Source organism: Cavia porcellus, unplaced genomic scaffold (assembly GCF_034190915.1).
Source record: "Cavia porcellus strain 051 isolate PalLab524CR breed Dunkin Hartley unplaced genomic scaffold, mCavPor4.1 scaffold_16, whole genome shotgun sequence".
In the NCBI taxonomy this organism is placed as follows: Eukaryota; Metazoa; Chordata; class Mammalia; order Rodentia; family Caviidae; genus Cavia; species Cavia porcellus.
In genome coordinates this window covers 15,432,494-15,504,582 of record NW_026947499.1, presented here as the reverse complement: position 1 = coordinate 15,504,582, position 72,089 = coordinate 15,432,494, and positions in this window count along the sequence as shown.

Here is a 72,089-nt window from a genome sequence, read left to right as displayed (position 1 = left end):
GGCTGTAAGATGTGCAAGCACTGTGTTGGCACTTGTGCCAGGCAACGTGACTAACTCCCCAGGTGTGGGGCACTAACCTGAAGCTGTGACCTGTATACAGAGCACAGATCTCCATGGGCTCGTTGAGCCCACTTAAACATAACTAGGTCCTCCTCTTCTCACTCTCCTTCCAGACCTGACCTCCTTTTCATCTCGTTTCCCTGCCTTCCTCTCTGTCTTGTACCCTGGCGCCCTAGAATCTTCTCTGCAAATCTCTATGCTTTCACCTTCACCTTTTTCTGGATATATATTTTTCACCAAGACCTAGCCTCTCACCACTAAGAGTGTAGGTCCAGCCAGCCTTCATTACTACCAAAAATAAGTGATGAGGGTTTTACAATCCACAAGCCTCTGGCCCCATTTGAACTCAAGCTTCCTTTCTTACCCAACAATCATCTTTCTATCTAGTCTCATGGCTTTCAAGGGCATCTCTACACTGAAGATTTTGAAACTTTTTTTATTTTCCACTTGTCCTCTGACCTCCAGCTTATATTTCTTGCTGTATAATTAGGATCTCTTGAAATCGCACATTTATTACAAGACCTCTAACTCTCCTCCATTCTGCTCCTCCTATAGTCTTCCCCACCTCACTTGTGAGCCTCACCCATTCATTCAGCCATCCTTGATCACTTCTCTTCCTCATTTGTAGAGCCATTTTTTAAAAAGAAAATCCTTAAATCTCAACCTTCATGACATATCCTAAGTCTGACCCTTGCTCACCAGCCCTTCGGCTACTCTCCTGACCCAAACTATCATCATCCCTCCCTTGATAATTTCTGTATCCTAAAAACTGATATTTTAGCTCTCCTTTCTTCCCACTATGCTCAGCTTTAATCTGGAGACCACAGGCAACCTTTGGAAATAGACATGGGCTCACATCACCTCTCTACTTAAGAGCTCTTCAAAACTCACCATCCATCCACCATCCAGACGTCCCACTGTGGCCTTCAAGATTCTACACATCTTGTCCCAGGCTTCATTTTCAGTCATGTTCCTTTACATTCTCTGTGACACATTTGGATATTTCTGTCCTCAATACCCATCACCTTCCCGCCTCCTGCCTTTACACCTGCTGCTGATCCATTCTTCACCCAGATAACCACACAGCTCAGAACTACTCAAGTTCTTGCTCAGACACCAACTTTTCAAAAGGTATATAAAATATTCTCCATTTTAAATGGGGAATTTTAAATTTAATACTAATACTGTCACATTATATTTACTAACACACACAAATGCATTTACTCACATTGGTTTATTATCTACCTCTATCCAATATGTCCTCATAGAACCTCGAGTATACTGATTTCAGATGTCTCCTTTATACTTTGACAGAGTCTGAAAGACAGGAGATGTTTGATCTAGTTGCAAAACAAATGGGTGAATCATCTATCTTGCTAAGTAATATGTTAATCTGGGTTAAAAGAACTGTACTTCATCCATTAGTATGTCCTTCTTATCTTGGCTTCTTGTTTTTCATCAAATAAGCTCAGCAAATGCTTGCCACCACAGATCTCATTAGTAAATAATGATAGATTTATTTCATGGAATCCTACATATTCTTATGCCATTTTCATTAAAAAGCTGTAATGCTCTGGGAAAGAAAACAGCAAGAATAGCCTCAAAAATGAAAATGAAATAATTTTTGAATTGTAGGCTAATGGTTGAAGTTTAGTTTCTTCATTAGGTTTGTTTTATTTTCTAATTTTTCTTTAGCAAAAATTCACTACTTGTACCATAAAAACATAACTGAAAAAAATTTAGTTCTTGCTTGGAGTTAAAACAACTAATTGCTAAGATTTTTGAGGGCTGATATGCTGAGACTTTGATTCTTGTCTCTTTTCCTTAGGTCACCCACAAGCAAATCACAATCTCCCAGGAAAAGAACTCAGTTTATTTCTTTGAAAAATGGGAACATATCAGTTCTTGATAAAGAAGTATAATGGGGCTTTAATGACTAGGTTAACGTTAGATATTTCTGAAAACAGAAACAGTAGTCAATTTTGAGGGATTATCATTAATGAATCCTTTCTAGGGCATAGATGTTATTATAGAGTTTGCTCCCTTCTCAACAAAGGTATCTGCATATTGTGCTTCAGCCCTCAGGAATGACTAATGGTGGAGATGTTAAGCCCTGTAGGGATGAAAAAGGAGGAACCAGTGTTTCATCATTCAGTGCACTGGGCTGCTAGATCGCCATTACCTAGGTGACCACCCACTGCTTATATGCAAGAACCAATGGTTCCGAGTCCTCTCCTGAAATGACCCTTCCAGGGAGGAAGAATACAGCCTTCATTTAAATTCTGACAATTTCTCCTTTTAAAAATAAAAGTGCATCTGAAAGGCTGTGATATTTTGCTCAAATTGAGCTGAGTGCTGCAGACCAAGGATGACAGCAGACACAAGTGCTGGCTCATTAACCCGGCCTAATGTCTCCCATCCCAGGCTTGGAAAAAAAGGCTCATTGGGCAGCCATTGACTGAGACCTCCATTAGGTTTCTGCCACCTACACAACCTCAGTTTCCCCCTTTGTAAAATTAGGAGCGACTGGAAGAGGGAAGTGGAAAAGTATATATTCTACCTATAGAATCTTGTACTTTTCTATGCCTGGAAATGCAAAGAGAAGTATCCCTTTACCTACATGCGCAGGTCATGCAATACGACCTCCATTCCACAAGCAGCCCGAGACACAGGTTCCTTCCCAGGTGTACCAGGATGCTGGGAATGGGGATGGAGTTTGTATTTCTCTGTCTCCAGGGTTGCTATTGTTTCGAGTTAGTTCAGTTGTGGTGCAGCATCTCTTAATTAGCACATATCAACTTCCCATATCCTGTACAGGCTCTTCTTTTTCCAAATTATGTCCTCTCACTCAGGACACTGCTTCTATTTCTTCACCAACCCAAATCCCAGCACAGGAAAAAGATTTTTCTTGTCATTTTTAATCAACAAATTTTACACTGTATGACAGTAAACTATGTAAAATTATAAGGTAGATACCCTGATTTCTGAACTCTTGGACCACTCTCCATCAGGAATTCCCCATATTTTCTTTACTTTTGTCTGAGGTTCCCCTACAAGCTCCTTTATCCCATGCTTTCTCCTCCTTATACAAAACCTTGAATTTTTATTAACTATCCAATACAGTATAACTTGCCCTCATGTTCTCCAGGGCCCATTTTTAACACCTAAAAGTCTATAAAAACACAGCTAAGGCAAACACAGTTTCTTCGTAGTAGAGCCTCAGATATCAGTTGTGAAGTTTGGATTTTTTTTTTTACCTCTACTGACGTACTTGCCACTAATCTGTCATCCCATGCCTGAAACAGACATCTCCAATCAATCTCACTACTCTTTGCCACCAGACATTACCAGATAATAACAGCTGTTACCATAGTAGGTGCAACCTCACCCCTGGGTGACATAAATTTCATTCCAATTTTGATGTTCTAAGGTTACTGAGAGAAAAATATTCATTGAATAAAGTGTAATGAGAGCATATTAATCACACACTAAGAAACATTCCAGGTGATCTAAATAAGATACAGCTTCATCTCAAATGTTTCCCTTCCTTTAGTCTCAATAGTCTGTCACAAACCTTAATGCAGCCTGAATTTGATTACATCTTTAGATGCAAATATGAACATCTCTGTTGAAATAGTATGAGCTCATTCTCTCTCTGCTCAGGATGTGCTTCCCTCTCTTTTTCCTGGTATGACTTCCTCCTATTCAACTTTCTAGGTTCCGCCGATGTGTAACTGTCTCCAAAAAGATATCTGATATCCCATTTATCAAGAATAGGTCCTCCTCCTCTTGCTGGGTGCTGATCTAGCACCATTATTTCTCCTCTATAACCTGTAACATCATTTAATTGCATATTTTTACTTATTGTCTATCACTTCAACTAGACTCTAGCCCTGATGCCAAGACACAACTGCACATGGTAGATGCTCAGTAAATATTTGCTGAAGGATTGATTATTCATATAGATATTAATATCCATTCTCTGAGGAGTTGGTGAGACTTAGAGATGCATAATGCATATAAAATGCTTAGCAACATCCCTGGCACATAGCATGCTTCATGAAGAAGACTGATAATATCTCACTGAATCCTCATTGCAACATATGAAAAAGTACTGTCACTGTTCCTAGTTCTCTTTCACACACACAGACACACACAGACACTCACTCTCACATACTTGTATAGACCCTTTTGTTCTTAGAACATTTTAAAAGTGTATAAAGAAACTAAGTAGAGGAGGAGAACAGAACTTTTTTCCCTAACATCTGGAAACAAAGAGAAATTATTGGGTACAATTAATTGTTCAAACTGCCAGAGATTTGAAAGTAAAGGGAGTAAACAGATGCTACTCTAAGCTCTGTGCTCATTAACTCAGAGAAAGGATTCATTTCCTATGCATGATTAACTCTCTACCATCAGTGATTTACACAGCAGATGATCAAAAAAGAATTCATTATTCACAAACAGAGGGCTATGTACTAGGTATCCAGCCGCCTCAGGACAAGTCTGTCTCCTGAATTCCTTGGGGGTTTGTGGTTAGCATTTTGATCCAGGAAGATGCTGTTTGTCTTTGGCTGGGGGCTCCTCGGGGCCCTCCTGGGGTGAGCCACAAGACCTCGATGCTCTGTGACTGTGAAGGGACCCAGAATCCAGCTGGATGTGGCCTCCACCACATCTTAAAGGAACAGCAATGTCCCAGAAGGTAACACCAAGCAAAGCTAGGCTCATGCACAAGCAAGTGATCTCTTAGAACTAAACGAAATAGCTAAGGTCACAGAGTTCAGGGCTGATCCATAGAAATTTGCTAAGTATTTATTGAACACCTATAAAGATATAGCAAATCAACAGCATTGTGGTCTCTTCTCCCCACACTGGACAGAAAAATTCCTGTAGAAGATTCCCTTTGGTGCTGTTACTAAGCAAAAATCCAAGGGATCTGTAGTACTCACGTCATCCAGAAAACAGTAGTGTTACTAAGGCTTACTTTCATTAGTCATCAGTGGTTCAGAGACTAAGAATGAGGAATCAAAACTATTACAAAAAAACTAGTAATGCATCTGCCCATTTTGGCTCCTAATCAAAAGCTTCCCACTGTTCATCATGACCAATGTAGTGGAAATGATGCTGATTCAGACTCAAGAGAGGCTCATACTAGAAGTGATAATGGAACAGTCACATAAAGATGACAACAGTGAATGTTGTGGCACACACCTGTGACCCCAGTACTCTGGTAAACTGAGGCGGGAGTATTGTGAATTTGAGTTCAGCACAGGCAACAAGCAACTTAGTGAAGTCCTATCTCAAATTAAAGAAAAAGGGCTAGAATGTATCTCATCGTGAGAACTCTGTGTTCCATCTGCAGTACTTCCCTCCCCTTGCCTCCAAAAATTGGAAGACAAAGCTCTTAAATGCCTCATCTCTAGAACAGGGCTTATCTGTGACAAATTCTGTACTAAAACTAAAGAAAGGATAAAAATAAGAACCACTCTTGGAAAAAAGTTTCATAGAACTAAATCTATTTAACCACTTTGATGGTATTTTATTTTTGAAATAATACACTTCATCCCTTTTCTTTTCTGTGTGTTAAAGCAATTTTGTTACGAAATGATGGTGGGAACAACACCTGCTTATTTCAAAGATTTTGGACAAAATTGGAAAGTGCTAGATCTTTGTCAGACCTCCCATTTTTTCGTTTCTTCCTGTCAATGTTATTGGTCCTTCAGGCTTCTAAATCAGGAACCCACAGCTATAAATAAGAATAGTATAAATAAAACACTATGGGAGTCTACCAAGGAATCTAAGATGCCTTTCCATTTGATGAAGTCAGAGAAGGCTTTGACAGAGTTGACATTTAGGTTGAGACTTTCAAGATGAATGGGCTCTGTATACATAGAGATTGGGATGAATTAGAAAGGACATTTCAAGTGGAGACCACAGCCAGAGCAACAACATAAAGTAGGGAACAGAATCCCAGAATGAGTCATGCTCAGGAATAGCAAAGACATAGTTTGGACAGAGTGGTGGATTCTAAACCGTGAGCCACCACCTCCTGGAGTGTAGCAATGGTATTGCAGGATATCTGCCAATATCTTGTTGCTAACACAATGGTTTTCTGCAACACAACTGTTTTCTGCCAATATCATGTTGCTAACACAATTGTTATCTGCAACTGTTTTTTAAATATCTGATCAATTCATTTAAGAGCTTTGGAGAATTCACAGATGCATTTAGTCAACAAATTATTTATCAAGCAAGGCATACGAAATTATTGACTGCTATGAAGGGAATTCATGACATTTTTAGTGTCAAAAAGAGACTCTCTTGTTTACGCTCTATCCATTCACTTAAAATTTTTTATTTAGAGCTCATTCTGTGCAAGCTCATTCTATGCAAGGCAATGTGCTAGATACAACCAAATTTGTTGAGCGATATTTGATGCAGAGAAACCAGTAAAGAGGTAGGTGCAGTGGGGTGAGGAGTAGAGAAGAGAAACTGGGATGATGCAAAGAAATGGTTGAAAATGCATATTAGGGCACAGATAGAAGAGTAATAGAACAGACTTGATGGAGAATTTGATGATTAGTGGTAGGGAAAGAGAAAAATCAGAGAGTACTCCTAGGATATTGGCCTGGGCAACCAGACAAATGATAATGGCATGGTAAGAAAAGATCAGAAACCATCAAGAAAGAGCACAAAGTTTGTAAAGATAGAGGAGACAGGTCATTGGAAATAATCCCGGAGGACAGATCAAGAGGGGTGAATGACAGACCAAGAGATGCAGGCACTCAAAACGGAAGACACTGTCTCTAATCCCCCACAGAAAGCAATCAAATCATGATCCTTAAGAAGACTAGGAAGATGTACTTCAACTAACACTTGGTGAGCACTGACTGTATACGAGACATCATGTTTCTCATTTGGGGGCATACAAAGAAAGACAAAATATTATTTTTTATTGTAAAAAGTCAAAACAATTTCATAACAGTGTGACTGTTCCATTTAGTGAGCTAAGTAAGGGGTGTCTCCTTTTCAGTGAGACAGTATCTTAGCTCAGTGAAAAGGAAGGTTTGTGGTAATATCAAGTGGAGAATATTTTATGCCCTCATCTTGCATTTTATCCCTTTTCCCTTTCTTCTTTTCTCCCTTCCCCCATCCCAGTTTCTCTTTCCTTTTAAACAATTACTTCCACAATACCTGTTGTATATTCAGGATCCTATCCACTTTTTCAGTTTTTTATACCAGGGAGACAATACAATGTTTACACATGTGAATATGATTTATGCTTATGAGTATGATCTCAAGTTGCATCTATCCCCCTATAAATGTTTCCGGTGTATCCTTATTTATGGCTGAGTGGTACTCCATTGTATAAAAAAAGCCAGTTCTCAGTTAGCAGGCATTTGGGTTGTTTCCAAGATTTAGCTATTACAAACTGTGCTGTCATAAACATTGGTGCACATATATTGATGTGGTATGAAGTTTTAAATCCTTTTTGGAAAATACCCAAAAAGGGAATACCTGGGTCAAACGGGACCTCTAATACTAATTTTTGAAGAATCTGCACACTGATTTCCACAGTGGTTGCACCAGTCTATATCCCACCAATAGTAAAAGAGTGTTCCTTTTTTCCCCATAGCCACTAAAGCATTGGTTGCTGGTTGATTTCTGGATGATAGCCACTCTTACTGGGGTGAGATGGAATCTTGTTTTTGTTTTAATTTGGCTCTCTCAACTGAGCAATGATGTTGAACATCTTCTTAGTCTCAACTGTGTTAATTTCTGCTCAGATGTTTATATTTTCTTCTCTTGTATGGGTTTTGGGCTTGACTCACTTTTCTTTTTCTAGAAGTTTGAGGTGCAATATTAGATAATTTATTTGTACTCATTCTGTTTTCTTGATATGAGAATTCACTACTATGAATTTCCCTTAGGATCCCTTTCATTGCATCTCACAGGTTCTGATATGTTCTATCTACATTATCATTTAATTGTAGATATTGCTTAATTTCTTCAATTCCATCTGTGGCTCACTGGTCATTCAGGAGGGAGTTATTTAATTTCTGTGTTTTTATTGAATTTTTGCAGTCTTTTGCCATTAATTTCCAATTTCACTGCCTTATGATCAGGTTATATGCATGGGATAATTTTAACTCTTTTGCATTTACTTAATATTTGGTCTCCTTTAATAATGCCCCATGTGCAGCTAAGAAGAATGGGTATTCTGATGTTGTTGGATTGAACACTATGTAAACATCTATTAAGTCCCTTTTTTCACAAGTTTGGTTCAGTTCTGATATTTCTTTGCTGATTTTTCATCAAATTGATCTATCACTTTGTGACAATGGGTATTGAGGTCCCCTGTTACAATTGTGTTGTTGTTTATTTGATTTTTCATGTCTATTGATGTTTGTCTTATACAGTTGTTTGCTCCTGTATTTATTGATGATTGTTATCTCTTTGTCTTATTTTTTACTAGTTGCTGAGACAAAATACCTGACACCCAAAGTTGGAAAAAGAAAGGTTTATTTCTTACAGTTTTTGGAGGTTTCAGTCCCTACTCAGTTGGCTCCAAAGTGGGGTGGCATGGCAGGGCCACAGTTCATGGCAGCTGCAAACAGCAAGGCAGAAACTGACAAGAGAATGAGACATACCTTCTTCCTGCCATTACATTACATCTTGGCTCCGCCCCTAGGCCAGTGTAGCACTCACACCCCCAATCCAAGCGCAAGACAATGAACCAATCACAAATGCACAATGCAAATGCATGAGGCCTGGGAGCCACCAACACAAACCATGACACTCTTCCTCTTAAAGTTTTTCCCTAACAACTATGTAGTGACCTTCTTTATTAGCAATAACAATAAATTAGCATCAATGATCATTCTTGGTTTGAAGTTCACAATTGTCTGAAAACAGAATAGCAATCTCTGCTTTTTTTCTGGGTTCCTGTTGCATAGAGTATTGTATTATATCATTTGACTTTCAGCCTATGAATTTCTTTTTGAGTTGTGTTTCTTGTATACAGCATATTGTTGGATCTTGTTTCTTGATCCATTCTACCTGTTTCTTTTGGTTGGTGAACTGAGGTCATTAACATTGACAGTTATAACTGGTATGTACTGTTTTATCTTTGTCATGTTATCTTCCTGTTGCTGGTTTCCTGGTTTTCACCTCTGTTTAATTGCTTGTCCTGCTTAGTGGTTTTGTTCTGATGCTGTTCTTAGCAATATGGTCATTTTTAATCTCTGTCTAGAAGATCTTTCAGTATGCTTTGTAGGATTAGTTTAGTGGTCATGAATTTCTTCATGCATTCTTTGTTGTGGAATTATTTTATTTCTCCATTAAATTTTGAAAGATAGTTTTATGGGATACAACAACCCAGGTTGCAAGTTTTCTTTTAGGTTTTGAAATACTTCATTCCAAGCTCTAGTTGACCTGAGGGTTTGAGCTGAGAATTTGGCTATGATTCTAATGGATTTTCCTTTATAGGTGAACTGTAACAGCTTTTCTCTAACAGCTTTTAGTATACTGTTTTTGTGTTGGAACTTATGGGATCCTAATTACCACATGTCTGGGTATAGATTTATTTTGGTTATGGCTAATTGGAGTCCTATATGTCTTACTATTTGTCAGATTCTGTTCACATGATTGGCAAATTTTCTTCTATTTGTTCTGCAAACAGTCTTTTAATCTCATTTGCGTTTACTCCTGATTTTACATTGACATCTATCAGTCCTATAGAGTTTTTTCTATTTTCTTATGGCTATTGAACTGTTATTTCCTGATCCCTTGATATTTTTAAGAGTTCTCTTCTTTCATCACTGCTAGCCATGATCCTGACTTCAAAGTCTAAAAGTCTATCTTCATTTTAATTCAATCATTTTTCCAGCTTTCAACTGAATTTTAATTCACCAGACATCTCTTTTAATCTGTTTCATGCATTCTACTTCTTTCCTATATTGTTTATTCAAGGTTTCCATCATTTCTCTACGCTCTGTTTTTTTTTTTTTCTATGTCTACTCTGGATTTGCTGAGCAATTCCTTCATTATGTTGTTATTTTTTTTCCTGAGATATTATTTCTGATTTGATTTCTTCTATAGCCTCATAGATTTGTTTCTTTACTTTGGTTGATATAATTTCAGAAATTTAAGGTGTGTGTCTTACACTTTTCCTCTATTTTGATGTCTCCTGGATTTGTTCTGGGAGGGCTGTAGGTCTGAGATTGTATTTTGCTTCAGTGTCTTGTCATTTTCTATTTTATAAATTTTTAATTTTGTTATGTGTTGATTCTTGTAAGTTTTTGTAGTAGGTAGCTCTATCACTAGTATCAAGGCCTCTCAAGGATAAATCTGTTCTTCAGTGATGTCTTCTGTAAGAGCTTCTCGCTTGTGTCTGTCCCAAGATCCTACCTTCTCAATTAATTAAGAATGAGATGTTGATATCTGTTTGGTTCAGTTTCCAGTCCTTTGATATTGGACTGTGGTGAAGTTATTACCCTGGAGATTTCAAGTATTGTTACAGAAAGGAGAACTGATTACAACAGATATGACATCCTAGTTAAAGTAGTATTATTAGCAATAACAATAGCATCAAGCATAGTTTAGAAAGGGACAAACTGTGGTAATATTATCCCTTGAACTATAGAATCAGAATCTAGTTATATAACAGAACTGATCATAAATTAGGAGTTTGTATGCAAAGTATTTTCCTTCCATAAAGTGGTTTTACATTGTACTGGGGAAATTTAAGAAGGATAATGTACAAAACAAAGATAACTGAAAAAGAGGTAGAAGCAAGGATTTTGGGCAAAAATGATTATGCAAGCTTTGGAAAACTAGAAAACAGTGTAGAAAAGAAAGAGCTAATGAGTAAGCAAGATACTATTTGTACTTTGTCTCTGGGTTTTGGGGATGGGATCAGTTTTCTGTGACTGGAGTTCTGCACTACTATTTTAAAAAGAGAGAAAAAAAGATAAAAGTTTAAAAAAAGGAAAAGGAAGGTAAAAAATAAAAATTAATTTAATTTTTAAAAAGAAAAGGGGGTCACCCCATCTGAAGCTTCTATCCATGTGTCTTTGTCCCCAGGCTCAGTGCTGGTTCACCTAACTTCCCGCCTGATTGGCTCACACTGTTAATAATGTTTCAGGTTCTTCCATCCCACTAGTCCTGCCTGTCATGTACATACTAGTTGGGTCCTACGGTGTGGCTGGCATTCCCCCAGTCACCTGGTCCTACTATTATGTGGGAGGATCCAGTCACCTGGATTCTTCTCGGGTAAGTTGCCAGTCCCTTGAGGAGGAGCAAGCCACCTGGGTTCCTCCAGCTGGGCTGGTTGCTGGGTCCTGAGTTCTTCCTGAGCTGGTTGCCAGGTCCCATGATCAAGACATTGTTTCTTTCACTGTGAAGTTGGCTGTTTTAAGATTCCTCCAAAATTTAAAAATAGAAATTCCGTTCAACCCAGTTATCTACCATTTCAGTATCTTTCCAGAAGAATTAAAGACATTATATTACACTGATCCATCATATTAGCACAATTAATAATGGCTAAATCTTAGAAATGGCTACATATCTATCATTGAATATGGAGAATGTAGAGAATGTGGATTTATACACAGTGGAGTATGACTCTGCTACAAAGAAGGATAGATTTAAGTCATTTGTAGAAAAATGAATGTACTTTGAGACCATAATAGTAAGTGAAATAAATCAGACACAGAGGATTCAATTCACTTGATTTCTCTTATATGAGGAACATAAAAATGTAAATATACTTAAGAGCAAAGTAAAACTAATACGGAACAGGAATATAAGTCTTTTGCAGAAATGAAAGGCACTAAGAAACAGTGGGAGCGAAGAGCAGGGAGGAAAAGGGGATTAAAAAAATTAAGATATGTTACGTTCAGTGCCAACTCCTCACAATCAGCTCCCCATAATCATCACATGCTGCAAGCATGTACCAATAAAAGTTTTTTAAAATATACCTGAAAAACCTCAATTTGTCCAGACCTGTCAGCAGTACATAAAAGTGATCTCATTGTTGAGTTTCCATTTTGTATTCTTCACCCTGACAAACGAGATGGTCTTCATGGTGTCACCAATCTTGTTCCACTCCCGCAGCCCAATGCATCCATTCCTTACATGTTGTGTTGTCTCTGTTGCTCTCATATGCCATCAGGGGGAAGTGCTCTCAGCCAAAGAGGACCCATCACAACCAAACAGGTCCTTTCGGCTCCACGTACTACCCCCTCCCCCAAATTCTGCAGCCAATGGCTAACTCCTGTGGAGCTTAAGTGACTGCCTTATCCTGTTTTGCAATAGAATCAGTTCTAGAGCTTGCTGTGGGGTCAGGCAATCACCTCCAGGAGATACCATATGCTTACTTTGCCTGCTTTCCTCCTCTCTGCTGACTCCTTTCCTCCCTTTCTTCTGAGGATCTTACCCAAAACACCACATTCATGGGGATCCCAGTCCCACGAGATTGTAATTTTATGGAGTTCAATCTAAAATGTCGACTTTGCACCACACTCAATACTGTTAAAAGTAGCTAACACCTTGGGAAAAGAGGACTTGCCCCACTCATTCTAAGAAACATTCTTTTTCTATGTGCAAAGCACCCTCTGAGTTTTTCTTCCCTTCTCCTGTCCTCTTCTCATATCCACCTCCCCCCAAAATCAGTGGTCAATTACACAAGTATCACAGCTCAAGATATCCCAGGGCAGAAATTGCAATTTATTTCCATCTTCTATAGTTTTCTCTTAGAAAACTATTTTTTTAAATTGGCAATAAGCACTTTAGTCCTCCCAAGGCTCTCTCACTCAAGAATGGGTTCCTAGCATTCCTAATAGGGTGTGTGTGTGTGTGTGTGCACATGCATATGTGTGTGTTTTGAGGGAAGAGGGGTCTTACAGGCTTATCTTCCAAGTGCTTAAAATAGTTGATGGATATAGATCCACTCTAGAATTAATACTTTTCTCTCCCAAAAAATCAAGTGTAGTTCCAGCAGCATGGAAGGGAAAATACCCTACCTTTCCCTGCAACCTTCCATGAGAGAGAGTGCATAAATGAAGGAATATGACTTTATGAAAAAAAGAAGAGGGCATGTGATGGGCATCACTTAAAGGAGGCAGCTGCATAAGGAACACAAATACATGTTTTGCATATATTGTTTCTTCTGATCACCATTTCTTGCTCTCTAACCATTGAACTTTTGTTCATGCTTCAGAACCTAGTTCAGATGTCAACAATTTTAAGAAAAATTACTGCATCTTCCATCCTCTCAACACAGTGACTCTTGCTTGTGGCCATCAAAAGTGAAGCTCACTCTCCAAATAGTGGCAAATAATAAAGAACTTATTCCTGTGTGAGATAATTCAAGATCAAATCCCTCCTTCACCATATACTACCTGTATGACCTTGGGAAAGCCTTTTAAGTCCCTTAAGCCCAGTTTCTCATCTTCAGAATGGAATGAAGGTAAAGCACTTAGTACAGTGCCTGGAATACAATTAATGCTTAATGAAACGATACTAAATTTCTTCGTTACTATTACCATTAACACGCCCTCCCCTGAATTCCCATAAGCACTATTTTTCTACTGTCCATTCCACTAATTTGATGTCTTCCCTAGATGGCCTTGTTTTGTCAATTAACATTCCATGTGTGTGTCTGTTTTCCTTAACTATATCACAAGGTCCCGCGGGACAGGAAGTGCCTTGTATACTTTCATATTTCACACGGCTGTGAGAATCATGCCAAACACGTATTGTGTGCTCAAATATTTGCTGAATAAATCCTTAAAGCTTTGGCTACAAGAATAGGTGTTTGTTTTGCTTGGCAACAAGACAAATAACATTTGTATTTGTACTCTTGTTTCCAAAACTAATTGATACTGGTCTTAAAATCATAAAAACCCCTCTTAACTCTCCCTTAATAATGGCAGAAGCCATCAATTAAATAAACCATTAGATGTATCAACAATCTATTAATTCACTTTTAGGATAGCTACATTGGTTGATTTTCAGCTATCTGACAGCACTCTGGAATTGGATTTAAGTGGAATATTCATTTTCAGTTCTAGCTCTCTATCAACCCTGGTTACTCTGAAATGAGGATTAAATGATAGTGTAATAATATAAATATAAATAGAGATAGATATATGAAGATAGCATCTAATCTAGTTCCTGGAATATTATAAATTCTTAACACATGATAGCTTTAGAAATGTGGTGGGAAAGAAGACCTAGACAGGAGAAAGAGCTCTCAAACTCTGGCTCTGCCATCTACCATCCATGCAACAGGGAAAATCATTTTATCTCTTTTATGCCCCACTTTTTGTAGTCAAAATGAAAATGAAAGCACCTGTGTTATAGGTTCATTTAAAAACTAAATGAAATAATACATGTATAATATGATAGTTAAAATTTTTTTTAAATTCTTTTTGTTTTAAAGAGATTAAGACAAAAGAGGAACAGAACAATGTAAGTAACACAGAGCTTCACCACAAGACAACCGGATATTAACAGTAGCTCCATAATGTCTCTTTCTTTGAAATAGTTAAGCATACCTTCACATACAATAGTATCAAACATAACAAAATAGTATAAGACCATTCAAGAGAATGAAAGTATTACAGGGCATTCAGAACCCAATAACAGAAAATGAACAATAGCTACTATATTTTCTCATTTTCCATAAAAAATGTTTATATTATCACACATAATAAAATCCAACAAGATACAACATGATAGAACCAATGGAAACAGAAGAACAAAAGCATGGTAGGACTTCAAAGCAAGATGATATTAAATCTGCAATGACTGTCATAATGCCTTGTTTTCTTCAAAATAGCTGTTCATAGAACCACACATAATAAAATCAAATAAAACAGAATAAAACCATTCCAACTAATGAATGAAATATAGTTGTTAAAAATCTAACTCAACCATCCTGCACTAAAGCATCATTTTCTCTTCTTCTGCAATCATTCATTGTTCCCTCCATCTCTCCCTTCCTCCCTCCGTTATTCATTACATCCCTCCTTATTTTTCTTCCTTGTACTCCCCTCAATTTAATGACTGTTCATTAACCTACTGTGTGCCAGAAACCATGCTTGGCACCAGAAATAGGAGCAAAAAGAACAGAATGCCTGCCCTCATGAAATCATAGTCTAGGAAAAGCATCCCCAAACCCCAAGCTACCAGGCTACGGACCCATGGCCCATTAGGAACACAAGTACAGAAGAAGATGAGCAACGGGTAAGAGAGGGAAGCTTTCTCCGTATCTACAGAGGCTCCCTGTCTTCCAGATTACTGCCTGTGCTTAACCTCCTTAGATCACTAGTGGCATTAGATTCTCATATGAGTGTGAACCTACCATGAACTGCATATACACACAGGGAGGGGTCTGGGTCACACTCTTTTTGAATCATTCCCCAAACCACGCCTCACCCCTGTCTACAGGAAAATTATCTTTCAAAAAACCAGACCTAGTATTAAAAAAGTTAAAGACCTTGTTGTGGGAAAATATACAGAGAAGGAATGAGTTGGTACAAGAGCTATAGTAACTGCTTTTCACAGAAGATGGTACAGAGCACCAAGGATACACAGAGGAGAACAAGAGGCCCATCCGGGGCTTGTATGGGAAAAATGGAAGAGGTCACCAAAGGCTTCCTCAAAAGACTCTCAGTTTCTATACATTCTTCTATGATCTGTATGGTGATCCTGGATGGCAGCTATCTTATAGGCATCCCTGGTAAGTGCAATGCTGAAGACACTTCAAAGCTAAAGGTGGCTGCATTGGCTTCTTGGAACTGTAATAACGAAGTGTAGTAGCTCCTTTTATCCACTAATGGTCTATTTCAAAACCCCTGTGGATACCTGAAACATAGATAGTACTGAACACTATATATACTGTTGCTCACTATATGAGGAGATCTATGCTAAGGTTATCTATAAATTAGGCATGGTAAGAGGTTAACAGCACCTAAAAATAACATAGAATATGTATTAATATAATGTCAACAATGCTACTTAAAACTCATGAATGCTTTAATTTCTGGAATTTTCAGAAAGTGGTTGATTCTGGACAACTGAAATGATGGAAAGAAAATATAGATAGAAGGGGCAACCCCTGGACTACACCCTGAGTCACTTAAACAAAAAAAATTGTTACCCCACAGTTTTAGATGAGCAAATTCCAAGACCACGGTGGTCTGCAGACAATTTTGTGCACTGCTGACTCAGGAACACCACCCTGGTCCCTTCTTTCCTATTGCCACATCTTTCACCCAATGGGCATGCTTATGTCCAAATTTCCCATTATTATTAGGATACCCATCATATTGGATTAAGTCCCAACTGAATCTACCTCTTAACTAATTAAATCTGCAATGACTTTATTTCCAAATATTGTTACATTCTGAGGCCCTGTGAGTTTGAAATTTAGTTAGGAGTCTATAATTCAACACATAACAGAAACAGATGTCCGCATCCTGTTCCTGCCACTGTTGGTGTTTTCTCCACATCCTAGGCAATAACAGATGGTTCCAGAATCAGCACTTAGTTCTAGGTTTCAGATATACCTCTCATGCTCTTAGAAAAACCTCACATGTCCAGTATTGGCTGTCCAAGACCACCTCCTCTGAATCTCAAGATTATAAAGACCCTCTTCCAAACAAAGATTTGAAACTCCAAGCTCTTCCCTCTGTCTGTGAAGCTCTAGAGCATCATCAGGATTTTTTTTCTACCTGTCATACTCATCCAGTGAGATGGTCCCTGTGATCTCTTTTCCCCAAAGATATGCCCGGGAATAGTCTCCTCCCCTAGAACAGAGGATGGACTTCCTTCTAATAGCAAAGGTCACAGGATGTTACTTGAATCAAAATAACAAGACTGTAGCCTCTGTCATGGTCTTTCTTTCTTGCTCACTCACTCTGATGAAGTTGTCAATCACCTTACAGAGGAGCTGATATGGCAAAAAAGACACTTTGGATGAAATTAGAGCCTCACATGACCCCTTGACTGTAGTCTAGTAAAGGATCCTGAACTAGAAGATCAAATAAAGTTTCGCCCATCTTTCTGACTTACAGAGAATGTGAGATAATGGATGTTTGTGATTTCAAACTGCTGCTCTTGGAGTGATTTTTTATGCAGAAATGCATAACTAACCCACTGCAGTTACTATGTCTGACCTCTGTGCTCTCTATTTTTTCATCTTCCAGTAGATGGTTAACCAATTCTCTGTATTAAATTCCCTTGGTTAAATTAGCTGGCACAATTTCTATTTTCCAGATTAAATATTGACTGGCATAAGATGGTATCTAAACTGTGACCTTGAGGACAACTGAGGGTGAACAAAGCAATAGGATGGGCAGTATTTCAGGAATAGACAATACCAGTATAAAGGCTGAACACTTTATTCTTTTGTCATTATGCAGCACCTACTGTGTGTCAGGCCCAGTGCTACACATTTCAAATGAGTTACGCATAAGAAAGCAAGATGTAAGCTTCGTGGAGATTGCCTTGGCATGTTCAGAACAAAGTATCAATAAGACAAAAAACTAAAGCAAGGACATTAGAGGCAGCCAATGCCTTATCCTTCCTCACAGAGAACTTGCTTCTGCTTTCTTAATCTAGGCGTAAGATGAATAACCACCTCTCAGCTTTGGCGTCTCATCTATAAAGCAGGATGACCAGCTCTCCCCCCACCCAAGACTATAGCATTGATCAAATCAGGCTTAGAGGCCAAAGGCAACTTCTCATAGAAGACAAGATTCTACTGTGTTAAGGCCTAGTGGATCTACATTAACAACTACGACTCTCAACTTAGAATGATCAAAGCCTCTTGTCTTCCCAAGTATCCACCAGCCGTCTTCTGGCCCAGAGCTGGCTGCAGTCAAGGCCCGGGTTGACAGTATTAAACAAAGAGGCTATTGCTTCTGGCCCCAGCCAGCAGGTTGCTGGTCATTGATAAAATACAGGCTGTAATACAAAGAGCAGCCTCCCTGCGGCCACCCGCCCCATAAATCATCAGCTACCAAAGGCTATTGAATTACCTTCAGAAGATGGATGACGCTGAGCTGGAAGGCTGCTTGATAAGGTTTCCCTTTGAATAATTCTGTGTAGAAAGCTGGGTTTGAGAAATGGGGTCTTTCCACCAACCCAGCCCCAGCCATGCCTTCTCTGCTTGGTGCTTTCAAGATAAACATGTTTCCTGTGGGCTGCCAGTGTCTTGAAGAAGGAGGAAAAGTCACTGCCAGACCTCAAGGAAGTGTATACTTCTGCCTCTGGCCCAACAAGAAGCTTTATTTTATTTCTTATTATTTTTATTAGTAGTAGTTATTGTTGCTTGCAGTAAAAACTTAATAATAGCTATCATTTTAAAAATATTTTCCTCCACTTAATAGTAAACTCCTTGAGTGTATGGGTTAAGTATTGCTTCATCTTTTGTCTATATGACTGTCTGGAACTCAGTCACAGCCTAGTGCACATGTGCAGGATGAGTACGTACATGAATGACTTAATGTCAAAATATAAGTAAGATAGCTGTCATTTTTTTAAATATATGTGCCAGGTAATGTTCAAAGGACTTGGGCTCATTAAATCCTTTAAAAAATCACATAAAATGAGTCCTATCACTGTCTTCATTTGATTGATGAGAAAGTTAAAGTTCAGAGAGGGGCTATGACTTTCTCAATGTCACCAGCTAATGAATCCTGGAGCTGGGATTTAAACCTGTTCTCTTAATGGAAGTTGGCAAACTTTTTCTGTTGAGAGCCAAACAACAAATACTTTAAGCTTTGCAGGCCATATGGTCTCTGTTGCAGCTACTCACCTGTGTCCTTGTAATGCAAAAGCAGCCACAGGTAATTCACAAACAAATAAATATGATTGTGTTCCAATAAAACTTTATACAAACTATCAGGGGCTCAGGCCATAGGATGACCACCTCTGTTCACAAAAGTTACATGGCACGAACTCTTTCCATTTGAACATTACATTTTCATTTATCTATTTCCATATGGTAAATACACCAGATCCTCATATATTTATTTACTTTATATCCTGCATGAGTGAATGTCATGGTTTATGTTGGTGGTCCCCAGGCCTCATGCATTTGCATTGTGCATTTGTGATTGGTTCATTGTCTTGCCCTTGGATTGGGGGTATGAGTACTACACTGGCCAACGGGTGGAGCCAGGCTGTGATGTAATGGCAGGAAGAAGGCATGTCTTGCTCTCTTGCTGGTTTCTGCCTTGCTGTTTATAGCCGCCATGAACTGTGACCCCGCCATGCCACCCTGCCTTGGAGTCAACTGAGTATGGACTGAAACCTCCAAAAAAACTGTAAGAAATAAACCTTTTCTTTCTCAACTTTGGTCATCAGGTATTTTGTCTCACCAATGAGTAAAAAGTGACAAAGACAGTGAGTTAGGGGTAAATTGGGGGTGGAGGAAAAATCATTCCCAGTTCAGAACCACAGGTTTGGACAACAACCCATCATGAGAATTTGTACCTGATCATCAGCAGTCCTTAAGAGTTCCCCTGTGATAATAATGCAGAAATTCAAGATGCTCCCATTTGCAATTTTGCCTCTTAATCTGTACTTAACCATGCCAGTGGGATAGACAAAGAATAAAGAACTCTTCTTCTTTTAGCTTTTCCAGACTAAAAATTATATGTGTTGCTTATGTGAATAGGCTGCTGCCCATAACACAACTGTAAGGAAGGAACAGTGTTTGGTAATCTCTGCTGATGAGTCATTCAATAAACATATAGTAAATGCCTGTTTCATTCAACAGTATACTAATTCTGGGGATATCTCGGTGAGTGCAAAAGATTTTTCTCTCTACTCATATCATGCTCACATTCTTGCTTTATTGTCTTCTTTTGAGTTGCAAAATTGTGGAAGCATACTCAGGCTCAGTAAGAAGGTTACTGGAAGGGAAAATATAGAGGTGAGTAATGAAACTATCTCAGCAATCATGCTGAATCCAAAATTCCTAAAATCCCAGTAAGAACCTGAAGAAATATCTTAGAGGTTTGAACCTAAGTGACATTTCTTCCCTTTATTCAGCTACCTTATGTCCTACAGCAAAGTATGCAAAAGGATCAATTCTCATCCCATACTGAGCCAGTTGTGATCACAAACAACTCCAAAATGTCCCTGGCTTACAGCATTCATTGTTTATGTATGTGTCACCTGAAATCTGGTTTTGGCTCTTCCCTGGGTCTTTTATTATTCCAGGACTGAGTGAAGGGCAGCTCCATTCTCATTCATGAGCCAGAAGAAAAAGAGCAGTATTGGAATCTCTGTTGGTCTTATGGTTTCTGCCCAGGTAGGATGTTCATGTTTACTAAATTCCATTGGCCAAAACAACTCATGAGGCCAGATACAACACCAATGGGGCAAAACAATATACTTATCACAGAGGGAGGAGCTTCAGAGGGGAGCCCTAATTGCTAAATGGGTCAACCAACTAGAAAAAAAGTATGACATATAATAGCTAATGACCAGAAATGCTGCTAAACATCCTACAATGCATAGGACAAAGAAACTTAGAGCCAATAATGTCAAGCAAGTATTTTGAATAGTTGATACAGCTCACCACATTGCTTCTCAGTTTTGCTCTCCAGGGAGCATGTGGCAAAATTTGGATAGTTTTGATTGTCATAGTGGAGAAGACACTACTGGTGTCTAGTGGATAGAAGCCAAATATTCCACTCTGTGTAAAACAATGCCCCCCCGCACACATGCAATAAAGCTTTATTCCACCCAAAACATTAATAGTGTTCAGATTTAGAAACCCTAATCTATTACCAAAGGCAACTTGACTTTTTATTCATTCATTCATCCACCCATCCATTTACTCATTCTTCACTAATCAATGACTTATTGAATATCTACGGAGTATAAAGCACTGTGCCAAGCCCTGAAGTCACAATAGGAGCTAAAGTAAACATTATTTCTGCCCAAAATGGAGTTTACTTGGAAAAACAGATGTTAAACAAATACAGATTTCATCATCAACCAAATGAAAGAATGAAATAGATTCTCTGAGCGTCTACAACAACCTATCGGGAAAGAGGTGGAGGTGGAAGGTTAGAGAAGTCTTTCGCAAAGAAGAAATGAGAAATGTGAGTGGGGCATAAGGATTTTCTAGATAACGAGAAGAGAAAATGGAGCTCTGGGCAGACAGATGGGAAGCGGCATGCTTGTTGGATGGTCTTAAAGTCAGTGGGATAAACATACAGAAAGACAGCATGGTTGTGCTCCCCAAGGATTTGTAGAGCAGTTTGGAGAGTCTGATCTTTTTCTTATGAGCAGTGATCGGCCACCGACAGGTTTTTAACATGGAGTCGATAACTTTCATATCTTGGACAAATCCTTCAGGCAGCAAAGTACAGAATGGTATGGAAGGAAATGGTTATAGGGAGACCAATCAGCAGTTGTTGCCATCTTCCAAGTGAGGAATTGTGGGAAAGGGAAGAGAGAGAATGTCTGACATTTAATTGTGGGAATGTCTGACAGTTAATTAGGATGCAGTGAATGAGGGAGAGGTGCTCAGACTGTCTTCTAGTGTTCAGGGCTGTATAACAGATGGATGGTTCTGAGTCTTACTGAGATAAACTCTGTAAAATAGACCAGATTTGGGGAAAAGAGAGCAGAAAAACAACATAGTCTGTAATAGAATATGAGCTTAAGTGATTGGGCAGCCAGGTGAAAATATCACGGAGGCAGCTAGATAGATGCTACTACCCAGCGGAGGGAAAAGGCTTGAAGTTATTCATTTAAGAACAATCAGTATATAGATATGCCTGAACCTTGCATGGAAAGATCCATTCATTTAGGCTAGAACCCAATCACTGGCCTCAACATTTATGACTGATTTTCCTTGACTCAATGGCAGTAACCATAACAACTCTATAAAGATAGAACCACTTATCTGTTTTCCTCAGAATTCATTCATTCATTCAACAATCATAGATGTTTGTGTTAAGCTTTGTCCTTGGGGCGAGTAATACAATCGTAAATGTGAACAAACAAGGTTACGATCTTTTGAGGCCTTTAATATTTTATGACTTTTTCCTTTGTATGGTTTGCTCAAAACAACTGATTCTTGCTTTTTTATGTCTCATCTAGAATAATTGAGCCTGCACTGAGGAAAATACTTGCTAGTAAAATGATCTCAAAATTTTTTTTCAAATTTTTAATAAAATGATATTACAGTTTCTCAGCATTACATTGGTAGTATTTGTTTAGTTCAATGATGTTGAACAGATTTTCTTCTACCTGCCAACTTTAATTGATTGATAGTAGTAAATCTTACCTGATAAAATTTTGTTAAGGAATTCTATATGTTAGTGAACTGTATTGGTCTATTATTCTCTATTTTTATTGTGTACTCAAAAGATTTTCTTACCCATGATACAATGGCCCCAATACAAGTGGGAGCAACTCTCTTCCTTATTTTCTGAAAGAATTTGCATACTATTGGCATTATTTTGTCCTTAAATATTTGATGAAAGATGTCTATAGTTAAGGGGGAGATAGGAAGAGTTTTTAAATTATGAATTCAATTCTTAACTATATGCAAGTTAGATACTCTATTTCTTCAGCTAACTTTAAGTTATAAATTATCAAAGTCAAGAAATTCATTTAAATTGTAAAACTAAGCCTACTCCTTTTAGAATCTAAAGAAACTAATGTTTAGTTTTGACAACTGACAAGCTACAGGTCCCATAGTAGATGACAGATCAACTTCAAAAATTCAGGTTTTCAAAGGTTTCAACTTGCCATATCCAGATGTATCTCAATTCCAGAAGCCACAGGGATGTTGTCTAAAGATCTCTCCAGAAATGATGTATGTGCATTCTAAGTACTCACATGCTGCAGTACTTAGCACAATCTGGTGACCGAAAGAGTTGCCTGGAGCAAAAACCACCAACTAGAGACTTAGATTTTAGTAGTCTTACCTGCCTAAACCTAAAGCTTTGCTGAGCAAGCCAGAAAGAGAAGATCATTCTGTTTCTTACTCTGAGAAGCCGCCATGATTGCCTTTCTTTTTGGTGCACCCTTCATTCAGTGCAGGAAACCAGGCTGCCCATACTGACTATTTCTGCTTGAGCCTGGGAAGTTGGAAGATAAAGTCCCCAGGAACCTCTCTGACTGGCCTGACCTACTTAGATGTGCCATATCTAATGAGGTTGGAAGTGGAGCTAATCGGGATGGACAAGAAGGCAGGCATGGGGTGGCCCAAGGGAGATGGGCTCACAGGATTTGGCTCAAAACATTCCTGGGGGAAGGTTTCTAGAGGTGATTCATCTGTTAAATCTGACCATATCAGTGCTTTGCTTAAAACTTTGCAATGATATCTTTGTGAATTCACGAAATAGTCCAAACATCTTAATGTGGCCTCAAAGGCCTGACCACACCATGCCTCTCCTTTGAGTATTCCCCCAACCCATGTGTTCTGTGAGTGACAATTATTTTTGGTTCCAAAATGGCAATATATTCTCTTTTCCCTTGGGGTCTTTGTATACGTGATCTCCTTTGACTAAAACACATTCTTTTCCCATTCTAATTTGGCTTGCCCTATTGGATCTAAAGTTGCAAGTTACATGTCACTCCCTCCAAGAGCATTTTTCAGCACAAGTCTGTGACCTTTGTGCCTCCCTAGTCCAGTGCAATAACCCTATGGGTGCACTTGTGCATTGATTGGGAATAAGTTGTCTATTATTTTACTGCATTATGAGTTACCTACTCTCTGAGTGCTTCCCCATAAGTCCAATAATCAGTTACCTACTCAATGTCTTCATTGAAATGTCCACAAACATGTCAGTCTTATGCTCTACAGTGAGTTTCCTGATAATAGTCCTAGATTTATTCCTTCTGCAACATTCTCCATCGCAAAAAATGTTGACTCTGTCTCTTTATTTACTCAAGGCCAAACACCTTGTGGCCATCCCCTTTTTTAAAATATTTTTTATTTTAAAGAGAATATAACAAAACAAAATAAAACAAAACATGGAAAATCGGAGCAAAACAATGCAAACAACACAAGACTTCACAACAAGACAACAGGAAATCAACAGTGGCTACCATAACATCTTTGTTTTCTTTGAAATAGTTGTCCATACAATCAAACAAAAGAAAATAATATAAAACCAATCAAAACAAAAGATCCTCTTTTCATCATATTCCATACTTTATCCATTTTTAATTTACCTTTCAAATTATTTCCAGACCTGAGCCATTTCCCAGCATATAGGGGTTGCTACCCTGATCCAAGCTGCCATTCCATTCCATACAGGTTATTGCCACAGGCTACCAGCTGACCTCACTGATCTACTTATGCTTCCTTACATTTCTAACAGGAGAGCCAGAGGAATCCTTCAAAGACACGAGTCACATCCTGTTACTTCTCGGCTCACAGCCCCTGCATCTTACTGACTGCTGTAGTCAGGGATTGTGCAGAGAACAACTGGAATCAGGACACAGAATTTATATTACTATTTTATGATGGTCACCCAGAGTAAAACACAAGAAACTGCAGGAAATCTGTCCACAACATTAAAGACCTAGAATATTCAGCCAACAGCCTAGATCCCACAACAATATCTTGCATGAGTCCATATGAAAATCTAAAGCTTATGACAATGCCTCTCATGAGTTCAACTGGAGGTCTAGAGCCCATGAGAAGTACTCACACTACTCTGTTCTATGGATCTGTGCTGGGAAGGCCCAAAGGTCAGCGGTGGAAGCTAGAAAGTCTATGCCAGGGGGTGAAGGAGCTGTGCTGGTTGGTTCAACACTCTACCCTGGAGCCAAGAAGTCATGCTCATAATAAAGACCAGGGCTGTCCTGAAAAGCACCACAGCAACATGGGGGTCCCAAGCTCCTCCAACGATAAGAACAGTTGAGTGCATACCAGAAAGCCAACATGACAAGTTTGTCCAGGAGGTTAAGTAGCATACGTCTTCGTCTTTGACTTCAGAGCCAGGAAGCGATGCTCGATGTAAGGACCAGAGCTCTCCCAAAGTGAACCACAGCCACTTTTACCAACAAGGTCCTGAGCTCCTCCAATGAAAATGGTTGAACTCACACTAGGGAAGCTAGTCATGATGAGTTCCTCCAGGAAAACCCACAACTCAAACAGCAACACTTAGAGAAACCCACAATGCTTCGCTTTTCCTTCTTCACATCTCTATTTATGCTGGCAACTTTCCTCAGGTGGAACATCTATGCTCAGTACCAATGATGATTTAATTCAGCTGGCATTAAGTTGACCACAAGTTTTTAATCCACAACACTGATACTGTAACCAAAGTCTTGCTATGACCTTTGTTGCTCTGCTCAATTCAACCTGCCTACCTCCTCATCTCCTCTGTGCTTCATCTTCACTCTGGTCCAGCCCCATTGGGCTCTCTTCTGTTCCTATAGCACGCCAAGCATGCTCTTGTCTTACATCTTTGTGCCCACTGTTGGCAAGACCCTTCCTCCAGAGAGCTACATCACCCTTCTGTTTTTGTTTTTTTGTTTTTTTTTTTTTTTTTTTTTGTCTTTTTCATTTTTATCGGTACCGGGGATCGAACTCACGACCGCCTGCTTACAAGGCAGGTGCTTATGCCACTGAGCTAAACCCCCAGCCCCACCCTTCTGTTTTTTTACATTTTCAAGTTTCTGCTCAAAATTTCACATTATGATTGAAAACTTCCCTGGGGGCACAATGAAAAATGCCAATTCTCCATCCTTCTCTTACTCCTTCCTTCCTCCTAATTTGTCTTTGTAACATGCACTCATCTCATGTCCTCTACATTCCATACTTATCTCTTCGTTGCCTAAGACTGATTTTTCCCACTAAAATATTAGCATCCTGGAGCCAGAACTTCCGCTTCTTCCCTGCTATGATACTCAAAAGTAGAAATGTCGGGGCTGGGGATTTAGCTCAGCGGCATAAGCACCTGCCTTGCAAGCAAGCAGTCGTAAGTTCGATCCCTGGTACCGATAAAAATGAAAAAGACAAAAAAAAAAAAAAAAAAAAGAAAAAGTAGAAATGTCTGCCAATAATCAATTTCTTATGCAATGTCTTCACTTAAATGCCCACAAACATGTCAGGCCTATTGATTGAAGATGAAGACTTTTGACAGCATGATGGATGGATAGATATAGAGAACTCCATGCCTTATTTGCATATGTTCTTAGAGGGGGAAAACTTAACAGAGAGCCAGACTAAAACATCCTAAGGGATCAAAGTGAACAGAAAACTAAGCACTACAGAATAAGCAGGGAACCAGGGAAGTTCAGATACATAAGAGTTGGTGAAGAGGAGTTGGTGATTGGAATCCTCATGATACTAGGGAAATAGAAATAGGGGTTGGCCTCTGCAAAGAGGAAAGTTAGATGCAAGACTTTTGGATAACATATGTCCTCTCAAAGAATAAAGAACTTCCCTACCAGCTCTAATGAACTGTAAACAAATGTCACTTGCCTGGGTTCTTGGTGGATCTCTCAGTCTTACCATGAAACAAAGATCTGGGTTCGGGTAGTTTATGTAAGAGGGGAGCCAGAAAAGCACACTGAGTGAGTGGGGGAAGAAAGAGAGAGAAAGGGGGAAAGTCAGAAAAATGCATGGAAGGAGCAAGCTCAGTTCTGCTGGAAGTCTCTGAGTTTGTTATCACCCACTTTGGAATCATTCCATGACTTTGGAGAATGAGACTTTGGTATACTACTCCCATCTCCCAGTGGCCAGGGATTGCTCTATGGATATTAACTTCTGTTCTGCTTCCAGGCTGAACCAGATCTCAGCCAGGCAAGTTCTTAGGAAGCCAGAGAAAGCTCTCAGGAAGAAGAGAGACAAAGCCCAGAGGTAAAAAGCTACCAACTTCACAGTAGGAAATGTCTACAGCTAAAGAAAAACTCAAGTGGACCAAAGGGATACAGGGTGTGAATATTACATGCTGGTTGTGGGGGTCTTTTATAAGCAATTGGAACCCTAAGCATGCATATACCGTGACATGAGGGTTTGATTGTTATATTCCCCATGTGATGTAGAAATCCTCAGTTGAGTAACTAGCATAAATATCCAGCTCTTGAGGGTCAACAGGATGAAAAACAGTAACACTGTGTAAAAGACAGAATTCAGGTCCAGGAAGGGCTGCTGGCCTCAACCCACCCACTGATTCTATGAAGAATGAACCAGACAGATGGAAATTACCAGCCAATGTAAGACAGCCAAGACTTTCGCATGGAGATGCTCTCATGTTGATACAGTAGAACAAACAGCTCATCAAGGGCAGTGCCGTGAAGAAATACTCTTTTCTCATTAACCCATTAACACAGCAAAAAACAAAACAGCAGCAGGAAAGTGTATGGAGAGCAAGGAAAGAGCAGGCCAGACTTACTCTGTCGGTGTAGCTAAAGACAGGGAAACAAAAGGACTGGGAATACTAAAAATAGAAACTGGGACTTGTGTGCACAGGTGTAATAGAAAACACTATGTTCATTTCTCTAAAGATTAAAAGTAGACTTACCATTTCATCTACAAGTACCCTTTTTGGTATATCTCTCTGCAAATTGAAAGAAGGATCTCCAGGTATATGTTCATTCTTATTCATTGCAGTATTATTCGCAACACCTAAAATATGGAGAAAGAGTTTATCAACAAATAAATAGGTAAGGACAGTGTGTGCTAGACTCACAGCTGAATACTATTCATACTTGAAAAAGAAGAGTTTCTGACACATACTGCCACATGGGTAAACCTGAAGGGCATTATATAAATATAAACCACCCTCAGAAGAGCAAATATTGAATGTTTCCACCTGAGTAAGGGACCTAGAGTAGTTAAAATCACAGAGTAAGGAGAACGGTAGTTGAAAGAGGAAGTGGAAAATGAGGAGTTATTTTAATGAGTATAGAGATTCAGATTTGCAAGATGAAAAGAATTCTCAAGATGGAGAGTGATGCCTGCACAATCATATTAATAAGATTAGTATCACTGGAGGGTACAATAAAAAATTAGCAGGTTGCAGTGGCCTACACTTATAATTCCAACTACTTAGGAGACTGAGGCAGGAGGATCACAAGTCTGAAGCTAGCCTGGGCAACAGAATGAGACCCTGTTTCAAAAATAAGAAAAGAAAAGAATGGGGGATAGAACTCAGTAGTATGGGGCTTACCTAGCATCCATAAACCCCTGGATTCAATCCCTAGTACCTCTTACATACACACACACACACACACACACACACACACACACACACACAGGTAAAGATAGTAAATTTTACATTATATGTATTTTACCACAATGAAAGCATTAGAAGAAAATGAACTGCGGATGAAGCTGTTTGAGTAGCCCAAGTATACTATGAAGTTATAGACTCCAACTGACTTATCAGGTTTCAAAAAGATGAGGGCTGAAAATGTAAGTTCCTTATAGTAGTTACTATGGGAAATCATGCTAGTTCATGTTTATTCCTCAGTGAGAGATTTCTCGTGTATATAGCCTCAGTGCAATTTCTGACGTCTTTTACAAACTGCATAAAACTCTCCCTTATCTTTGTGTCTAATGTTTATCCTCACATATGCACGTATGTACATACACACGCTGAGCTGAGCAAAGCCCCTGTGGCTGAAAACATCTCACCACACATCTCTGGTCTTGCTGCCAGAATACAGAGCATTCTAACAAGAATCTTTTCTGGCTCTGTTGAGAATCAAAGTATCAGTAACAATCTCAGTTATAAAATCTCACGGTTCTATTTCTTTTTTTTTTTTCAGGAGCTTTAAAACACTTGGCAGATTTTTAGTCATTGGTTGGTGCATGCATACTCATCACACTGTGGGTGAGGGATGAAGAAGAATCACAAATTCAGATACATCAGCCTAAGTCTGACACAGTGTAGTAAGATCTGCTGACATCTATCAATCACTTATGTGTTCCTGTCTCAATCTTTCATGTACCATGCCTTGCAATTGTCCTGTGAAGTGGAGACACAAAGTCTTCTCGAGATTCCCAAATCAGCAGTGGCCAACTGGGCTGCCATATTGGTTCTTTAAGTTGCTAGTTCTTCTCTTTGACTGGTTCTTGCAACTTCTACGGATTCATGAGAAGGTTGTCATGGCACCTAGGGCAGTGAGAGTTATGGTCAGTAATGGTCATAATTTCACCTTTCCCCTTGGGCACACAGAACACTAATCCTATTCATTAAAGTGCTGAGAAAATGCTCCAAATATTTTTACTTTCCAGGGCAGAAAGACAGAGATGAGATTAAAGAGGGAAGACTAATCTGTGCTGCTCCTCTCATTGTGGGGCATTAGCAAAGGCTTTTGCCTCTGTCTGGAGCACACTGTCCCTCAGAGTGTGATTTCCAGAAGCGTAAGAAATGTTTCTGCTTTTGCTCATCAAGGTATCTCCAGAATTTGGCACTTTTCCTGGTACACTGTACACAGTAGTTATTCAATAAATACTTTGACAATAATACTTAAAATATTTTAATGAATAAATTTACTAATCTTATTTTTGCTGAGAAATGGAAAACATTCAAAAGTATTTGTTGAATAATTTAACCAGTTTCTTTAAAACTGGCGCATTAATAGTACTTTCCCAATAACAGCAGGTACTTAACATTATTAGAAGAATTACGTAAATTAATGGAAATAAAGCTCCTAAGCAGTGCCAAGCACATAAAAATGAACACTAAGTAAATATTAGGTAACATTAGTTTTGATATTGTGTCCATAGTAAGAAGGTATTTGAAATTGTTACCGCATGTGAATTTCTTCTTCACTTCTGATAACCTACCCCATTCTTTAGCTTGGACAGCATTTTTTAGAGGTAGCACCTGAGGTTCAAATAGACCCTCAGCTGTACAGCTAAGAAGTGGCAGGGTTTGGATTCCAGTCCATTTCTGCCAGATTCCAAAGCTCTGGAGTTTAATTCACTTCTAAACTTGTCTAGCAATGGTCAGATCAATAACTAATAGACCTTCAAACTTATTAATTTTGAAGATCAACTTTTTAATGTGCTCCCTGAAGAGAAGGCTTCATTTTACTCAGGAGTCACCATGATTAGAAAATGATAATTCCATGCCTAGTTAAAAATAAATTCTCTTTTTTGTGGGAAGCCGCCTGAGATGGCGCCCATTTCCTGCTTCCGGGTTCTTCCCGGCCTGAACAAGCCCGCCAAATTGTCATATCTGCCCAGTTACCCGTGACGCTAGCCTATCAGATTGTTAGGCGCACTTCTCTGTGATTGGATACTGCTTCCCCTTATAAGAGGTTGTTCCTGCCCCCAACGGCGGAAGAGGAACCAACGTTGAGGGTGGCGGACCTTGTTAGGTCCGGTTCGCTGTACGCAATAAAGTTTGAGAGCTGATCCTGCTCGAGTTTGGCCTCCTGTCTCCCGCGGCTCCGGTCATCTGGTGGCCCCCGTATGGGGAATAAAAGACTCAGCGACGTGCCTCTTCGGCCGGGAGGTGCGATTGCTGTCGCCTGCGGTACGACGGAGGACCTGGCCCAATAACAACGGAAGGCCGCGAGCACCTCTTCTCTTCACCCTGATCAGCTACGTGAGATACAGCGGTTCCCGGGACAGGTGAGTACTGGGTCACCTGGGTTGGGTGGACGCACCTAACAGATTTTGAGCGCCACACGAGTGGACGCTGGGTTTTTTTTTTTTTTCTCTTTTCTTTTCCCTTTGCATCTGTTTTGCTTTCGCTTCGCTAATACAGCCCGACAGGCTTTTGATAGAGCTCGATCGGAATGCTCAGAGGAGCCCGGAGCCACTGCTGATTGTGGGTCTCCGGAGGACCCTCAGGGCTCTAATTCTGATTCTGATTCAGAAGGTTCAGAAGAGGAGGTTGTCTTCGCTAAACAGGACCCTCCTGCACAGCTTAAAGAGGAATTCAGGGCTCGGGAAGATAAAAAGGGGAACCAAACACCACCCTGCCCGAGCTACTCCACCTTACGGGAGGAGCTTAAGCCCTTCCGCCCTTTGGCAAGTTCGCGACCCACGATCGCCCCTTTCAGGGCGCCAGGCCCCACTGCACCGCCGTGGCCGGAAGAGGAGTTGCTCCCTGGGCTGCCACCTCCACCCGTGGCCGCCAGAGGGTGCCCACAACCTATGGCACCGCCCTGGTTATAGGGAGAGCTACTTCCTGGGTTGCCTTCTGCGCCCCCATCTGGGGAGGGAGGAGGACGTTCCTTCCACCAGAGGGTATGGTCGCGGCTTCCCTTTGAGTGTTCCGGTCTCCATGCATTCCCGGTACAAGTAGGAGGCAGGGGAGGAGGAGGATATTATGAGCCCTTAGAAATTAAACAACTTAAAGCTATCAAGGACGCAGTTTCAGCTTATGGGCCCAATGCGCCATTTACCATGGCGCTTTTAGAGGCATTGGCAGGTCTGCTTTTAACTCCTGGAGATTGGACCCAGCTGGCACGCGCCTGCCTCTCCCCCGGACAATATTTAGATTGGAAGTCCTGGAATGAGGAATTCTGTGTAGAGCAGGCGGCAGCCAACAGGGAAAATAACCAGAGAGAGTGGAACAGGGATATGCTATTAGGGCGAGGAGCCTTTGAGGAAGATCAAATTCAATACCCTCGCCAGGTTTATGAACAAATTAGCCGCTGTGGCCTCCAGGCCTGGAGACGGCTGGCTGGAAAGGGAGAACATACGGGTCACCTTACAAAAATTATACAAGGGCAGGGAGAGCCATTTTCAGACTTTGTGGCCCGCATGCTTGAGGCCGCTAACAGGATTTTTCCAGATGCTGAGGCGGCTCACCCTCTCATAAAACAATTGATTTTTGAACAGTGCACTAAGGAGTGCCGTGATGTCCTAAGAACTAACAAAAATAGGTCCTTAAGAGTGGACACGCCTGTGCCGTGAATTGGGTGGCCACGGCCTAACGCCCAAAGGAAGAATATCATTGGCACTCTTTACCATAAATTTTTTAAACCTTAATCATAATAATCATTCCCCTGCCATGGAGCACAATAACCCGTCCCCGGCCGACAAAGGGCTGGAGAGATGGAAAGATGTCCTTACAGGACAATGGATGGGCCCGGATCCAGTGGTTAGTTGGACCCGAGGTGCGGTTTGTGTCTTCCCACAGGAACCAGGTCGTGAACCGCTGTGGGTCCCGGAAAGATTGATGCGAGCAGTAAACTCCCCACCAGTTCCTGATAAAGCACAGGAGGATAAGCCCGCGGACACAAGTCAACTCGACCCTTCTGGGACTGACGCTCAGCGCCCAAGACCATCTACAAACTAAAATGTCTGGTTTGGAGCTTTTTCTATTCTGTGGGTTCCTATTAATCACCCCTGTGATATGCTCAGATTCCACAGAACCACCACAATATCTTTGGGGTCCTTGGCACCACCCGCCTACATTGGCACCTTTTTCGGTGGCCTCGCCCGCCTCACCCAGGGTTTACACCATCAATCAAACAGTCCTTGATTATGACCCACCCGCTTAACTCCGGTCGACCCTCCATTTCTCTTCCTTCTGTCCCACGATTACCTCTTTTTGGATCCTAATTGCCATGGCTATCCTAGTAGGGCTTGTGGTTATTAAATGCTTGTTAGATCGCCTCATACAAACTCAGCAGCAGGTTAAGATCACAGCTATGGCAGCCATGCAAATGGCAGCAGGTGGCCCATCAGGCCAGCAGGCCGCCGCATATCTCCTTCACATTGCAGAACATCAGCTATAAGAGCTGAGTGGGCAAGCCAATGACGGGTAAGACGGGAAAAGCCCTCCCGGTCAACCTAAGACAGGTTCCACTCAGATATACATGGCCTATAAGGCCAGGGGTCCCTCCCGGAGTCAAATTATTGGCATTGAGATGCGAGACCAAGGGTACTGCAGTGCCATCCGCCCCAAAGGTTGGGGGGAAGGCAGGAATGAATGTCTATATGCATCCAGGTTCGGTTCACAAAAGCCTGGCCCTGCGAAAAAATGAACCACTCACCTTGAGCATGGTCCTGGCGCAAGGATATGCACAAAACAGGGTGATGCACAGCAGGGTATAGACCTCTACATTCTCTCATGCCTCGGCCTACAAGGTAGGCCCACTCCTAGGTGTCTAACAGCAACAAGGTCATAGACACCTTGGAGGGACCCACAGACCATCCTATTTTAATAAATAAAAAAGGGGGAGATGTGGGAAGCCGCCTGAGATGGCGCCCATTTCCTGCTTCCGGGTTCTTCCCGGCCTGAACAAGCCCGCCAAATTGTCATATCTGCCCAGTTACCCGTGACGCTAGCCTATCAGATTGTTAGGCGCGCTTCTCTGTGATTGGATACTGCTTCCCCTTATAAGAGGTTGTTCCTGCCCCCAACGGCGGAAGAGGAACCAACGTTGAGGGTGGCGGACCTTGTTAGGTCCGGTTCGCTGTACGCAATAAAGTTTGAGAGCTGATCCTGCTCGAGTTTGGCCTCCTGTCTCCCGCGGCTCCGGTCACTTTTTTTTTATTTTAACAAAGACAAAGGTGTATTATTGGAGGCAATTATCTCTGTATCTGACTTGAACTGCAGCTAACCAGAAGTTGCTGCCTCAGCCAGTATTATTTAAAGATGGAATTTTGTTATGTCTTGCTTTGTTTTTAAGTCTCTTGAAGTATATTTTAAAAGTGAATAGGAGACCCCATTGGAAAATCGATTATATATTTCCATTTTAATGTAAACATTTAGAGTCCAACATTTTGCCTCACCATCTCATTAGCATTTGAATGCAAAGCACCATTCCAGAAATTTATTTCAAAGCTTTCCTTTCTTTTTGCAGGTAGAGAAAGCAAATAGAGCAAAATAGTTACTTTAGCCCATAGTTGACTAAATGCAACAATCATGAAGAGAGGTCAGGTCTGTGGGGACAAACTATGGGTGTAAAATTACAAGATAGATTTAAATCCATCTTCTCCAAGGAGCTGCTAAAATGTTCAAGTGTTTGTTTGAATTTTTAAAGACTCTTCTATGTTCTGTCAATATTGTATATTCCCAAATTCTACAATAATAATAATAAATAGGTTAAACTTACAATGGTCAATTTAGATCATAAATGACTAAATTTCCTCTTTTATGTTGAGGAATTGTCACTTCTGAGATTAATAAACAAAGGTCCTTCGGCTGACATCCACAGGATTTGAAAGTGCAGTTTCAAGTCCAAAGCTGAGTCCGTGCCCTTTCCCCAGCCAGTGAGCTGATACCCTGCTTTTAAAGCTGAGGAAGGCTTTCTGTCCTCTTCCTGAGAAACATTCGTCCTTTCTGTGCCTCGCCACATCCACCCAGCACGCCAGGTGCCGTTGAGGCAATTTAGGCTGAGTGCAAAGTGCTCAATTTCAGGCTGAAATCATGCCAAAGACTCCTTATAAAAGCCACATTCAGTACCTCCAATTCCACATTCCATTCTGTGTGCATTGTCTGCCATTATTACCCAGGATTCCAAAAGCAGTTGGCAGCATTAAATAAGAGTCAGGTAGGAAAACAATAGCAAGGAACTGTGGGAGGACGAAAAACTAGAATAATGAAGAGGAAATAGCCAGAGAAGTCAAATGAGCTCTGAAAAATAGATGAGGTTTGATGAGCACAGATAGGTCGGCTTTATTCAGACTAGCAGATTCAACCAGGTAAAAATTTGATCATAACACTCCATTGCCAAGGGTGCGCCTTGGTTCAGCTCTTGTGGAAGGTTATTTGGTGGTATTTACTAAAACTAAAAAAGTACATGTACCCTAGGGTACAGAAATTTCTCTTCCAAGCATTTGCCCTACAGAAAAATGCAGGTTGGATATACACAATGAGAAATACACAAAGGTTTTCAACACTGAGTTGCTCTTAATAGGCAAAATTGGAAAAGGATTCAACATCTATCTACAAAAAAATGTACTGCAGAATACTGTGCTATAACAAAAGGACCATCTCTTCAGTTGAATGAGTAATAATACTCATGCACCCTTGTCCAGGAGTCAGAATGTTCCAGAAACTCCAACCCTACATACCTTAAACTGCTTAATCCTTACAACTGTTCTGTGGAGGTTCTCCAATTATGGTCAGGGAAACAAAGACACTGAGATGTCAAATAATCCAACCAGGATCACAAGAAAGTCATGCAAATCCAAGACATGTATCTCCAAAAATGTATACTGCTTCTCAAGGATTTTAATAGTATACTTCCCACTTGAATTTAAATAGCAAGTTGACATATAAAAAATGGTGAGTCTTGCTTGAATGTACACACGTATACAAACATGACATTATACTATGTATTCTCTATAGGTGCTTTTGTTGTGGCACAGAAAAAGGTGTGAAATGACACATTCCAGATGAAGGAGCTAAGAAAGGGATAGAGATTGAGGTAACATTCAAAAGAAGATTTGATTTTATCTGTAATATTTTCACTTTTTAAATAGGAACCTATGGCCATCTATTACTTGTGTGACTCAAAAATACTAATAATTTTTAAAAATTGGATCATTTGGAAAAGCTTCTCAGAATGAGTTAAGACATAACCTGAAATGAGCCAGGCAGGAAATGTTCAGCAGATGCCACATGTGTAGCATTCTGTAGTTCACAACTGTCTTCACAACAGCGCTGAGAGTCAGCTCTCTCATCTCAATTTGGCAAAAGGAGACAAAATGGCCACTGTTGAAAATGGAGACTTCCTGCCTGACCCTCACCCCACAGTTCCTCCTCTGTCATAGAAGCTCTACTGGAACCTGCATCGATCCTTACAAGAGAAGATCTGACTGCTTGGCTCAGGGCCCAGGGGGAATGACTGTCTCAAAATAGCTTAATGACATGTCCCAACATATTTCAAGGATTTTAACAGCATGCTTTCTTCTTTGAATTTTTAAATAAAACATGTTTCAAGATGATACATACAGGGGCTGGGGATTTAGTTCAGCTTAAGCTGAGCATAAGTGCCTGCCTGGCAAGCTTGAGGTTATGAGTTCAATCCCCCATACCAAAAAAAAAAAAAAAAATGATGATACATATAACAAGAAAGAATGTGTATTCATATAGAAACATATGCTCACAATTTGGAGAGAAAAATGCAAAAATAAAAGAGGCAATCAAAATGTCAGTGAGGGAAAGGTCATACAGATCCGATCCCAGTTCTGTCATTATCCAATTTGCTATTTTGGGTAAGTTGGTTAACCTCTCGAACTCTGATTTCCTCAAATAAAAAACAGAACCAATGAGTGCTCTAGGAGTTGCTTTACAAATATAAAGTAGCTAATATATGAAGAGTTTCTGTCATCCAAGAGCACCTAGCAATTTTTAATTCACACAGTCATTCAACAAGTGTTTGTGCCAGACACCGTTTATGGCATGGAGATACATTTAGAAATATGACAAGTAAAATTCTTGCCCTCCTAGAGTTTGCATTCCAGAATGAGAAGACAAGATAAATGATTAATGAGTATCATGTGGTGGTATTAATCATCTAAAACTAACAACAGATTTTCAGGTTATCAATGAAACACTAACAAAGTTGAATAATCTATGAAAGAATGAGAGATAAAAGATTCAAGTCTAGATAAATTTAGCCTCCTCTTAACAATGGTTCTTAATTAAGGACAATTTTGCCCCTGCTACAGTCTGAATATTTCTTCCTCCACCAAAATTCATATGTTGAAAATTAACCTTTAATGTGATGGTATTGATATGGAGCCTTTAGAAAGTATCTAAGTCATGAGGACTTTGGATCCATGACTAGGATTAGTGCTCCTATAAAAAGCATGGTGCCTCCACCAGGGGGAGGAACCATCTTTGAATAAGAAAATGAGCTATCACCAGACCCTGAATCTTCAGATACCATGACCTTGGACTTTCCAGATGCCTGAACTGTGCACCATAAGTTGCTGCTGTTTATGCACTAACCCAGTATAAGGGATTTCTTAACAGCATCCCAAATGGACTGAGATATTGCCTAAGGACATTTGACAATGGTTGAAGACTTCTTTGGTATAAGGATTTGAGGTTAGGGCCATCTAACTGATAGGGATTAGGGATAGTACTAAACATTCTATTCTGCACATGGCAGATACACATGATAAAACATGATCTATTCCCAAATATAAATAGTCCCGACTAGAAACGCCAAATCGTTATCTACTAAACCCAGATCCATACCTGCATTCAGCATCTCAGTGGGGGACATTAGAGCTCCTCACCTCTTTTGGCAGCAAACATACCCTTCCCCCTGCTCAGACCCAAACCTTCAAACCATCTCTACCAGCTTTATAAGGTAGCTACAAGAAATTATCACAAATTGGGTGAGTTCAAACAACACAAACAGTCTCCCAGTTCTGGAGGTAAGGAGTTTAAAATGAAGAAACCTACAGTCCATCCTGACTGAGGTTTCCAAGGGAGAATCTGTTCCAAGCCTCTCTACTAGCTTCTGGTAGTGACCAGCAATTGTCATCTTGCAGGTACATCACTCTAGCCTCTGCCTCTAGCTTCACATGGCATTTTCTGTGTTTCTGTCTTCACATGGTGTCATTTATAAGGACAGTTGTGTCAGCACATCTTGCTACCTCTACTTGCAAAATATATCCAGAACAATGTCCACTATATCCAGTGCTACCACCCTGGTCTGGCCCTCCATCACCTGTCACTTAGCCTCCTCACTGGTTTCTCTGGCTTCCTCTGCTCTGTGATCTATTCTTCATAAGATGCCAAGGATCCTGTTCAAAAACTAACCTGAACAGGTCATTCTCTTAGAATCACGAGGTTCCCACTGTACCCAGAGGAAAACCCAGGTGCTTACCTGAGCCTACAATGTCCTGCTCAGTCTGGTCCCTGGTTACTTTTCTCACCTTCTCATCTACCATTCTTTTTTCTCCTCATCTTTCCTGATCTTTCTAAAATCTGCTAAGCTAGCTTCAGCCTGAGGACTTTTTCACTTGCTATTTCTCCCAAAAGCAAAGCTTTTGCTTAAATCATTTAAAAATATTGAAAGAAAAGTACATATATATATATATATATGATATTCATTGTACGCATATATGTATCTAATAAGGCAAATATCTGTGTGCTCATTATAATGTTTACAGTTTTTAAAAGATTAACTACTCTACTTTCAGATATCCACATGAATAACTCCCTCAGATCTCTGCTCAAATGTCAAATGTCATGAGCACTTCAAGCACTCATGATCCGCAGCAGGTGCTCTGTGTTCTGTAGTCCAGGGACAGAACTTGATCTTGTAGGATGGCAGCTGGATGTGTCAGCACACTGGAAACAGATCCCCCAATAAATTGTAGATGCAAATTGACCATATTTGCAAAGCTGATGCATAAAAACAGCATCGATTTATTAATTTGCAATGAGCAAAATACCTGTAGAGAGGAAAGATAGTGATTTAGTCTATCTCTTAGAGATGTTACTTGAGAATAGTAATAATTATTCTTATCAATGCTTTATTAACAACTTCATTGAGGTGTACATGATATAAAAAGAGCCAGCGTGTGGCGAATTTGGATATAGGGATATACCCTGGAAATTATCACCATAAGTAATAGAATAAATATATCGTTCACCTCCAAAAGTTTTCTAGTGCTCTTCATTTTTGTTTATTTACTTGTTTTATTGTTGTTAGTGTGCGTCAAAAACACTTAATATAAGATCCATTTTCTCTCTCTCTCTCTCTCTCTCTCTCTCTCTCTCTCTCTCTCTCTCTCTCTCCTTTTCATGATGGGAATTAAACCCAGGGACTCATGCATGCCAGGTAAATGTTATGCCATTGAATTACATCCTGAGCCTTTTCTCAAATTTTATTTTGACACAGTTCTTATTAAGTGGTCTTGAACTTGTGATCTTACTGTGTCAGGCTCCTGAGAGCCAGGATTGTAGGTGCACACCACCATGCTTGGCAGAGACCCAACCTCTTAACTTTTTAAAGTGCACAATACAGTATTGTTAACTGTACTAATTATGTGGCCCAGCAACTTTCTAGAAGTTACTCATTTTGCATAACTTAAATGTGTACCATTAGGCTAACACTCCCCATATGTCTCTTCCTCTAGCCCCTGCCAATCTCCACTCTATTCCTTGCCTTTATGAATTCGATTATTTTAGAGTCCTCTTTTAAATGGAATCATATTATTATTATTATTATAATCATCATCATCATAAGTTATCTCACATAAAATAGTTACTCTGTACTCATTCTTGTGCCCAGTGTTTTAAACTAATTTGTTTCATCATAATGGGATGTAGTTTGGTTATCAGTCTGATTCTCTTCATGAGGAAATGGAGGCTCAGTGAGACCATGGAGTTGTTCCCAGTGACTCAGTCAGGAAGTGGGGGAGCTGGCATTCAACCCCAGAACTTTCTTATCTAATATTTTCTCCTGTCGTCCATCGTCAGGAGACACATATAACACCAGAATTTGGTGACATTAGTTTGCTGTAAAAACTCTAACTTCCAAGGGATCTGAACATTTGGTTCAGGAAGATTTTTCCCAGAGAACCAGTACCAAGAAAACTCAAATTCTCAGCAGGAAAGGCACCCATGTTGATTGGATCTAGAGTAACCGGGATGCTCTGCACAGACTATTTTAGTGTCATTTCTTTCCATGACATTCATGCGCCTGCCAGCAGGAGGCTTAGAGACCACTGAGCCCGTGGCTTCCCACCGTCTGAACAGTGCCGAATTCAGTTCCCTAGCACCTCCTTTTTCTCTCAGGTCGTCTCTTCCTGCTGACAATACTTTATTATTATTATTATTAGATATATTTAATCATTCAATGAGATCTCAGTAAGGTTTGTAAATCCAGAAGTCTTATTTTCTTTTTAAGATGTATTCTGCCCAAAAATTAAGTATAGGAGGAAGAAGTTCATGGAATAGATAAAAGGTATGAAGTTTGGAGTCTGATATTTCTAGGTTTGAGTCTGTGTTCTACCTGTGTGTCCTCGGGCAAGTGACAACTCCCTTGTAAGCTTTCATTTCCTCCCTTTAATTAGAATATGAATAGTTTTCCTTCATGGTTTGTAATGTGTGGGAAATGCTTAGCATGGTTCTTGGTATATCATGAGCCTGTCTTTGGTCCCTACTCAGAGGGAAAATCACATTTTCTTATGTATTCCTTCTTGGGAAGATACATACCCCAAGGTGTATGGGCAACAAATTCAGCCTTAAGATGTAACATGCCAGACCAGAGACATTTGTCACTGGGATTACGCAGCATACAGTTCTTGCTATTGACTTGTTGATCTCCATTCTGGGAACTCGCTTATTGAGAATAGTTTTGGAGATGAGTGCCTCCTTCTACTATGGAAGCCTTCAAGGATAAAAAAGTTGACTCAGATTTACCTCACAAGATGCCTTCACCAAGGATTCAGAATCCTGAGCAACTGATTGAGAAAGTCGATTGTGAACCAGAATATTCATGCTCCTAGACAATTGCTGTGATACTGATGCTTGCAGATCTGATCCTCTAGCTTGTCATTTATTCCATTCACCCTGAATACTTCTCATGTATTCTCTTTTAGTTGAAGGAAATCAGAGATAAATTCCTATAACTCGCTGAAAGCATGCTGGCTATTCATCCCTACTGTGCACAAGACACTATGTACATTGGAGCTTCTACCACATGGTCTTTTCCTATGCCCACTTTGCTGAAAGCATCATTATGAGGCACAGACAATTTGTATTAGATGCTTAGATATGTGGCATCCTTCCTCCTTCACTCCCCTAAAAAGGTAACAAACATCGGATTAGAACAGAGATGAGGGATGACAAGAAAATGACTAAAAACTGATATTTGACTTCTCCGATATTTGACATATACTATGTCCCCATTCTAGAGACCAGAGACGATAGCCAAGCTCAATCTTATGGGCCTATTTAGAAATCTAGCTAATTAGTGACTCTAAAAGCAATTTGGACTTTTCAAGCCTTTTGTAATGTGCCTCATTTAGGCATAATGGGCTTAAGATTGCCTCTGGCATTCTTAGGAAAATTAAAAATCCAGTAGGCAGTGGAATTGCCTCTTCGTGATTTTCCTATTATTTTTATTTTTATTATGATTGCAAATAGCAGCATTACTAATTGTACCTTGGACAAGGATACCTTACCATGGAAGGTTTTGCTGTTTTCCCATGTATGCAGCATGATGTATCGGTCATCTAGCCAGCAGCATGCTGGTTCCTTCTACACGATTTCATTAAACACTCACTCTATTTTGGGGAATTGGAGGGCTCTTGAACATGTGGAGTCCTTCCTAACATGGGTCTGCTAAAAACAAAGATGCTATTTATTACCCTGCAGCTTGACAATAGAGTCAAAATTGGTATTTTTCTAACACTTGGCTCTGGACAGGCAGGTGTCTGGCATGGTGAACTGGTCAAAATTTGATAATCTGGAAGTCTAGATTAGCCTGGAATATAGAAAAGGTGACTTCATATAAACTGGATGAGAAAGTGTGATTAATAACCACTATCTATCAGAGTATTTTGTTGCAAGTTCCTCTACCAAGTTTAAGACAAAAACAATAGAAAATGTTTTTCAATGATATCAAAAATTTCTAGCATTGACACAAGAGTTAAGGAATCATGGTCAGAGATTAAATTTCCAGCATCTCTGGGAGAGGCAAAGAACTGTGATCAGGGATTATGTTGCCAGGAATAAAATCCAAACCACAATGCCAAGACAACTGCTACCACCATGTTACAGGAAAGCTTCAGTTTAACTATTTTAAATACCACCCATAAGGGGTTTCAAAGGACTTCAGGGCTGATCAAGAAAAAACATAGCTCACCAGAATTAGTAACATAGAACAAAGGTTATCGAGTGATGTTTGAATAATGGTTACATGAGAGGAGAAGTTTTCACAGCAAGAGACCCTTCAGAACTTAACTGCCAAGGGGGTGCCATTCACAGGGAAAAGAACAAGGAACTCCTGGAGAGAGGAGGATTAGACAGAGGGCTTATGCTCACCTCAGCATCTCACTAGGAGGTCTCTGAGTCAGAAAGAGCTAAAGAACAGCGGTAGTCACAGGGCCTTTCTAATCAATAGGTAAGAGCTGCAATTTTCCAAAATGGCACCAAATAACTGAATCTCTTCTGGTTGAGCTATCTTTAAGATAACTGAATGTGTAACCATTTGAATTTGAGAACTGGAGTGTAGCTCACTAGTAGACAGCTTGCTTAGCATGTACAAGGCCCTGGGTTCATACCCAAGCACTAAGAATATAACATTGAATTGGCTTTTTGGGTCTTTGACTTCACAAGTCTCAGCCTGCAGTGAAGAAATAAGCAACTGAAGGCCAATATACAGTGGTCATTTTAAGATCAGTACCTAGGCCATTTGGGAGTCACTTGTAAAATAACTCTTTTCTTCTTGCACACCGGGAAGCCGTGGTGTGCCTGCCACCATGCTCACCCTAAAATAGAACACACTTTTCTTTCACTGCTGAGACAAAATACTCAAAGCCCAAACTTAAGGATGGAAATGCTTATTTAGTTCACAGTTTGTTGAGGTTTCAGTCCATAATCTTCTGGGTTCAAGGAAGGTTGGCTCATGGCAGAGGGTTCATTGCTGCGAAAGACAGCAAAAATAAGAGCCAAAAAAGGAGGAGTTTGCAGAGAAGACTCTTTCTGTCCCTTGTATTGTGTGTAGGTCACACCCACAATCCCAGCATAGGACCATCAATCATTTACAAACTCTGAAAACCTGACCCCATGGCTACAAGAGGCTCTGGGGGGATATCTGGACAAAGACCATAACAACTGGTTTATTTATATCCCTCGCTCCCAAATTGGAATCTTTCATAGGTTAGTCAAATTGGTGGGGCAGTGACATGCCAAGGGCAATGAAAATAGACTGCTCATGGCCACAGGTAGAAAATTTAGAAGCAAGAGAATAAGGCTGGGGAAATGGCTTTTTTCTAACATACACAAAGCTCTAGGTTTAATTTCCCAGCACTGGAAACAATATCAATATAATAAAACTGACTGCGATGAATGTGCTTTATATTATTGCCACCAACCACTAATTCTAAATAACATATCAACGGTAAGATATCAGATGGTGCCAATCATGCCCACCCCTCTTCTTTGGCCGGTCACTGGATTAGATTGCATTCCTGTGCCCCAGCTACAAAGGAGACGTGTCTCTCAAACATGATAACAATAGAACCTACTTCATAGGGTTACTGTGAAGACAAAACTGTCATCAGTCCTTCCTAAATTGTTCCAGACCCTATATTTGCTGTCTAAATCCCAGCAAGTATTTGTTTGGGTATAAATTTATCAGGTACTTCAAAATATATGTGAAAAAATAAAAGATCCAAGTTTATTACAAAGAAGAATACGACCAGATGATTTTCACGACTAGATATCAGGAATTACTTATAAAACCAGAGCAATTAATGGCACTTAACTTTCATACGGGAAAGCTGCTAGTCCAGCAGAATGGCTTACAGCACTCTGAAGCAAACCCACACATATAAAGGCACTTGATTTACAACAAATGTGCTCCCAGAGAGCAATGGAGAAACAATAGCTTTTTCAATAAATGGTGTTAGGTCAATTGACCATTCATATGGAAAAAGTCTGAGTCTTGATCTCTACTTCATATTGTACACAAAAATCAATCTCAAGTGGATTATAGATCTAAATGAAAAAGAAAACATGACAAAGCTTCTAGAACACAAAAATACAAGGGGATGAGCCTGAGGTAGGCAAAGACTTGGCTGTTAAACAGGACTCGAAGTATCGAGTGGGTAAAGCCCCGTAGAACATTTGGTTCAGAATAAAGAGGAACTTGCAAACAAACACCTTAAAATTTCACTGACTTAGAAATATTTTAAATTTCAAAATGTTGACGTATTTTAAAGAAGGGACTTTTAAATGAGAAACATCCATGCCCAGGCTGCAGTGGCCGAGGTAGTGACTTTGGTTTCAAACACAGTTATTGTTTTTCATGTGCTGTGAACTGTGCAAAGCACTTTACTACTTTTTCTTATCTGTATTTCAGCCAGTGGTTGATGCCTGGGAATCAGTCACCATGGAAACCACCTCATGAGAAAATCTATCTTTTAATCTCTCTCCACTACTTTTTCCTTTAATATCTGAAATTTTTAATTTACAGAATTAAGACACAAAGAATCAATCACGAAAGCGAAGTTTCAGTGAGGGCTTCCTGCTGCTTTGTTTTGCTCAATGAGCAATAAACTTTCACATCAGGTCTATGATTAGAACTTTAAAAAATATTCCTTCACTTTCCTTACAGAATATAAAATAGTCATAGCTGATGTTGTTATTTCCATTTTTCCAAGAGGGTAAACTGAGCCATACAAAGTCAACTATTAGTGTCTGGAACCAACTCAGAACAATGGAAGACACGTTCAGTATGACTGGAAGAGTTGTTTGATCAGGTTTGCAGGAGCCTTTTCAAGAAGAGTGAGTCTGCTATTTCAAGAATATTTTCAGAATGAGACAGTTACATATTTGACCTCTCCTTCAGGTAGCTCAGTTCAGGGCTTCCTCATCTCATTTCATAAAACCTTCCTCCCAACTCCATTCTTCTCCCATTGTTCACATCATGTAAAAATAGTCTCAGATTCATCTTTGTATGACAAAGTTCTGATTGGTCACTTCCTTCTTCCAAAACAATCAATAGCTCCTCTTTGCTTTTTGAAAAATGCAGCTCTGTGTGTGTGTGTGTGTGTGTGTGTGTGTGTGTGTGTGTGTGGTATGTGTGTGTGTGTGTGTGCGTGTGTGGTGTGCATGTGCGTGTGTGTGTGTGTGTGTGTGTGTGTGTGTGTGTGTGTGTGTGGTGTGCGGTGTGTTGCTAGAACTAGAATCCAGGGGGTCATATGTGTTTGGTAAATATTCTACCATTAAACTATACCCTCTGCCCCAGTCATATACCACCAGAAACAGACCTTGCCTCAAATTTTGATAGCAGCACTTACAGACAGAGCATTTTGGGTCTACTGACTTAACTTCTCCGAATATCACTTTTTTTTTCATTTAAAAATAAGAATAAAATGAAGATTGATGTGAACATAAACAGGGATGTTTTAAGTATAATGTCTGAGTGCAGTGATGTGGTGGTTTTAATGGATACATTGGAGCACTTGACTGAGTTAATAAAACTCTCTCTCTCTCTCTCTCTCTCTTTAAATTTTGCTTTCTCATATAGGCCATTGTGACATCTGCATAACCACTTTTTGAGATAAATACTACTATTTTCTATATTTTTAAACATACAAAGAAACTGAAACTCAGGTGTAGCCCAACTAGTAAATGCCAGAATTCACTTTGAAACAGATCTGAAGACCATAAAGTTCATATTTTTTAATACTAAATTTGAACCATCTACATTAAAATCTTTGGGAGGGTATTTTTAAAAAGCAGATGCCTGTCCCCCAGTCCAGTCAGTATGATTAAACAGAGATACCTAACAATGAGAAAACATTTACTTTGATTGTTATGCATGTGAGAGAAATAACTTCTTTCTTCTCTAAGCCACATTATTTCTGAACCTCTTACTACAGTAACTTAGCCTTTTATCACATCAAATACCTTCAGGGAATTAGAATCTCCAGGAACCAGAGTCAGAAACTTGCATTCTACAAAGCAACTTGATGGTTTAATGCACATCAGAATTTGAGATCCTCTCTGCTAAGCATCTGCATTCCGTTTCTGACCTTCTCGTTCCTCTGAGAAAGTTAAGCCCTTTTATCTGATCATCCATGGGGTTCACATCTTGTAACACACAACAACTTCACAGAGATGATTTGAAGGCCCACGATTTTGCTAAATTCCACTTGGAAACACTCAGAGGAGGTTGGGAACTGCTATAGTAAAATCCTCATCAGTACAAGAACTCTGGCTACTCAAGATTTATGAATAGGATGTTCATCTCAGTGGCAAATACTGCAGAAGGCCATAAGAAAGGGAGCTGCTTTCCGGTCTTTCTTATGAAGATCCTACCAACAGTCAGATAAAAAATTATTTCAGAGATATAATCAGATCAGAAACTCAAGGCATAGCAATAGGGTTAGCAATAGATCTCAAATGCCATAAACACAATAATAAACAGATTACATACATATTACATAAGAGGCTAGCTAGATTCCTAAACTAGGATGTTAAAACTCTCTAGGCAAGGAAGTTGCAAGAAAGAGCAATAGTATTTAAAACAGTTAATGAAGACACTCAACCAACCAAAGGACAATTGCTACACAATTATCTGGTTATTCAAGGCTCTTATCACTTGAGAATCTTATAATATCATGTCTCTGATTCAAAACCATTCTTTTCTTCATAGTTCACTTACAGTTCTGTTTGAATATTAAGGTTTTATGGTTAATATAGAGTGCATGCAGACTAAACTTGGCAAACTTCCTCAACAGAGATTACAATACCTGCCCCCTGGGTTTACTGCAAGGATTAAATAAGATAATAAGGATATTCATGCCATGAATATTCATGATGAAGGTACATAAAACATGCAGTAAATTGTTCAGAACATGTTTGAATCAGTAAATATAAGTCTCTCCTATTCCCTTCCTGTATCTAGGATATAACTCTTAACTCAAGTATGGCAGCCAAATACAGCCCATAGGTATTTTGTTTGTTGTTTATAATGATCTTTCCAAAATTTTCGTTAATTAGATTCCAACGTAAAGGTTTTACATGAAAAATCAGATTTCTGGTTTCTTTCCAGAGAACAGCAACTGTAGAAACCCAGAATACTGTGGCCCCTTCCAGGCATGAGTTTAAGAACCAAGGACCTAGTATTTCCTTCCACCAATTTTCACTTTCTAGGTCTATATTCCTGGACTGTGCTCTTGTCTTCTTGGTCTGGAGGAATAGTGAAAGAGCTTGTTGAAAGCTCTAATGTCTCTAGGAATTTTGAGTAGAGAAAATTGCCTTTGATTCCCAGCCAGGAAGTGGATATGTTCAATGACAAAAAACATGCTAATTGTACTTTAATGTTTCTAAAAAAGACAATACACCTTCATTATGGCTTCCTTAGTCAACTATTACTCAGGTGGTTGATCACTTTCCTATTCAGTATATTTCACTTATTGATTGGCTGAAGTCCTACTGTGCTATTAATATTCTTTCCTCCAACGAGGCACAGCAGATGCTTAGCTGAATAGATCTTTGAACTAACTCAATGTCCTTCTCTATATCCCTCTTCTGATTTTCTTATGGTAACCTTTTAATTGTATCTCCTGTCCCTAATACAGTACCTGATATGCAGTGAGCTTAATGATATGTTGGAAGAAAGAACAAATGTGTGACTGTGTGCACAAATGAATGAATGAATGAATGAATGAACGATTTGATGCTTACACAACTATTTGCAGTAGAGCCAAGAAGTGGGGCAAATGTACTCATTTGTCAATGGCAGCAAAGTACCATTTGTCAAACATTTTAATATTTCCCTTGAATAAAGGGAGTTAGGAGTCCAGTATATTAATATCTAAAATTGATTAAGAACTATAATGAATACATGGAGATAATTAAAGTGTTTTTCAGTAAAGAGGTAATTCATTCCTTGCAAGGAACTCTGGTATAAAGTCCTTCATATAAATTAAGCTTCTGAAAAACAGTAGACATTCAATCACAACACAATGGTTATTATGAGCACTAATATTTATAATATTGTATCAGTTACCTTTGCTGTTTCATTGTTAGCATGGAATTTCGTGTATAGTACTGTTCAATAAATATGAGGTAAATCAATTATTTCATTAATGATGAGTTAATAATATTAGCTCATAGAGAGAAGTGAATCTGATCTTCTTAGGGACTCTGGATGGGCCATAAAACCCTCGAGTGTGACCTGGGATGTTCAGAGTCCATGTATAAAGGTCAGTTTTCAGCCTCAGAGAGGGAGCTTCTCCAGGGTCCCAGGAGCCTGGGCTTCTTATCTAGTCTTTTGAAAGTCATACCCAAGTCAACCCTGCCACAAAGGGCACCTTATCTCTGGCAGCACAGGAGGCTGAAGGCTCCCGATAAGCTCTGCAGGAGAGTGGAATGGGACCAGATGGGGCTCCTGATTAAAACTGAACATTCTGAGGTCTGCAGAGGTCTGAAGTTCTGACCCAGTGTTTCGGATTTCTCCATAGCAGAACCTTCTTGTATTTTGCAGGAAAGCTGCAGAGCTTCAAGGTTGGAGGAGGGGACGAAGGAAAGGAAGAGGACAAAACATAGAGAATAATGGAGAGGCACACATGCATAAGGACTCACACAGGCTCAGATGTAGACTAGGAAGATGGATTTGACAGAACAAGAGAAATGGAAGAAACTCAGAGCAGGTGGAGAGAGCCAGGACAGAGACTCACAGGGACACACACAGGAAGAGATACAGGAGAGAAAAGAGAGGCAGAGAGAAAGAAAGACAAACAGTCAGACAGACAGACACAGATCTACAGACAGAGATAGAGACAGAGACAGAAACAGAGACAGAGACAGAAACAGAGACAGATGGACAGAAATATCCACCCAGGAAGATACAGGAAAATATAGAGAAACACATAGATGAGAGAAGCTGGGAGACCAAAGGACAAACACTGAAAGTTACAGAAAAGCATAGAAGATTAAAATAAATAAATGCACAGAACAAAAGACATACAGGGTGAAAGGGAGAGGTAAGTACAAGGACTAGAGGTGGCAGACAAGTAGATGAACCTTTGGGTCAGCTTTCCCTAGAGTAGCTCTTTATACTCCCCAGAGATCCTGATTTGTAGTTCTGATGTGGTGTCAAATTTCTTTGCTTGGTTAAACCATTTTCATGTCCTGAAACTTCTAGAGCCTTCTAGATTCTTTCTCCAAAAATTTAGTTTTAGCAAAGAATCCTGCTAAGTTAGTTTAGCAAGAACCCTCCTCTCTCAATAATGGATCACATCCCTCATTTTCCATAATCCCCTAGATTGGTGGTGGTGAGCCTATGGCACACAGCCTTAGCAGGCTGTTTGTTATCATGGAAAGCTCTAGAAGGTTTGCCATCACTGCCCTAGATGATGTCTAATCATCTGTCTTCAGCAAGAATCTTGTTAGCTTTTAGCTTGAATCTCCCTAACCCTGATTTTCCTCTTAGTCCCTTTCCATCTACTGACACTCACCCTGTTCACTGGTTATAAATTCCCACGTGCTATGCTATATTGGGAATTGAACCCAATTTCTCTCCCACCACAAAAATCCTATTGCAGCAGTACCTATAACTATCACATGATGCTGAGTAAAGTCTTCTTCACTGACCATTAACAGCAAATATTCTTTTCTTGGAATCAGCACCATCCAGACTGAGAGGAGACAGAACAATGGCTACCCCAGCAAACAAGCCCAGTCTGGGAATCAGCACCATGTACAGGCTACCGCCAGATTGGGAACAGCCAGACCTCAGCCTCTTCTGGAGCATGGGCTGGCAAATAAGAAGTATGGACAGCTCCCCCGCCACCCCGCCCTCTCCATCCACCATAAGCAACCAGCTTATCCAGAGAAACAGCATGTAATGATAGCTATTGAGGTGAAGTGCAGTTGGATGTCTGTGGCGCTTTGGTGTTTCACTAACTTTGCAGGTCTAGGGCCAGTGATCTGACCACAGGTTCGCAGGATATTGTTATGCACTGTGACTTCTAGGGGAGGATTTTCCTTCTGACAGTTGCAGCCATTGTTGACTCCCTATGGTCCTGTTTTGAGGTCCTATATCATTTCCATTGTTTGTTGAGTTAGGTTTTATTCTTGTTTGTGTTAAATCCAATGGCAGGAGCAGCTATCTCAAAAATAACAAGATATATTATGGTAGCAATTCTGGATTTACTATTGACTTGTTTTGAAATCCTTTATTGCATTTATTATTTTGCTATTATTCTATTGTTTGATTTTTACTATGTCCAAAGTTACCTTACAGCTATTTTGAAGACATCAAAAATCATTATCATAACTATTGTTGATTTTTATAATGTTTTATAATTTTATAATGTTTTATAATGTCCTATATCTCTTATACCGGTTTGTTCTGATTGGTTTTATTTTGTTTTATCTTCTTTAAAATAAAAAGGTTTTAAAAAGAAAATTTTTTTTTCTTTAATGGGAATCTCGACATCACAACTTTTAAAAACTCTCAGGTGACTCTTATGTGCAACCTGGGTAGAGGACCACTACCTGAAGTAAGGTTTTTGGTCAGCAGGGAGAATTGCATCAGAGTTACTTGATGGTATTTATATAAAATAAATGTTCTGGGGCCTTGAAAGATTATGAATCAAGATACCACTTGGGTGTAAATTCCAAGAAACTATGTGTTTATAAGGCCCTCTAGGGATTGTGAGACACATTTCACTTTAAAAAATATTTTTCCAGGCTGGTTCCTTTGAGAAAACACACACACACACACACACACACACACACACACACACACATGCACACACATCTCAGGGTACATCTTGATAATATTCCAAGATGTTTGGATTGACCTTCACAAAATATTTCCAGGCTAACTGTATTTATTTGTAGAAGCACAAAGTTTAGAACTACTTTATGACATTGATATTTTGCTGATTATGCTACTTTATACAAAATACACAAAAGAAAAGATATGTGGGAGCTGAGGCTCAGAGAATGTTTTATCCAAGGTCCAGAGTCACAGAACAGGCAAATGGCAGAGCCAGGCCTGTGATTTCCCTTAGATTTGACAGTAATCTCAAAGACCAGTCCATGTAACACACTGCTTAGGTGAGTGAGAGCCTCCAATTTCAAAATGATTAGATGCCTAACCAAAGTGATAGAGGGAATCATTGCTATGCCTTACTGAAAATTACTGTAAACAAATAACAGTCATGATAGTATAATTGCTCATGTAAAAGTTCTAAAAAATTCAGCCCAAAAATCTATAACAAGAAATAAAAGGTCACAGAATAAAACAGTATTATATAGAATAAAACGATTTTTATTTCAATTAGCAACAAAAATGGAAAACATAGCTAGAGAAACAATAAAATTTTCAGAAGTACCAGCAAAGATAGATTTAATTAAGAATGTGCAATACCATTACACTGAAAGCTAAAGAAAGTTGAGACAAATTAAAGATGGCCTAGTAAATGGAATGATATTCCATGTTAATGAACCAGAAGACTCAATATTATTAACAGATCCGTTCTTTCCAAATTGAATGCAGTCCAAATCAAAATCACAGAAAGAAGAAATTGACAGGCTGATTTATAATGCTTGAAAAAATATTAGTTTTGTACAGCGACCAAAATAAAATATCACCTACTGGAGGTGTTGGCCAGACTGTTGCCTCCTGCGAGCCGTGAGAGAGAACCCATTTCTCCCTTCCACCTGGCTTTTGGTGGACTTCTGGGAGTCTTTAGTGTTTCTTGATTTGCCAAAATATCTTCTCAACCTCTCACGTCAAGTTCACATGACATTCTCTGTGCATGCGTCTGTGTCTTAACTTTCTTTCCTTTTCAAAGGGTTATCAGTCGTAGTGGATTAGAATTCCACCAAATGAACCTACTTTAACTGAATAACCTTTGTAAAGACACTGTCTCCAAAGAATGTCATATTGTGCAGCACTGGAGATTAGGACTTACCATATGAACTTGGCGAGGTTGCATAGAAACATAGGAAAGTCTAAACATGCTTGAAATAGAATTTTCCTACTATAAAACTACAGGAGTTGACATAATATGCTAGAGTCATGTGAAGAGACATGAATATATCAATGGAACAGAGAAAAAGACTCAAGGACCAAATCCACAAGTTACAGTCAACTGACTTTTGACAAAAGTACCAAAAAATCCTACAGTACAAGGAAAATGTTCACAAAAGCTAGATAACTAGATACACAGGTGAAAAAAGTACATCTCAATCCCTAGATAGCGTGATACCAAAAATTAATTTAAGGTGACTCTTAAGTCTAAATATAAAATTTGAAACAATAAAGTTTTAAGAAGAAAATATGAGAAAAATATCTTGCAGTAGGTAAATATTGCAAGAATATCTTGCAACAGGCAAACAAGATACAGAAAACATTAATCAGAATTTTTCAAATTCATAAATTGGATAATATTAAAATGTAAAGGTTCTGCTCACATGTTTAAAAGATACTATTAAGTAAATTAATAAGCCACAAATGAAAAAATAGTCACAATACATAGATTTGAAAATGTAGCTATATTTAGAACAGAAAGAAAAATCTTGTATCTCAATAATAAAATAAAAATTGGCTTAAAATGATCAAAAATCTTGAATAAACACTTGATAAAGTAAGGTATGCAAATAATAAATTAGCATGCAAAACTGTACAATGTCATAAGTCTTAAGAAAAGCTCTCACTAAAATTGCAATGAGAAAGCCAGGTATTGTGGCATATGCCTGTAATCCCAGCACTCAGGAAGCTAAGGCAGGAAAATTACTGCAAGTTTGAGGCCAGCTTGGGCTACAAAATGAGTTCAAGACCTTGTCTGAACTTCATAGTGAAACTTTGTCTCAAAAAAGACAAAAAAAAATTGCAATGAGAAAACTTTAAGCTAATAAATGAGGTTGAAAACCTTGTTGAGTATTTAAAGTAATGAAAATCCTCAAACATAGTAAGTATATGATCACTTTTTAGAAAAGCCTTAGAAGTATTATGAAATATATATATATATATATATATATATATATATATATATATATCTGGTTTTATTTCTCATGAATTAGTTTACCTCTGTTCACTAAGCTCATTCTAGGAATTTACTCAAGAGAAACTGAAACTTCTGTTACACACATATTCATACATACTATATTTATAATAATCAAACACTAGAAACAACCCAGATATCTATCAATGGACGAATAGGAAAACTGGCATGTCCATACAGTGGAAAACCATACAGCAACAAAAAGGATGACCCCAAAATTGGTGACTCTCACTGACATAATGAGGAGCATTATATATACAGTACAGTTCCATTTTTTGGATTTCAAAAAAAAGATAAAATGAGTGGAAAGTGGCAGAACTGATCATCTCTTGGGATGAAATGTTGGCTAAGAAAAGGCAGGAAGGGAGCCCTTAGGATGCTGAAAGTGTGCTCCTTCTTCATCTGGAAAGTGATTGCATGTTTAATATTTATATATGCTAATTTAGTTATCCTTAGATTAAATAAAAGCAAAGATAATGACAACTCTATCTCACATTTAAAAAAAATATCAGTACTCCATATAAAGTATCCAAAGTTTTGGATTTCATTTTGATCATTAATTCAACCTCTGCCCATGAAAGTGATCGTTTACCAGGTAGCAGAAAACAAACGCAAACTTGTGTCTTGGTCAGGAACTGTCGGGGACTTTGGAAGACAGCCAGCTCACCAAGGTAGCAGCAGTTTCTCAATTGGGAAATTAGACCCACCACTCTCAGCAGAGTAAGTGTGACATCACTGGAGCTTACCTGTGAGGGGACTTGATACATACACCTATGAGTGTCACAAGGAAAACAAATACAAAGTCATGGTAGAAAATACTCCCCATAAAGATGTCAGAGCAGCAAAACTAAAACTGCCTCTAAGAAAGAAAAGGGAACAAACGCTGGGAAAAGTATTAGGGTGACTGTAAATAGTGGAAGAAACTACACTTTTGATTGGCTATTGAATGTGGCAAGACTGCGTGTGTCAACGTTGACAATACAGTTTGCTTCCTGCTTTCTTGGAGACAAGGTGATTAGCTAGATGTCAACCAGATTTTTAAAAATCAAACATTGTTTTTCTTCTCTTTCCTTTTCTTTAGTTTTCTTTTTTGTTTTGTTTTGTTTCTGATGCTGGTTATTGAACCTAGAGCTTTGCACATGATAGGAAGTGCTCTACCACTGAAATACATTCCCAGCTCAGATATTCCTTTCTTTAATTGAAATTTGCATGTGTGGAAGCATATACTTATTTAATTGCCAGCTACTGAGTGCCTGAGATGTGCCTCATACACCCTTTAGACAATCTATCTGAACAGTCACAGAGTACGATTGCCTAGACTCAAATGCAGGCCCTATAGCTTACTAGGGTATAACTTTGGGTAAATTATTTAAAACTTCTATGTTTGTCTCATTTCTCATTGCAAATGAGGAGTAAAAAGGTTACGCGTATTAAATGATGCATGGTAAGATTGCTGTGAAGATTACATTATGAATTAATATATGTAAAAAGGGCTGAGAAAACACTTGCTAATATAAATTATTGCTATTTTTGTTAGTGACTCTACCTACATCATGAATTACATATGCATGCACACTAGAGAGAAAATGGCCAACAAAATGTCCATGTGGAGTTTGTCTGAGATTCAGTGGTTACATGCCACGCAAAGCCCCATGATAGGGATGTGCAGAGATGAACATCATGTGTCCTCAAAGGAGGAAAGAGTCTAGTGGAGAAGCCATAGAGAAAATCAGTAACTGAAGAATAACACAGTGGACTGATATAATAATGGTACAAGAAGGGAGGTTTAAAAAAACACTTACCTAGAAGAGGATAAGAGAGGAAAAAAAAATATTGAATTGAGTCTTGAAGAATGACAAGCATTTGAAAATTAGTTGGGGGGGAGAAGAGATTTTAGCAAAAATTAAGTGAGATTTAAATTGAATCTACAGGATTTCAATTCCAGCATAGCAATACAAGAAGCTCAATTGGCCTGCTTCACTTAAAAGCCAATGAAAGTGGTGAAATCATCAAATAAAAATCAGACATAGACACAGACAGACAGACAGATACACACACACACACACACACACACACACACACACACACACCAATTTAAAATCTCTAAATGGTCCTATAGACAGATAACAAATGAAGAAATCTTTATTCATGAAACTCTACTAAAACTTGGCAAGACAGAGAATTTTTTGGTATTTGAACCTAGATTGCGTCCTCTCTTTGCCCTTCAGTTTAGCTAGAAAGAAAATCTCCTCCTGGCTGATGCAGTCAAGAATACAAGTTTCCCTCTATTTCCAGCTGCCAACCAGAGAATCCTCATCCTGAGAGGTTCAGCATATCAGTATTTCTCATCTTATCCTGGGTACCTATTGATGAGGCTGCATTCTGATCAAGTGTGAGCCATGCTGTTCAGTCCCACTGAAGAAACAGAGATCTGGTCTTGAACACTGCACTTAGGAGACTACAGATGCCCTGTATGTCTGAATTGTGATGCAGGAGGCTTCATGGTGAATGAGGCATACTGCAAAGACCTGGGGCTACTCCCCACTCTCACAGAGCCCTCTGCTACTAAAATGAGGGCACCGCTCAGGTGGAAGAGTGGTGTTGACATCTTGCAAGTGCAATAATTATGGTTCAGAGATCTTATCCAGGGAAAGAAGTAAAACATAGACCAGAGGGTTCCTATTTTTTACCCAAAGCAACTGATTTTATTTGCATCAAAGTACATGTATGCATCGCATCTTCGCAGTTTTATTCCTCCTTGTTTCTCAGTATCTCACTTACTTATTTTAACTTTTTCTTTCTTGGTGTTACTGTTGTTTTTGAGATAGGTTTTGGCTCTGTAGTTTAGGCTGGCTTTAAATTCACTATTTAGCCCAGGCTGGCCTTGAACTCACAGAATCCTCCTGCCTAAACCTCCCAAGTGCTAGGATTACAAGTGTGTGCCATCATGCCCAGCTAATTTAACTTTAGTTTACTTATGTATTGGGTCTCATACAAACTAGGAAATACTTAAATATTGTGTATCTGACTTACTTTTATATGGAACCAGAAGACTCAGACAGCCAAAGCAATTTGAGCAACAAGAACAAAGCAGGAGGCATCACAGTCTCAGACTTCAAGTTATACTAAGACAGGACAGAAATAAAAACAGCACAGAGAGCTCGGAAGATGGTGGAACAATAAGAAGCAGAGTAAAGAGCCTTTCTGAGAGAAACAGTCCCGATGCTGGAATATAGCATTCTGGAGAGGACAAGAAGGAAAGAAGGAAAGAAGTGGGTTCTCTCAACCCAGGAAGAAACTAAAATGAGAACTGAAGCCCACTGAGAGAATAAAAAAAGAAAAGAAAAACTTAAACAAAAGAAGGCGGTAGCTGGTGGCACTTTCACCAGAGCTGGAACCACCATGCCAGAAGTGCTATTGGAACCCAGAGATGCATGGGCACAGTGAAGCTGGTAGCTGGCAGGCAAGTCCAAATGCCTTGGTGGGGAGATGTGGTGGGGGGAGCAGCAGACCAGAGAACTGCACTGGCTGATGGTAAGTGTGGGGGGACTCAGACTCCCGCAGGAGTGGGAAGTTGGATGGGCGCCATTTTGAAGTTGGGCAGGATAAGCCTAGAACTGAAGGCAGCTTTGTTCAGCCACTCCTACCTCGGAGCAGACCGGTGGAAATTGCTTGGGTTGAGTTCCACCTCTGTGTGTGGTCCAATAGCCACTGAGGAGGTTTCCCTAAAGCTATCCCTAAGCACACTAATGTGGTGAAGACTCCCTGTGGTAAACCAGCTCAGAAGGGAGGGGCCAGCCTGCCCCACCCCTGCTTACACTCCAATAGCCACCAGCAGACTTGGGAAAGCAGCAAACAGCAGAAATACCTAGCCAACACACTTCAGAGTAAATACAACCCATACAGGAAGTGCTGGGGGCCCCACTACTGACTTGTCTGGAAGAAACCAGGAACATGACAAGAGGAAGAAAAGGCAGTCTCTGGCCTTCCAAGTAGTACTGGTCCAGGAGATGTAAACACAGAAGAGATCAGGAGTTTCACACCTGCAGTTTTTGAAGCAATAGCAACTGAAATAAAGAAACAACTGCATGAAGCTATAAAAGAACTTAGAACAGAAATACACTTACAGGTAAAAGAAGAAATGAAAAACATAATAAAAGAATTGCTAAGCACCTCTAAGGAAGACACAGATGAAAAAAATAGAGGAGCATAGAAAAAGGAAGGAAACTTTCAATGAAGAATATTTTAAAAATTAGAATACATGAAACAGATTCAAAGAGATTATCAGGAAATTAAAAACTCAATTGAAAGCAGGAAAAACTGCCTTAAAGAAACTAAAGACAGACTATCAAACCTTGAAAACAGGGTTGCAGCTTGCAATCATGAAAGGAAAGATCTCTTAAAAGTAACAATGAACAGGAAGTAACAACACAAAGGCTAGAAGATGACAAGAGGATCTATAACTTAAGAATAAAAAATATGAGTGAAAAAGCAGGGGTAAACACAAATGAAATACAAAGGCTATTTACAGAAATAATTAAAGAAAATTTCCTAAGCATAGGAAAAGGAAATGATATTCAGATATATGAGGCATACAGAACTCCAGCCAACTATAACCAAAATTGATCTACACCCAGACATATAATAATCAAGATTACAGAAATTCAACATAAGAACAGAATATTAAAAGCTGTCAGAGAAAAGAAACAGATCACCTATAAAGGAAAACCCATCAGAATCCTGACAGACTTCTCAACACAAACCGTCAAATCAAGAAGAGCTTGGAGTGAAGTATTCCAAGTCCTGAAAGAAAATAACCTCCAACTCAGATTGATGTATCCTGAAAAACTAACTCAAAATTAATGGAGAAAGAAGATACTTCCATGTCAAAGAGGAACTGGGGGAATTCATGACCACCAAGCCAACCCTACAAAGAATACTGAAGAACATTCTAGAGACAGAGAGAGAAAAAAGACCATGGTTTCAGGAGCAGTGGCAGAGGCAGCTTACTGAATGGGACAGACAGTGGAATGAAGGGGAAAAGTAGACAACCAGTGGTAGAAAAATAGCATGGCAGAGATGAGGCAGAGAAGGTTTGCTATAACCACTAATATGAATGGCCTCAATTCACCAATAAAAAGAAACACAGGCAGAGTGGATCAGGAGCTAGGGTCTATCAATATGCTCTATATAAGAAATACAATTAACCCAAAAGAGGATTTATAAACTGAAAGTCAAAGATGAGAAAACAATGCTCTGTGTGACAGGGAACCAGAAAAAAGTAAGGTAGCTTGTCCATCAACTGCAGATTGATTATAAAGCCATGACACTTTTATACAATGGAAAACTACTCAGCTATGTAGAAAAAATCACTTGAGGCTCTTATAGGTAAATGGATACCATGTGAGAACATGCTCAGGGGTAAAAAGGTTCAGAATCACTTAGGTGAATAGTGAGATGCTTCCCTAATCTAAAAACTAAAGGAATTAGTGGAATGCAAATGTACAATGCACCTATGAAAGTGAAAAGGGAAGAATTGTCTAAAAAGGGAAGACAGTGGCCACTGTTAATCTTTTGTCATGATTTGAAACCCATATTGTTTTCATCACTCTGTTTAGTTTGGTTTTATTCTGTTCCAGTTTGTCTACCTGTATTTGATTTGATGGCATAGACAGCTATTCCAGAGATAGCAGGATATATTATGGTAACCATTTTTTATTTCCTATTAACTTGATTTTGGAGCCCAGTATTGCTTTTACTGTCTTGTTTTGACTAATTTTACTCTATTCTGTTTTGTTTGCTAGTATCAAGTCTGAGGGTACAGACAACTAGTTTGAAGACAATAAGATCCACTATAATACCCATTCTGCTTTAATTATTAACTTCTTTTGAAGTTCTGTAATATCTCCAATACTTCATTTTTATTGGTTTTGTTCTGTACTGTTTTGTTCAATTTTATTATACCTGATGATATGGGCAATTCTTTTGAAGATAGCAAGAGACATTTTTATTGGTTTTGTTCTGTACTGTTTTGTTCAATTTTATTATACCTGATGATATGGGCAAATCTTTTGAAGATAGCAAGAGACATTATGGTAACCATTGTTGATCACACTGTATTTTGTTTTTACATCATGTACTACATCCATCCTATTGTTTTGACTGACTCTATTTTGTTTTGTCACATTTGGTTTTATTTTCTTTAAAAAAAAGTAATAAGAACTGTAGGACTAATAAAACCCAAAATGTGTAGTTGTTATTATAAAAAGGAGAGGACAAGAAAGTACTCTAAAGGATATAACTGCATATCTGTTTAAGTGTGTAAGACAGATAACCATGTTACTAAGTTTTTGTTGGATCATTGAACAGAACTGTTTGCAGTTTCACTATCTGAATGTCCCCTTTGCATGCTTTAATTTTATAACTTAAACAACTGTTTCTAAGATGACAATATGTAATCTATCAACTAGTGATTTCTTGCTGTTTATTTTTTTGAAATTCTGTATTATTTCTACCCTTCTTTCTGATTTTTTTCTCTTTAAAAATTAAAAAAAAACAGCACAGCACTGGCACAAAAACAAACATTTTGATCATAATATGATGACCAGAGCTCTTTTGGAAAGATTCTTAGGCTAGGTATAGCTGAGTCAAATGGAATTTCTGCGTTTTAATTTTTGACGAATTTACATAGTGATTGTAGTATTTTACCCTCCCATCCACTATGTAGAAATATTCTCTTTTTTTTGCCCCAGAATCCTTGACAGCAGCTATTCTTACTGGAATAAGGTGGCGTCTCAGGCTGTTTTCATTTGCAATTCTCTAGTAACCAAAGACATTTAAGATTTTTTGTGTGTGTTAGCCATTTGTATATCTCCTGAGAAGTGTCTATTAATTTCACTTTCCTATTTTTTACTGGGTCTCTCATTTGTAGGGTTCAATTTTTTTTTTAGTTCTTCATATATTTTAGATATTAGTCTTTTATCTGAGGAGTGGCTGGCAAAATATTTTCCCATTCTTTGTGTTGTCTCTTCACATGGTTGTTTATTTTTCTGTGCAGAAGTTTTTAAATTTAACATAATCATATTTGTTGACTCTTGGTATTATGTCTCATGCAACTGGGTCTCTGTTCAGAAAGACCTTGGTGGTGCTTATGTCTTCAAAATTTTCCCAATATTTTTTTTCTGGCAAGTTCAGTATTTCTGTCTTTATATCTGGATCTCTGGTTCATTTTAATTTGAATTTAGTACAGGGTGAGAGATACGGATGTAGATTCATTTTTCTCCATGTAGATAAAATTGAAACTTGTTTTTAATTGGCTGGGCATATCTCAGTGTAAAGGCTTTGAGTTCAATTCAAAGAAATAATCAGAGAGCCCTGATAAATACAGTTGGGGTGTGTTCACACCCATAGGATGTCTGTGAACACACCTCAACTGTGCGCTCTAGCACTGTATCAGGTCCACACTGGACAGAGCAATAAAGTTCATGAAAATAATATATTCCATTCCTAAAAAGTAAATAATTCAATAATAATAACAAGTGCTTGATAGATGAGCAATATCTAAACTTGTTGCATGTTTTATTTCAAGTGACCAGTTTCTAATAAAAAATCACAAAAACTGTAAATAAATGAGAAGGATTACTCATATTTTAGAGTGGGGAAAAGTAAGTAACAGAAACTGCCCACAAGAGTAACAAGGTGTTAGATATAATGCATAATCATTGTATTTATATTCAGTGAATGAAGGAAATCATGATAGTAAGCAAGTCAGATATGCAGACAACATCATCTCAAATAAATGTATCATGAAAAAATATTAAAAGAAGTAATATGGATATTGTGGGGTTGAAAGACACAATACTGAAATGGACATTTGACAGCAAGACCTCAATATTAGACTTGAACTGGCATACTGAAAATTGACAGATTATGCAAAATGAAAAAGAAGAAAAAGGATGATTAAAAATTAACAATGTCTCAAAAAAATGTGGAATGCTTCAGTCTGCCAACATATATATAGTAAAAGCATTTGAAGGAAAAGAGTAGCAAAACAACTCTGAAACAAATAATAGATAAACTTCCTTGAGTTAATTGGACTAGGCACACCTAAATAGCTCAACAAATTTCAAGTAGGACATGTTGAAAGTGATTCACTGGTATATCACAATAAAAATGCTGAATAGAAAGTAAAAAACAAATCCGAATAATATCAAAAGGAAAATAACTCATTGCTTACAGGGAACTCAGTAAGATTAACAGTTGACTTCTCATGAAAAAGAGTGGGGATCAGATACAGTAGAACAACACATTCAAGATGCTTAAAGGAAAAGAGTGGGAGAAGAAGAAAAGGAGGGAGAGAGAGAGAGAAGGACAGAAAGACCAGAAGTAAGGATGCGTCAATCAATAATTATATATTCAGAAAATCTATCTTTCAACAATGAAGATGAAATAAAGACATTCCCAAAGAAATAAAAACAGAGAATCTACTGGTAGAAGATCTTCAGACTAAAAGCAATTGATCCCAGTTAATAAATTGAATCCACATAACAATAAAACAGAATAGATCAAATTAATAATATAATTATGAGTAAACATTTCTTAGTCTTTCTTCTAGTAATTTGAAAAGTAATTGTATAAATCAATAAAACTGTATTAATCATTCTACATGTGCAGAATGTATCATTAGGACAAAAACATAAACATAATCAAATATCTTTGCTAATATCAGAGCAAATAAGTTCAGTGGAAGCAAAGCTATATTGAACTAATTATCCTAGTAATTGAATCTGCATGATTAAGTGAAGAGCATGAGAAATGACATATAAGAAAGTTACTATAATAAAACTCTGAATATACATTTTCTTTCCTCACTCTCAACTCCTGTAAAAGACATAAAATTATTTATTTAAAGTAATATTCAAGCTATTATTGGACTTGTAACCTTTATAAAATGGAAAATGAAATATGACAAAAAAGAAAAGGAAATAGAGCTTTTCAATAATAATATTTTTATATCATTGGAATTTTTGTTCTAAATCTGAAGCTGATTCTGGTAAGTTAAGAGGTATATGGTAAGCCTTTGAACAACTACTTAGAAAATAACCCAAAACTTAAAAAAAATATCTAAGAAATTGAAGTGCAGCATTAAAAAATATTCACTTCATATAAAAAGTACCACAGTAAAAGAGGAAGCAAAGAACAGAAATGAGACACTACAAACAAAACAGATACAATGACAGATACAAAGCCATCTAGACCAATAACATAAACTTAGGTGGGTTGACAATCCAATCAATAGGCAGAAACTGTTAAACTGCAAGGGAAGCAGCTCACATATACATTATTTACAACAGATATGCTTCAGCTTCAAAGACATAAATGGATAAAAAGAAAAGTGGAGGCTGTGGCTGCCCCTGAGGGAGAGCCACCAGCGACTCCTGAGATCCACGCCATGCTGGAACTTAGGGGCTGGGAAACCAAGCAACCAGCTCACCTCCCTGCTAAGTGGTAGTGAGCCTACTAGCACACGGGCTGAAAACCAAACACCCCACTTCCCTGCCTGTTAGCAAATTGGAGCCAGAGAACTGAGCATCTCTTGGGAGGTTGACCATAACCAAAACAGCGAATAAGGGGGATTTCCTTCTACCATCTTGTTGAAGGCAAATGGTTTTACCACTGTTTTGCTTTATCCTGATCAATGGTATTGCTCTATTCAATATTCTGTTCTGATAAATTCTATAATGTTCTGTACTTCATTTTATTTTGCTATACCTGATTGAATGGACAGATATTGTGAAGATAACGAGATACACTACGGTACCTATTACTGTTATCCCGGTAACCTGCTGTGAAGTTCTGTACCAATTGCACTACACTGTCTCAATTGGTTTTGTTCCATTTGTTTTGTTGTATTTTACTACCTTCAAAATAATAAAAAATTTTTAAAAAGAAAAGAAAAAGTTAAGAAAAATGTATCATGGAATCAGAAACTACAAGAATACTGGAGAGACTAGGCTAACATCAAATAAAATCTAGTTTAAAACAAAATATATTTCTAAAAAGAAAAGCTTTGCAAATGATCAGATCATCAAGAAGATACAATTATATATGCACCTGACAGTAGAATATGAAAAATATATAGAGAGTAAAAACTGACAAAAATATAGGAAGAAACAAAGACCTCAAATGTAATTCACTTCAGTGTTTTACTTTTACTGATAGATTGCAAACACCAAAGAGATAGAAAACTTGACAACACTGTAAACATCGATCTTTCACTATGTAATATGTCACCCCAAAAGAGAAGAATATACATTCTTAATTATATATGGAACGTTCTCCAAAGTAAACCATATGCTATGTCCATAAAATAAATCTCAACAAATTCTTTTGTCTTTTTGAGACGGGGTCTCATCATGCAGTTCAGGTGGGCCTTTAGCTCACTTTGTAGCCCAGGCTGGTCTTGAACTCAAAACAATCCTCTTGCCTCAGCCTCCCGAATGCTGGGATTACAGGCATGAGCCCCCACACCCGGCTAATCTCAACACATTTAAAAGAATAAAAGTAATATACGCATGTTAGTCAGTTACAACGGAATAAAACTGGGAGTCACAAAAGAAAGAAATGTGGAAAGTTTATGAATACATCAAAATTAAACAGCACTTGCCTAAGAAAGGCAAGGTAAGAGATATCACAATCCCTGACTTGAAATTAAATTACAAGCCACAGTGATAAAATCAGCATGGTAGTGGGGAAAAAAACAGGCTTGAAGATCAGTGGAACAGATTAGAAGATGCTGACACAACTACAAACACACTCGGCCACCTTATCTTTGACAAAGGGGGCAACCTGTTCACTGGAAAAAAGATAGTATCTTTAATAAATGATGCTGGAAAAACTGGCTTTCCACATGCTAAAGACTAAAACTAGACCCATGTCTATCACCACACACCAAACTGAAGTTAAAATGGATTGAAGATCTAAATATCAAAACAGAAACACAATATAGTGAAAGAGAAAGTAGGTAGAAATCTTGCAGACATAGGGGTTGGTAGGGAGTTGATGAACAAAACACAAACTGCATGGAAAGTACCTCAAAGAATCAACAACTGGGATCTCATCTTATTAAAAAGATTTTGCACATTAAAAGAAATTACCAAGAGAGTGAAAAGACATCCCACAGAGTAGGAAAAACTACTTAGCTTACTATCCCTCAGACAAAGGACTTCTATCTAGAACATACAAAAACTGGAAAAAATTCAGGCTGCCTATATTCAAAGACCCAATCCAAAAGTGGGCACCTGAGATGAACATGGACTTCTCAGATGCAGAAATACAAATGGCAAGTGAATATATGAAAAAATCTTCAACATCATTGGTCATGCAAGAAATGCAAATGAAAACGCTGAGATTTCATCTCGCTGAGAAAGAACAGCTGTCATCAAGAAATCAACCAATAATAAATGCTGGCAGGGCTGTGGGGGAAAAGGCACTCTTCTCCATTGTCAGTAGGAGTGTAGACTGGGTGCAACCACTGTGGAAATTCCTCAAAAAATTAAAGCTAGACTTCCCATTTGACACAGCTATTCCCTTTTTGGTATCTTCCTGAAAGAATTAAAAGCATCATATCACAGTGATATATGTGCACCCACATTTATAGCAGCACAATTTATAATAGCTAAAGCTTAGAAACAATTCAAATGCCCATCCAATGAGGAATGGAATAAAAAAGATGCTATCTTTTTATACAATGGAGTACTACTCAGCTATAAGGAAGGATAAACTCGAGGCTTTTACAGGTAAATGGATGCAATTTGAGATCATACTCATAAGTGAAATAAATCAGAATCGCATGCATAAACATCGTAGTCTCCCTAGTGTAAGAAATTGAAAGTAAATAAGATCCAAGCTGTACAATAGATCTTGTGAAAGGGGAAGAAACTGCTCAAAAGAGAACAACATCTGGATAGGTAAAAGGAGAAAAAAAGGAAGGGGAAAAAGATATAAATATATACATAGACAAGATAGCTAAGATGATTATACTACTAATTTCTATTAGTTCATTGAAAAGAAATGTTTGATCATTTTTATGTCTATATCTTGTAATCTGAGCAACTATCTTGAAGACAATTATATGCAACATATTGTTAATCCCCTATTTACTTGTTTTGAAATTCTGTATCATTGTTTTTATTTTTTCTTTAAAATAAAAAAGAATATAAGGATCTCTTACAACTCATTAATAAAAAACAATTTCCATTAGAATTCTGGAAAAGGGGCAGAATAGATATTTCCCTAACGAAGATATTGAACAACCAATAAACACGTAGAAGATGTTCAATATCAGGGAAATACAAACCAAAACCATAATGAGATTGTTTCACACCAGTCAAAAGACTGAAATGCAAAAAGTCAGACAGAATAATTTTGACAAGGATGTAAAAAGTTGGTCCTGCATTATAGCTAGTGGTAATATAAAGTGTTGTGTTTATCCTGCAAAACAGCCTGGTGATTCTTCAAATTAAACACAGAGGTACAATGTGACATAAAATTCTATCATACATATCTACCTAAGAGAAATGAAAATATATAAATGCACAAAAGCTTGTCCAGAAATGCTTACAAAAGCTTTCCTCATAATATCAAAGACCTAGAAATAACCCAAAAGTGCATCAACTGATAATAGATAAACAAAATGCTATATATCCAAACAAAGTAACTTTATTTGATCATAAAAAGGAAAGGAGTTCTGATACTTGCTACAATATGGATAACCTTTGCAAATGCCACTCTAAGTGAAAGAACCAATCACAAAAGATCACATATTACATGATTCCATTACACAAAATGACCATAGTGGGGAAATACATAGAGACAAAAAGGAGATTTGTGATAGTTAATGGCTGAAGACTTAGGGGATTAGAAATATAATGCTAAAGAGTGTGAGGCTTCTAAGCAGAAATTCTAGGAAAGCACAAAGCAGAAAGCTTCACTATATGTATCTAAGCAATTATTTGCTTATAAGAACCTAAATGTATCAGCAGCAAAAGCAAAAATGAATAAATGAGACTAAATTAAACTAAGAACTTCTCCACAGCCATGGAAATCATCAATAGGTTGATAGGACAATCTATGGAGTAGAAGACATTATTTACAAACAATACATCTAATAAGTTAGTATCAAAATTTAAACAACTCAGTAACAAGAAAATAATTTTATTTTTTAAATGTGCAAAGAACATGTCATTTCTCAAAAGACAAAAAAGTAAATGGTTAACAGTATATGAAAAATGCCAAAATGACTAATGATGAGAGTAATGTAAATTAAAGCTACAATAAAATATCAACTCAAAGCCATTATAAGGGGCGTTTTTTTTTAAAAAAAAATATGTGTTGGTGAGAATGTGAGAAAAAAAGCAAATCCTAATACACTGTAGCTAAGGATGTCAATTTAAACAACTACTATGAAATAGAGTATGAAATTTCCTCAAAAAATCAACGATAGAACTATTATAAAATCTAGCAACTGCACTACCAGTGTATATCCAAAGAAAATGAAATCAGTGTGTCAAAAGGGTATCTGCATTCCATGTTCATTTCAGCATTATCCACAATAGCTAAGACACAGACTCAACCTAAGTGTCCATCAGTAAATGTCTTTGTTATTTTTTGTTGTTGTTGTTGCTGAAACAAAATACTTGATACCTAAAGTTAAAGGAGAAAACGTTTATTTAGCTCACAATTTGTAGCAGTTCAGTTCATAATCTGCTGGTTCTAAGGCAGGGTAGCACACAGCAGAGGGGCAACGGCTCATGATGACAGAAGATAGCAAAAGGAACAAGCAAGAAGGCAGGACAAACCTATATTGGTCTCTTATTTTGTAAGAAGGCTACTCACTCCAGGGTGGGTATAGCATTCACATCCTTAGCCCTAGAATTGGACCATGAATCAGTCACAAACTCTAGATTCAACCACCTCTGAAAAACTCACCTTCATAACAGTGTGAGTCTTTGGGGGGACATCCAGACACAAACCCCAACAGTAACTGAATGGAATACTTTCTAAGCTTAAAAAGAAATAGTCTCCTTTTTGACAACATAGATAAATCTGGAAGACATTATGTTAAGTGAAACAAAGCAAGCATAGAAACACAAATACTAGTACATGATGTCATTCATACAGGTGATGTAAAAAAAAAAACCCTTGAATCAGTGAGGTAGAGAGCGGAATAGTGGTTACTAGGGTTGGGTTGTGGTGAGTATAAGGGAGCTGTCTATCACAGTTACACCAGAATACATTTAAGAAGTCTGTTGGTGCCACATGATGATTTTAGTTCATAACAACATAACGTATTCTTGAAACTGATCAAGAGAGCAAATTCTAAGTGTTCTCACTCAAAGAAAAATGAGTATGTGAGGTAATGAATACATCAACTACCTCAATTTAGTCCTTTTATGGTATACACATACTTCACAACAACATTTTACATGATTAAAATATATAATTTTAATGGTCAATTTTAAAAACAAATACACAGTTCTTTTTGAGGTGATTCTAAAATTAATTGTGGTAGTAGTTGTGTATTAGCTATGAATATACAGACATACGCACCTAATTGGGTCAGTTATATGGTATGGATTTATTCTCAACATGCCTGCTATTTTTAAGGTGTTTATGAGTGTGTGTGTGTAGCTGGTCACAACACAGGGCCTGTGGCATGCTAGGTAAGTACTCTACTACTGAGCTGTACCTCTAGCCCTTAAGAAAAACATTTCCTTAGAGATATACAGAAAAAGTTGAACCTAGAAGATAAAATAACTGTTAATATTTCTTAAATGTTATGATGTGGTAGGTATTGTGCCCTTTGACAAAAACTTCTTTAACTACTTAATATTCACTGGGCACCACTTGAGAATCTGAGACATAGCAAGGAATGAAATAAATGGCCTGCCTTTATACAACTTAATTTTGAGTGAGAGATAAGAGAAAAAGAAATAAATATACATTAAATAGTAACAATTTAAGAAAAAAAGTAAAGTGGGGTAAGGAAAAAATATAGGGTGCAGGTAAGTTGCGCTGATAAACTGATATCCTGGCAGAGAGACTGTGGGAACTGGGAAGCAGAGAGTTCTAAACAAGAACAGCTGGGTGCAGATGCTTTGAAGTGAAAATGAGGAGGAGCAGAGATCACTCTAGCTCTATGACAGCAGTGAGAAGGAAGCCATGGACAGGTCAAACAGAAGGAAGGGGCTGGTCAGGAGTAGCAGGCCTTTTCAGACACTTAGTGCTCAAGTTCGTCTTGATCCAGAATTGTTTTACCCCATGGCATCACCTTCAGGACATCCTCTCAGAATATTTGAATGCCTTGATATATAAGACAGGCATGCTGACTCATCTAAGATCTTTCAAGTTATGAGTTTCAAACTAGATATTTGCCATGAAGTTAATTTAATTGCAACCAACATTTTTAAACAATGGAATGGAAAATAACCCCATGAAAAAGCTTTATTTGATCCTCTGTGTGTGAATGTGTGTGTTAGACTGATTATAATGCAAAATGTGTTTCTTACTAAAGGTTACTCAGAACACCTGAGTCTGATTCTAGTCCATCCCCACTTTCATACAATCCCACTGGAGCAAACACATCGTCACCCACTTACAGGTACCTTGCTGATGATTTACACCCAAAAGACAAACTTGCCTGCAGCTACAGAACCAAAAATGTCCTCTGTGTTAATTGAGATATTTACTTTAAGCAAAGCAGCAGCTACACTATAATTAGAATTCAGTTTCTTCTGTGTTTAGTTACCACAGCCCCTGGTCTGCAGAAGAATCTCCTACACCCAGCCAACACATCCCTGAGTCCAGACACAGCATGTAAGGCTGTCAGTGACTTCCTCCCAGGAAAGTGATGGCATCTTAAAAGAGGAGTTATTTGGGTCAGACAGGGATGTTGCCACCTACAAGCTGTGTGACTGGGCAACTAACATCACTACTTTGAGCCTCAATGTGTTCCTCTGCAAAATAAGGATAAGGATAATACCAATATGAGAGGATTGTGTTAGGTTAAATATAAGTGAACAAAATAAGAAACAGGGAAGAGACATAGACCCTTCTGGGTCAACCCCCAAGTGACCTACCTCTTCCACCCAGAGCTCATCTCCTAACAGCACATTCAGCTTTAAATTCTTCAGTGAATTAATCCACAGATGATTGTAATACCCACGTGATTGATCATCTGTCAGAGTCCCAATCTCTGAATACATGAGGCTTTTGGAAGATAGTCTATATCTAAACCATAGCATTCCACCACTGGCCCCAAAATATTCTTGGCCATGTCATTATGAAAAATGAATTTAGTCTACCTCTAAAACTCATCAAAGTCTCAACAGTTTCCATAGTGCTAAATAGTCCAAGTTTAAAGTCTCCTCTGAGACTCAAGGCAAATTCTTAGCTGTGAGCCACTGTAAAATTCAAAACAAAACTTAACTATGGCTAATATGCAATGGCACAATATAAACATTCCCATCCAAGAGAAAGACAGGGGGATAGAAAGGAATAGGACCAAAGCAAGACAAAAACTCAGCAGTGCAAATATTAAATCTTATACCTCTGGACCTAGGACCCAAGGCAAATTGTGGTAAGCTATGAGCGCCAAAGGGCTTGAGTGGCCTTACTCCTGTGGCATTGTTGTTGTTTGCAGCCCAAATGACCTTTTATAGTGACTCCACTCACTGTGGCTTTTTTTAAAGCAGATGTTCTATTTCTGGAATCTCCAACTTCCTAGGATCTCCATTGTATTTTGACTTTACTCTCACATCTTTACACACTGCCTAATCTACCAAGTTTTCTGCTGAAGTCTAGATAGGAACCTTCATACTTCCATAACTATCACTCTACAGACCTTAAGTGATCACTACACGGATAATGCCAAGGTCACCACTGTTATATATTAGAAACTGGTGGTCAATTTAACACACTGGAATTAAATCGCCATGATGCCTGAGAGTAGATGTTCCACTTGAGGAAAGTTGTCAGCATAAATAGAGACATGGAGAGGGAGAAGAGAGGCATTGTGGGTTCTCCTACATGTTAATGCTTGAGCTGTTGGTTCTCCTGGAGGAGCTCATCATGACTAGCTTCCCCTGAGTTCGACTATTGTCATTGGAGGAGCTCGGGACCTTGTTGGTAAAAGTGGCTGTGGTTCACTTTGGGGGAGCTCTGGTCCTTACGTGAAGCATTGCTTCCTGGCTCTGGAAGGGAAGATATGTGTTGCTTAATCTCCAGGAGAAACTTATCATGCTGGCTTCCTGGCATGTACTCAACTGTGCTTATCATCAGAGGAGTTCAGGACCTCCGAGTTACTGAGGATGGCTGTGGTGCTTTTCAGGGAAGCTGTGGTTCTTATTATGAGCATGGCTTCTGGGCTCCAGTGTAGAACCCTCATCCTGCCAGCACAGCTCCTTCACCCCACTAGCATAGACTTTCTAGCTTCCACTGCTGACCTTTGGGCCTTCCCAGCATGGACCCGTAAAAGAGACTGGCATGAGTCCTTCTCATGGGCTCTAGACCTCCAGTTGGAATCGCAGGAGGCACTGTCATGGGCTATAGGTCTTCATCTGGACTCATCTAGGACATTGCTGTGGGGTTCATGCCCTTGGCTGAATACTCTATGTCTTTAGTGTTGTGGATAGATTTCCTGCCCTTTCTTGTGTTAAACTCTGGTTGACCATCATAAAATAATATTATAAATTCCATGTCCTGATTCTAATTGTCTCCCTCACAACTCCTGACTGTAACAACCACACACTTGAACAATAGCCAAGTCCTCTTGGGTCATAGTTGCAGAGGCCTGTAAGTACCTGGATGGTTATGCACTACGAAATTAATCCCAGGTAACCAATTCCCTAGGTGGTCCTTCTCTAGCAAGGAGTCTGGGGGCTCTCTTATCAAACAAAATCTTTACAGTTTTATACTCTTGAGCCTTCAAAGGGCAGGGTATTGTTGATTCCTGAGGTGCCTTCTCAAGCCATTTTTCCCAATATACTGATGGAATGTACTTGGTTTCATTTTAGTGCTAATTTTTTCAGCAAACTTGCTGTTTGAGCTCAGTTTTGCAAGTGCTTACTTTCTGATGAAATTGCAAACTTTTCACATTTGCTTTTCTGCCTTATTTTCACTGTAAATCTGGCTAAAAGCTGTCAGCAGTACTCACACCACTGTATAAACATTGGACTGCTTTGAAATTTCCTCTACTAGATTAATTGGCTGCTGCCCTCAGGGCATAGGAGAAAGGCAGATAAATTTTCTGCCAGAATATAACATGCATGGCCTCAAGTCCATCTGCAAATGGAGTTCTTGTTCCCAAACTGAAACCTCCTGAGTTTTTAGTGTCTGCATTTTTATCTGCATTCTGGTCTTCTGAGTTCTAACAAGAATCTCCATAGTGTTTGGTATACAGAATTCTAGGGTTTCTCTTGTTGGCATCGTCAAATTTTTCCAAACTCTTCATGGGGAACAGTTCCAAAGCCTCAAAACCATATGGCCAAGTACAATCATAGGTGCTGTTTCTCTGGTACCAAAATCATTCCTAACCACTATGTCATTACTAGGACAAAATATATCATTCACAACTTACAGGAGGAGAATTTTAGTTTTGACTGTGTTTTTAAAGGATTCAGTCTGTAGTTGGTGATCTCCAAGGCCAAAAAGACATAGTGCAAAGTCATAGCAGAAGAAAGCTACTTTAATGCTGTGCAACCAAGAAGCAGAAAGTGAAGGGAGGATTAGGGAAGGAGATATCCATTCCTAGTTTACAGCCTAATGATCCACGCCTTCCTGTCAGACCCCATATCCCAACAGCACCTTCAACTCTGAACTATTCAATCCACTGAAGAGGATTGTATTCCTAAGTCCCAATCACCTTCCAACCACTTCTCCCCACACTTGAGTCTTATGGTGAACACTCTGGATCTAAGTCATAATACAGGTAAATGCATTATTGTTTCCATTTTATAGATAAGAAATCAGTGACACTAAGAAGTTACATAAATTATACAGTGTCACACAGCTATTTCAGGGTTAGGAGTCATACCCACTCACCTGGTTCCAGAATCTGGGATTCTAACCACTTCACAATGGTGTTTCTTTTTCCATTGGAAACATGGCATCCATCTTCTAAGATCCTCACCCTATTTAAATCTCTTGCCAGTAAAGATGTGGATAAAAATAAGGACTATGGAGTCAGTCAGGTTTCTGCTGGGATTGTAACCAGCACTTAATGGCTACAAGCAGTTGAACAGGTACACTCTTGTCTCTGAGATTCGTATTCCTCAAAAGTGGGATGATAACAACAGTGTCTACCCCATCGGATTGG